This window comes from Macaca nemestrina, chromosome 9 (genome assembly GCF_043159975.1).
Source record: "Macaca nemestrina isolate mMacNem1 chromosome 9, mMacNem.hap1, whole genome shotgun sequence".
Lineage (NCBI taxonomy): Eukaryota > Metazoa > Chordata > Mammalia > Primates > Cercopithecidae > Macaca > Macaca nemestrina.
In genome coordinates, this window is record NC_092133.1 from 88,961,368 (window position 1) to 89,032,635 (window position 71,268).

Here is a 71,268-nt window from a genome sequence, read left to right on the forward strand (position 1 = left end):
CACGACAGCTTCTGCGGAGGCCTCAGGAAACTTTCAATCGTGGTGGAAGCTGAAGGAGAAGCAGGCATATCTCACATGGCTGGAGCAGGAGGAAGTGGGGGGCGGGGAGGTGCTACACACTTTTGAACAACCAGATCTTGTGCAAACTCTATCACGAGAACAGCACTAGAGGAATGGTGCTAAACCATTCATGAAGACTCTGCTCCCATGATCCAATCGCCTCCCACCAGGCCCCACCTCTAACATTGGGGATTACAATTCCACATGAAATTTGGGCAGGGACAGACCCAATACATAACAATTACTGACACAGATGGAATATAAAACTGAGACAGAATGAGATCATCCAGGGAATAAGTATAGACACAGAAGAAAAGAAAACTGAAGCCTGAAACCTATGGCCTTGCTCTAATTTAAACAGGTGAGAGCAGGGGAACCAGCAAAGGCAGCTGAGAAAGAGCATCCAGGGCTGCAGGTGGAGTCCTGTGAGACAAGTGAATCAAAGAGAATAGGAGAGGGGCCAGAGTATGTATTGACCGTTCTTTTATGAAGTTTTGCTGCAAAAGGGAACGTAGAAAAGGTGCAGGTCCTGGTATAGGAAATAGGGTCGAGTAATTTCTGTGTTTTGAAGATGACAGAAATAGCTGCATGTTGTGTGATGATGAGAAGAGTCCAGTAGAAAGGAAAATACTGCTGATGTTAGAGAAAGGATAGGCTGGCTGGAGTGACACCCTGGAGCAGTAAGAGATGATGGGATTCAGCAGTCCAGTGCACGATTCTTTGGCTGGACATAGCGGTTGTTCATCCACAGTCACAGGCAGGCAATAGGAGGCAGATGGGTGGAGGTGGAGGTGGGAGTCTGTGGAAGACTTTGACCACTTCTATTCTCTTAGTAAAGCAGGAGACAAGGAAGGGAGAGGCAGTGGGAAGGATTGAACAGAGAGAAGGAAGTGTGAAATATTCACTTGGAACAACAGGAGATTGAATAGACCAGGCAAAGAATGATTAAAGTGAGGACTGCTGGCATGGTCCTGTTTTCCTCCAGCCATGTTTAGTTGCATTGTTGTGGCATGGAATAGATGGAGAGCTGGGTTTATCCAGTGCCCCCATCTTACCAAGCAGATAGAAGGTGACAGGGAGGTGCATGAGTTAAGGAGGTGTGCAAGGGATTAATGAGAATGGTTGGCCATGGAGTTTAAGCTGGCTCACTAGAGAGGGCCATAAAGGAAGGAAGAAACAGTGAACAGGTAGTAAGATCTGGATTGGAGGTGCTGGTAAGGTTGCAGGAGTTTTGTTTCAGGGCGGTATAGGGAGTGACCTGGATAGACAGGAGGTGGTGGTCAGAGTGGGATACTGTGGGGGTTGCAGTCCTTGGACCTGACAAGGTCTGAGGTCTGATCATGGAGGGAGGGGGAAGCTAAGGTAGGGCAGAGGACTGGAGTGGGCTTCATGAGACCAAAATGACGTTGGAAGGATTATCTACCTGGATACTGAAATCTTCAAGAAGTAAGCGGTGTAGTGTGAAGAAGTTACAATATTCTAAGCTCTTCACGGATAAGGGAAGCATGTGCCACGTAGGTAGCCTCTCTAGTCCAGCACCCAGTATATAGCATATGCGGAGTGAATACCTGGTGGCTGCTGAAGGCCAGAACAAGGTGCCTGTGAGAGGACCTGATGCCTGGGGTTCTCGTGACAGGAGTGGGCCTAGTTTTTGGTGTAGAATTGAGCCTTGAATGCACCAGCGGGATCATATTGAAAAGAAACCTTCTAAGACTACAGGAAGATGCGTCCTCTGACAATGTACGCTCTGTAGGCATCCCAAATAGCTGGGCTGGGGATTAGATGGACTCCAAGGCATTTCCTCAGGTGGCAATGGGCGGATCCCTGGGAAGGCAAAGCTGTGCAGGAAAAAAATGGCAAGATGCTCTATTCCCTCAGGGAAAGCCCTTTCCTGGGAGCAGGGAAAGCCCTTTCCTGGGAGCAGGGAAGGCGAGGCAGTTTGGGCTTGGTCAGTTTGTCCCTGCCCTCAGGGTTTGTTGGTCCTGGCAAAAGAGGGCCTTATTTTATTTATTTTTCTTAGAGACAGTGTCTTGCTCTGTCGCCCAGGCTGGAGTGCAGTGGCTCATCTCAGCTCACTGTAAACTCCACCTCCTGGGATCAAGCGATCCTCCCACCTCAGCCTCCAGAGTAACTGGGACCACAAGCACCACAGGCGCCCGGCACAACGCGGCTTTTTTTTTTTTTTTTTCTTTTTTTAGAAAGAGAGAGTTAGTCTCCCTATGTTGCCCAGGCTTGTCTTGAACTCCTGGGCTCAAGCGATCCTCCCGCCTCGGCCTCCCAAAGTGTAGGGATTACAGGCGTAAGACCCCGCGCCCTGCCAAAAGAGGGCTTTTAGGGCACCCCAGAACGCGAGATCCCCCTCATCTGTCATCTTTAAAGAGGAGGAAGTGGACTCCAAATCGAGCGATAGTCCATTCGTCCCTGGTACGGTGACTGCCGGGAGGCCAAGACCAAATGTGTCTCCTTCCGGCTTTTGCACCACACTAACTAACCGGCGCCAGGCCGCAGAGCCGCCCTGGCCTTCGGCCAGGACTTGGGCGAGTGCGGTGCTCGCTGCTCCAGAGTCCTACCGCGGAAGTTGAGGCCGCGGATTCCGAGGGCGGGGTGGAGCGCGTTCGGTAAGTACCCGGACCCGGTGAAACGCACTGCGTGGACTGCGCCTGCGTCCGCACTCAGCTTTTCAGCAGTCTTTCTTCAGGCCCGGAAAGCCGTCCCCACGCGGGTCTCTTTTTTCTGCCTTCTTGTTTCCCTCCGGCGAGTCGGCGCGACGGTGAATTTCCGTTTCCGGCGGTGTCCATGCTGAACTGAGGAGTCGCAGTTGCCAGCAGGTTCAGTACAGCGGGCTGGGGTAGGCGGCGGGGGGGTCCCTGATTCTGGGGCACTGGGAGGATCGCGAGTCGTGCGCGTGGGAAGGTCCTTCCCCGGTCCTCCGGGTCATCTTTGCTCCCGAGGAGCGGCATATTTCTTATCTGCCGGAGGTGTCCTGTGGTAGTTGGGAGAGTGACCGGATGAATCCCTGCAGAGAGCCCGGACAGGGAGGGAAGGTGGCTGGGAGACGTAGTTTCCTGGCGACGTGGTCTCGGCAGGCGACTTAGACCTGAGCCGGATCTGTTGACCCGAAATTGTGCTTTTCCCACCAAAAAAGGACAGGGAGAGAAACATTAGTACAAGTTCCGAACTAAAATATAGCAGAGAAGAAACATAATCATTGAAATCACACAGCTCTTCAGTTTCAAAGCGTTCCTAGCGCCTAGCTCTTCTAACTCCCGGCCAGTGTTCTTGACATTATGGTGATATATAAAGACTTTCTGTTTCCGCTGGTGTGTGTGTCTGTGGGAAGCCTCTGACTCACCTCCGTGCTCCAGTAGCACCCTGTGCAGCCTTCCAATGTCGCCCTTATTGCATGGCACGGAAGATACTAGTTTGGATTTCCTCTGCAAGTCAGACCATAGCTGTATCCATTTACTGGCACAGTGCCTAGCACATCATAGACAGACAAATATTTATTAAACTGAATGAATACAGTACCTTAATTGAATGAAATAGTATCCTGCTCCCCCCCCCTTTTTTTTTAAATCAAGCTGTCAGATTTTATGAAGCCCCATTTCCTAAAAAAAACTCACTAATTTAGTGATTACCAATTTATTAGCCACAGATTCCCAGGTAACTCAGAAATCACTGGAAGGGTCTCTGTAAGTTCATGGGGTCTCCAGGTGTCATCTAGAACCAGTCCTATCTCACAAGTTAATACTTGACAATTATATATTGTCTGTTGTACTCTTTATAAAATGTGCTAAGATATTGCTATTTCTCAAATGTATATAAGTAAGTTGTAATTTAGGAGTTTTACAGAGTCAACAGGTACTAAAAGTAATACTGCGATCATATTGGAAGTTCATAAAAACGTTTTACATTTTTTATTAAAATGTAAGTTTTAGTTTAAGTTGGGAAACCACTTCTTTACTCCAGTTGATACTTAGGTCTGAGCTGTCCGGTGTGGTAGCCACATGTGACTTTAGAGTTAGAATGAAATTAATTAAAAATTCATTTTTTCAGTTTCCCTAAGTATATTGTTAAGTAACCACATGTGGCTGATGGCTAAATGGCTGAAAAGTACAGATATAGAATATTTCTATCCTTGCAGAAATAGATACTGCTGATGTTGACACTTAAGATGAATAAAAAGTAACAGCAATAAAATGTAACTTTAGGAGAGGTAACTCATCTAATTTATAGCATAACAGAGAGAAATGAAATTGGCAATGGTTAAGCAATTTCTACCCTTGTTCAGTAAATAAATACATCATCTCTTCATAAAGAAATAAATGAAATTTACTGTTTTTCCCTGGGTATTGCCTGGATTGTAAAATGCTTCTCCCACCTCGTTACCCCAACCTTCTTCCTTGTAGGTTAGAGTTACTTGTTATTGGTAAATAGCTACAATGGAGACTAAAGACCAGAAGAAACACAGAAAGAAAAACAGTGGGCCCAAAGCTGCAAAGAAAAAGAAGCGGCATCTGCAGGATCTCCAGCTAGGAGACGAAGAAGATGCCCGGAAGAGAAATCCCAAAGCTTTTGCAGTTCAGTCTGCTGTGCGGATGGCTCGATCCTTTCACAGGTATGTTAGGGTACAGTCTGGTCGTTCTTCCATTGATTCTTTTTAAATAGTAGGAGCCTCTCACAGGTGACATTTGGATTCATGAGTCTAGTCCAGCTCCAAAGGACATGGAGATGCGTGGTGTGTGGCTTTCACTAAAACGTGAGAAGCTTTCCCATAGAAGCTGCCTTGCCTCCAGCATCTGCACACTGGTTGGTGTTTATTGCCCAAGATGCAAGAATTTATAGAATTTGTTTGTTCCTAAATTTTAAACTGTTTCTATGGTGATAAGTGTGCTTTTTTCCCCCTAGGTATGTTTTACATAGTTGTAATATAAAATACAAAAATTACAATATTTAATACTAACATAGCTTTATTTAGTGTGCCCTTGTGATATGCCTAGCGGTATACTTTAAACATTATTCAACTAAATGCTTCCAGCAGCCTTACCAGAGTAGGAATCATTCTTGCCCTCATTTTATGGGTAAGAAAACTGAGGTCAAGAGAACAAGTTACCTCCAATCATGTAACCAGTAAGTAGGAGAGCCAAATTTAACTCCAGAGCCTCTGCTCTGTTACGATGCACTGCCTCGGTATTTACCTTTTGGTTTTTTTAAAAACTATTAAAATCACTCTTAAAACAGTCAGATTTAAGGAGTGTTTAATTTTCAGCTCTCTATGCTATTGAAGTCGTATTGTTACATCTTTATTGAACAGCAGTTATTTGGATGGGGCCAGAAGTTAACAAGTTAATAACGGACAAGTTAATTATATATTGTCTGTTGTCCTCTCAATAAAATGTGCTAAAGTACTCATATATATAAATGTACTAAAAAAGTTTACTTATGAAGTTGATACCTTTTACTCTATTTTGAAAGTGAGTTTACTATTTATTTATTTATTTATTTTTAATGAATAGGACTCAGGATTTGAAGACAAAAAAGCATCATATTCCAGTGGTTGATCGAACTCCACTGGAGCCCCCACCAATAGTGGTAGTGGTGATGGGGCCTCCAAAAGTTGGAAAGAGCACTTTGATACAATGCCTCATTCGGAACTTCACCCGGCAGAAGCTGACCGAGATCAGAGGCCCTGTGACAATTGTGTCAGGTAGGAGATGCCGCAGCAGACACAGAGTTGGCGTGGCTGTTGTCATCTGAGGGACATGCATGCATTTGTTGTTTTCTTGAGCGGAACATGTTAAATATTGTCATATCATGTTACCTGTCTTATACTTTTACTAAGTTGGCTATAGCTTCAGAAAAGGGTAAGTTCCCGGAGATAACATGTGATAATGTTCACATTGAAAATGTGCACGTTTGCCTTATGAAGCCACATTCTGGTGGAAGTGCGAGTTTTCTCTTTTTCCTATGAGAATTGTCTGCTTTGGGAGATGGTGACCTTTCCAAGTTTGAGGGAAAATGAAACAAACTTCCAGTGGTAGAATGGGAATGTGCAGTCTGAAATCTCTTGTTATTGCAATAGTATAGTTGGATTGAGGCTTTTCTTTATCTTTGGAGCATCTATATTTTCTTTTCCCTTTTTTGAGACAGAGTCTTACTCTGTGGCACAGGCTGGAGTGCAGCGGTGTGGTTACAACTCACTGCAGCCTCAACCTCCCAAGTTTAAGCAATCCTCCTACCTTAGCCTCCTGAGTAGTGTATGCCACCACGCCTGGCTAAGTTTTCTTTTTTTTTCCCTTTTTTTTTTTTTTTTTTTTTTTTTTTTTTTTTTTTGTAGAGATGGGGTTTCCCCATGTGGCTCAGGCTGGTCTCAAAACTCCTGGGCTCAAGGGATCTGCCTGCCTTGGCCTCCCACTGCACCCAGCCCATATTTTCTTGACCATTTTCTTTTTACCTTAATTTAGAAATAATTATTGTTATGAATATTCTGTTGCATTATGTTTGAGGATGTTTGTAGCTATAGTGGGAATACGGGAAGTTTTGATAGAGGTAAAGACTTTGGCCTGCAGCTGAACAGCAAGATCATGGTTATCATGGAGCCTGTGCAGTCCGAATTTTCCCTGTTTGAGCATTTTTATTCATCTGGGTAGACTTTTGATATTATTTAAATTTAGAACACAGCAAGAAAAACAGAATGGAATTTATTTTATTTTACCAGTTTTTGCCTATAAAAACGAACTTCTGGTACACTCCTGTAAACTTATATGATGTTTTACTGGATGCAGTTAAAAAATGAAACTTAGAGTTGATGGTTAGAGTTTTTTTCAGGATCTTTTTAAAGTAAAATTTTCATCTTTTCACGTATAGGTAAAAAGCGCAGACTCACCATTATTGAATGCGGGTGTGATATTAACATGATGATTGATCTGGCTAAAGTAGCAGATCTGGTAAGTCAGCAGGGGCAGCCTGGGGTGCTGATGGAGACTTAGAGCATCGTGATAGGTTATTTATCCCGTGATGAAAGGAAGAGAGTCCTATGATTATTAAAGGAATCATAGTCATCATCAGTAATACAGTAGATATGATTGAATTGATGATAATAATTATGGTAATAAATGTTGTTATATTAATAATAAAAATGGAATGTGCACAATGAAATGTATTCCAAAATCTAAAAGCAAATCACGGGATAGAGAAAACCTTTAATGAACACAACTAATAAGAGCTCATTAATATGTATACATATATACGTACAAATATATCATAGTAAGTACCATTTTTTCTTGGACTCTTCCTGGCACTGTGCTAACTGCTTTCTACAAATTTAGCTTACATAAATCCTTGATGCACCCTTGAGGTGAGTAGTTATTATCTGTAGTTTACATAAGATGAAATAGAGCCTCCCAGCAGTTAAATAACTTGTGTGAAGATGGGACCCTTGTTCCTGATGGTTCCAGAACCTTCATCCTTAATGATAATGCTAAAGTAAGTACATGAATTGCCCTGAAGAAGTGGTCAGAGTTTAGCAATAAAAAATCTAGACAGTACTCAGTATATGGAAAATGTACATACTCTTGCATTTATGGAAATGATAATGTTCACTCTTCTGGTATTCTATTAACTTATGTTTTAAATTAGAAAAAATAAAAACAAATTAGCAGAAAAGTAAGCCATATTGATGAGGAAGTGCGGGGTGAGAGATACCTTGGTTTTTTTTAGACAGCTGTTTGGTAACAAAGAGCTACAGATTTTATACTTTGGCCCAGGAATACTCCTAAAATATAAAATAAAAAGTAATACAGATTTTAAAGTTGTGCCATTGTAATGTCAGAAAACTAAATAACATTCAAATTTTGAACATGTAATGCTACTATTAGTAAAAATAAGTGTTATTAATGTAGTGTAAGCTTACTAAATCTTATGTACTTGAAATGATCAAAATAGTTCATAGAAGTCATTTGTTTCTCTTTTATGTAAAATGTAGCAAGTTTCTAATATTAAAGACATATGTATTAAGAGATGTTTTTAATTTTATTTTTAATTATTATGGATACATAATAGTTATACGTATGTATGGGGTACATGTGGTATTTGATAGAAGCATACAATGTGTGATGATCAAATCAGGGTAATAAGGATATCCATCACCTCAAACATTTATCATTTATTTGTGTTAGGAACATTTCAATTTCATTCTTGTAGTTATTCTGAGTTATATAATAAATTATAGTCCACCCTATTGTGCTGTTGGACACCAGAATTTATTCTGTCTAACTGTATTTTTGTACCTGTTAACCTTTCCCTCTTTGTCCCTCCATCCCTGCTCCCCTTCCCAGCCTCTTAACCATCATTGAGAGAGATGCCTATTACGTAAATCTTTTAAAGATTTTTCAAAAGGAACACACACATTTGGTAAAGTACTCTAACTGTAATGCAGGATACGCACAATGTGCATTTTTCTTTTTCCTTGGTGTAACCGCTGGTCATTCAGATCCCTGCAGAGCAGTATCCTTCTAGATGCATATAAACACGCATACCACCCTTTAAAAACACAAATGGTAGCTTATTTTACACACTGTTCTATGCTTTGCTTTTTTCATATAATGTATCTTGGAGGTATATAATAAGTAAGTACTGTAACTCTGCCTCCTTTTTAATATAATATTCCATTTTATGGAGGCACCATGATTTATTTAGCCTAGCTTATGTTGATTGCTCTGCTGTGGGTTGTCAAAGCCTCCTGTGTACAGCAAGGCACACACAATACATGAATTTGGGTGTGTACGTGCGTGTGTGGATTAGGGGAGTAACACTGGCTTAGATGACAAAGACTGGCAGCTGAGGGACTGTTTGTTCCCCGTTCTTCCTGACCCTACAACCAGCTGCTTGCCCCCTGGCACTCTGTGACATTAAATGTAGTGTGAGGATATTCTGCCTGTCCTTTGAGCTGGTCCAGTGTTGCTGGAACGCTGTGCTTGCTGCCTCAGTCTGCAGTGGCAGCTGTGCTTTCTCACAAGCCCACCTTCATATATTCTGTGGTTTCGGATTTTGAGTGTTGCCTAGTTTAATCAAAGATGGGCATTTCTGTTTCCATTTTTCTTTGTTGTTAATTTTAGTTATCTATGCAAAGATAAGAACAGAAATGTTTTTAATACTTAAACTAGAAGTTTCCAGGAATCAATTCTGAAATTATTTTGCATCTTTGAAGCATCTTAAAAGTTAAAAATTGGTCTCATCTGCTTATATTTTCTTATAGACTACCATTCATCATAATCTTACTGTTTTTTTGACCTAATTCTAAAATGGCAGCTATTTAAAAAAAATTTCTTAACAATTGAGTTATCCAAATTAATATATAAGATAGAGGTTTCCACTGCGTACTTCTCAGCAAAAAACAGATTTTTTTTTTCTATGAGGAGATTGAAAGAAGAGATTGGTTTTCTGTACATATTTAATATATTTCATTGATTATCACTTTCTTCCCATTCTTTGGATGTCAGAGACCTGTTATTTGGCTTAAAAATACCTTACAGAAAACTTGATTTCTTTAAATTAGAATTTCTTAGGTAAGGGCCAGGTGAGACCCAACCTTTTCTGAGTTACTTCTCATACATTAAAATTCTTATAATGAAAGTTTGCATCCTAGTGGACATCGTCTTATGGTTGGCTTTTAGAGCAAGTCAGAGGGTGGTGGTTTCTCTGTCTGGGTGATGCCTATGTAGTTATTTGATTTAGTCTAGAGTGCGACTTTTCTGTTGAGGGCCAGATAGTAAATATTTGTGGCTTTGTGGATCATATCTTTTACAGCTACTTAGCTCTGCAGTTGTAGTGCACAGGCAGCCATAGACAAAATGTAAATGAATTAATGTGGCTATGTTCCAATAAAACTTTAGTTACAAACACAGGTGATGGGCGGGATTTTGCCCGTGGCCAGTTGCCAACCCCTAGTGTAGGTGGTCTGTTTTGGTCGTTTCTTTGAAAAATGATGTGTTCTGTTTGTAGGTACTGATGCTTATAGATGCCAGCTTTGGGTTTGAAATGGAAACATTTGAGTTTCTAAACATCTGTCAAGTACATGGCTTTCCTAAAATTATGGGAGTTCTCACCCACCTCGACTCCTTCAAGCATAATAAGCAACTGAAGAAGACAAAGAAGCGATTAAAACACAGGTTCTGGACAGAAGTTTACCCGGTAAGAGGAGAAATGATTGTTGGATACTAGCAGTATAATCCTTTTAAAATAGACTGAAGAGGCCGGGCGCAGTGGCTAACACTTGTAATCCCAGCACTTTGCAAGGCAGAGGCGGTCGGATCACTTGAGCCTAGAGTTTTGAGCTCAGGGCAACATGACCAAGCCCCATCTGTACTAAAAATGCAAAAATTAACCGGGTGTGGTGGTGCGTGCCCGTAATCCCGGCTACTCAGGAGGCTGAGAAGTGAGAATTGCTTGAACCTAGGAGGCAGAGGGTGCAGTGAGCTGAGATCACGCCACTGCACTTCAGCCTGGGTGACAGAGTGAGACTCTTGTCTCAAAAAAATAAGTAAGTAAAAATACTGAAGAGACATTACTAAACATCTCTCTAGGATTCGCCTCCTGAATTCCGTTTGTGTATGTTCACAGTCCCTGGCCTCCTGAATTCCTTTGTGTGTGTGTGTTCACACTCTATGGCCTGCTGAATTCCTTTGTGTGTGTGTTCAACCTCTGGCCTGCTGAATTCTTTTGTGTGTGTGTGTTCACAGTCTCTGGCCTGCTGAATTCCTTTGTGTGTGTGTTCAGTCTCTGGCCTGCTGAATTCCTTTGTGTGTGTGTTCAGTCTTCTGGAAGGTTTCCCTCAAGAGAGTGCTTGTTCTGGGCTTCTTGGTGTATCTCATTTGTCTCTGTACCTGCTGCGCCAGGCAGTGTCTAGCTGTTTTGGGGTCGGGACTTTATATAATAGAGTACATCAGAAATTTCTCCTAGTTACAGGACCAGGCACTGCCCCTTCCTTTCTATACTGTTCTGGTCCATCGGCCACAGAACCATTTCTGTGCTCAGACGCCTCACCTCCCTCTCCTCACCATACTTAGATGGATGCCCCGGCTCAACTGCAGAGCAGTCTGCCTCTGTGGGGTTCTAATAAGTCCTGAAAGAAGCCAGCAAGGCCCTGGAAGCCTCAGGACAGTGGCTTTGCTGGAAGTCTCCCTTCTTAGGATTGCTTCTTGTTTAGAACTTTTATTTTGTTGCAGTATTGATGAGAATTTAATTGAAATTTAATTTTTAATTTTGCTCTAATGTTTAGGGTGCCAAGCTGTTCTACCTTTCTGGAATGGTGCATGGAGAATATCAAAACCAAGAAATCCACAATCTGGGCCGTTTTATTACAGTTATGAAGTTTAGGCCTCTCACATGGCAAACTTCTCACCCTTATGTCCTGGCAGACAGGTAAAAAGTGATTGTAAATTTTTTCTTCTTGGGCCATTTATTTCAAAGCTAAAAAGGCTAGAAAAAGAACAGTGATAGGATTTATTTTGTGCCTGTTTGAATAGTGGGGATAGAAGTGTAGTTGATGGAAAATGTCTACTTATATCATTGCTCAAAGATTCTGTGCCTTTGGGAGTAAATTAATTATGAGATGTTTAGGAAAATGGGAGGACTTGGAAGCATTTAAGGCTACAGAATGTGGCCCCATCCTATGTTCAGCCTCAGTTTTGAGTGATGCTGCCTTCGTGCCCGGGTGCTTGAGTCCTTCGTGTGTGCCTTCAGTTTCCTTCCTTTGTGCTCTTCTTTGTGCTGTGGTTTTTCTCAGCCTGGGATACCCTTTTTCCACCTGCTAGAATCCAAGCCACAGTAAAAATCCCAAAGCACAGGCTCACTCTCTTCCAGCAAGGGATTTTCTGAATATGTTCTTCACTTTTCCCTGACCCCAGGTGGACATCATCTCCCTGTCTGGTGTCTTCTGGAATGAAAATGTCACTTTCAGCCTAGAGACACAGTTGTGTGCCTGCCCCTTTTCCTCTGGTGGATGGGGAATGGTGCTTCTTTATTTCTGCATTTTCTAGTTTTCTAAATGATGTGCTTAGTGGACAATAGTGTGATGAGTCATTGACACCTGAAAGGAGGTATAGGAACTTTGGCATTCATTTCTGCTGCATGATTGAGTTTATTTTTCTAGGATGGAAGATTTGACAAACCCAGAGGATATCCGAACAAACATCAAATGTGACCGGAAGGTGTCGCTTTATGGTTATTTAAGAGGAGCACACTTGAAAAATAAAAGCCAAATTCACATGCCAGGTATTCTCTTGTTGTAGAACATACTAGAATTACACATAGGATTCTTGGGATGACTTCATTTCTCAGGAAAACTGAAAAATGACCAAACAAGGGAAAATGGCCTCGCTGGAGGTTTTTAAAGTAACCCAGATGTGTGTAGGCCTGCAAAGGTGTTATCAAATCCCCTCTTCTCTGCCTCTTGTCTTGTAGCTAGAGGGCCACTGTTCCAGTGTGGCACAATGCCCTTCTTTAGTGTCATGGGTTAAGCCCTTGGACTATGGCTCGTTTTTAACCCCCCAGTCAACAGTAGATACTTCTGACTTCTTGTCAGCTGAAGCTTGCTTTTGGATCCTGTCTTCCAGGGGTAGGAGATTTTGCTGTGAGTGACATCAGTTTCCTCCCAGACCCTTGTGCTCTTCCTGAACAACAAAAGAAGCGCTGTTTAAATGAGAAGGAGAAGCTGGTTTATGCGCCTCTTTCTGGAGTTGGGGGTGTGCTGTATGACAAAGACGCTGTCTATGTTGACCTTGGTGGCAGCCACGGTTTTCAGGTATCGGTGAGATGGGCGTCATTTCTCTGAACTCTCATTATTCTTTCCGAGTCTATTTTTTAATCACAAAAAATAATGTAGTCAGCTTTTATTTATTGAAGATTTTTCTCTTGTACTTATAATAAAGGCCCAAATGCATATTGTAAATATATAGAATAAAAAAAATACTTTTTTTTCATTGTACCAAGCAGAAGAGTCCTGTCCTCCATTCCTCCTTGATCCATGGCCCCAGCGCGGGCCCTGCTGCCATATGGTGCCTGCATGGCCCATCCCCGTTTCTACAAAATCAGTGTGCTTGCCAGCTCTCATTGGTCTTTTTCTCATTCACAATGGTCTCCTCATTCTGTATTTTAAAGTGGATTTCAAATATTTATTTCTTAGTTCTGAAGTGGAATTTTATTGGGTTAAAATTAGGGTTATTTTAAAATGTTAGAAAAGCTAGCATTGTTGTAGCATTGGAGCTGAGGTTTTTCTAGCTAGGTGTTTAGGTTATCAGGTTACATACTCCCTGAACTTTGGAAAAGTTTAATGGAGATGGGGATCCATTTCAAGCTTTGTTGTAAGGATTTTCTTTTCTGCTTTTTGAGGCATTAAGAAAGGTTCTTAGGAAATGTGTCTAAGATAATTTTGAGAAACTGAATGAAACCAGTGTCTCTCCAGGATCTTTGTGCTTTTCTCACATGCTCTTTCTTGGTTGTCTTGACAGGACGAGGTGGGGCCCACCCATGAGCTGGTCCAGAGTCTCATCTCTACCCACTCCACCATTGATGCCAAGATGGCTTCAAGTCGAGTGACACTGTTTTCTGATTCCAAGCCACTTGGGTCAGAAGATATAGATAATCAAGGGTAAGTCTGCTTTTTTTCTATTTTTAATAAAAAGATGTATTACAGAAGATCATATCACCCATAATTCAGCCATCATAACACATTTTGGTGGGATTCATTCTATGTTGTTTTGTTTTTCTTTGTGTGTGCATGTCTCTGAGGGCTCTTCACTTACCTGACATTACAAGGGAGTCTTTTCTTGAAATAAAATACAGGATGCATTTTTCAACAGACCCCAAATATTCCTCAAATACCACGCCATCTTCCATAGGTTGCCTTTTGTTTTTTAAGAGACGTGAGGCCACTTGGCTTTCTTTTGGTGGCCAAAACACTAGAGCAGAGTCAAGGAGTTTGTGGCTGTCCAGAAGCCACATGCCTTGTCTCTGAAAGTTTTATTTAGATTATGCTGTATTATCTCCCGTGGGTAGGTTTCCATGGATGTATGGCTTATGTGAATTATTTTTCAGTCTGGGTTGGGAATTTGTATACCTTTATACATAGTCGATGTTTGCAAAACATTGGTTTTGTTGGATTGATTTATGACTCCCAGTAAAATTTAGCTGAAAAATTTGAGATTATCTAGTTTGTAATTTGTTACAATGTGCATAAACTACCTAGCAGAATGCCTGACAGATACGAAGTGTTTGCTGAAAGATCACTCCTTTATAATGAAGTTACTAGCGATTTTCATTTTTGTATATCCTTCTAGTCATCTTTATCTACAAGAATACTCTATTCTACTATAGTTACAGTTAAAATATGTAATTTTATTTCTATATTCTGAGCATTTCCTTTTTCTATACAGTCTTTATGTAGTCACCATTTTGTTATTATTGGTGTATTCTTTTTTGTGTGTGTGACAAGATCTTGCTTTGTCTCCCAGGCTAGAGTGCAGTGGTATGATCTGGGCTCACTTCAGCCTTGACCTCCCAGGCTCAAGTGGTCCTCCCGCTTCAGCCCCCCAAGTAGCTGGGACTACAGGAGTGCGCCACCACTCCCAGCTAATTTTTTTTTTTTTCTAGAGATTAGGTCTCACTGTGTTTCCCAGGCTGGTCTTGAACTCCTGGGCTCAAGCAATCCTCCTGCCTTAGCCTCCCAAAGTCCTGGGATTACAGATGTGAGGCACTATGCCTGGCCTATTATTGCTATATTCTAACTTATCCATCTCTTTTGGTGTGATTTTCAGTTTTTTCAAATTTATGTTTTCATAATTTTATATATCTTGCTACATTAAATGGCTTCATACAGTTTTATACTGTGATTTTAGCCTCCTGATGATTCTTCTCTATCAGATATGAAACTGGTGACTTAAAATGGATGTTCTTCCTCTGTCATTCCTCCTACATTTGTTAGCTGGCATTTTTAACAAAGTGCTTTCACTTCTCCCCTTTATTTCCGTATCACTGCTGACTAATGCACTTGCATTTTGTTCCATGGGTTATTTTCCATCACTATCATTATTCTTCCTGATGCCTATGCTGTCCCAGATTTGGCCGCAGGAGCCTTCAGCCTGTCTCCTGTGTCCTTTCAACTGTCTCTGTTAGTCTTTGAGCATGTCTTACTTTCTGACAGAACAAGAGGATCCAGGCTCATTTTGCCCTCTTTCTGCCTTGGGCCTGGACTCAGCCATTTCTCTTAAGGATCATGTATTTTTAGCTTAGAAATTAATCAACTTTCAAAAAAATCTACAAAACACTAACTTCCCTTTTGAGCAATTTTTTTCTAAAATTAGATTTTTGTTTTTTAAGGGTTATTCCTTTATTCTCTCTCTAAGTTTTTTTGAAGTGTGGTGTTAGGGAACCATGTCCGAGTTTGCTTATTAATTCTTCCAATGTTTATCAGATCATTTTTTCCCTATGCTATGTCATCTTAAACAATTCCTTGACATTTTCTGTTTCTTTGTATTTTTCATTGACTGTATTGCTATTTGTAGATTAGCTGATTAATGTACAAATTGAATTATTTTGTATTTCCTTGGTAATACAGGCTGTTGATGCCAAAGGAGGAAAAACAAATGGACTTAAAAACTGGGCGAATGCGTCGGAAAGCCATTTTTGGAGATGAAGATGAATCTGGAGATAGTGATGATGAAGAAAATGATGAAATATCCGAAGATGACGAGTTGGAAAACGGCTCTAGTGATGAGGAAGCAGAAGAGGAGGAAAATGCTGAGATGACTGATCAGTATATGGCTGGTAAGGGCGTCAAACGACGGAAACTTGAAGAGTTGGAAGAAGACAGTGAAATGGATTTGCCAGCGTTTGCTGACAGTGACGATGACCTTGAGAGGAGCTCAGCGGAAGAAGGGGAAGCAGAGGAAGCTGATGAAAGCAGTGAAGAAGAGGACTGCACTGCAGGAGAGGGGGGCATTTCAGGATCAAAGGCTGTTGGAGAAGGTAGTAAAGCAGGGCTGTCGCCAGCTAATCGCCAGAGTGACCATGTGAATCTGGAGAAGTCTTTGCTGATGAAGAAAGCAGCTCTCCCCACTTCCGATTCTGGGCATTGCACAGCTGAAGAGGCGTTTGCATCTGAAGATGAATCTGAAGAAAGCTCCTCACTTGGTGCAGAGGAAGAGGACTCAGAAAATGAAGAGGCTATTAGAAAAAAGCTTTCAAAGCCTTCTCAAGTGAGCAGTGGTCAGAAACTGGGGCCAAGGAACTTAATTGATGAGACCAGTGATATAGAAGATTTACTCAAAGAGGAAGAAGATTACAAGGAAGAAAATAATGATTCCAAAGAAACCTCAGGTAAACTTAAATTTAGTTGGTTGCTGCTATCAACTTGGCTCTCGAAATGGTACCCAATGGAATGTCTCCATTTGGGGGTCTGTTGATTCTGTGATTTTGTTAACTGTTGAAATGCTGCATTGTGGATGGATCTTGAGGGAGGGGAGGCATGTAAACAAGCCTAACTGGAGGTTGGCTTTGGTCGTTTCAGGTGCCCTCAAGTGGAAGGAAGACCTTTCCAGAAAGGCAGCTGAGGCCTTTCTGAGGCAGCAGCAAGCAGCTCCAAACCTCCGAAAGCTTATTTATGGGACAGGTAAAGAATTCTGGTTCAGAGCTGGAAATGTTTTAGTTTCTCTGATTATTTAGATGAGGGAATTGGTTGGAGGATTGGGCTGGTATTGTTGACATCCATAATTGCTGCCCATCACATTTCATGTTTGACGGATGTCTCTAATCATCAGCTTATGAGGACTACACATTGGTCTTATAAAGTAGACTTAATGGGTTTGCTGTAAAACTTGATGCAAATGCTGTCCATTGCATTATGTTATGTTCCCTATTTAAAAGTCCTTCATGAGAATTTTTTTGTAGATTAGTGCCAAAAAAACATTTCTGCCCATAAAAATATTTACTTTTTTGCTTTCTGAGAATTAGAACACTGTATAACACATTTTGTTCTCCCTTTTGCCCTTGTCCTCTGATTTTATGCTTTACTAAACTTACCTATATATTCTTTCTGGTAGAATTAATGCAAAAATAAATATATAGTGATGAACTTTACATTGTACTCCCTGGTTACTGCATGGGGAGATCAAGGCCACATGGTGAGACTTTTGGGCTCAGCCCAGTGAATTGGGAAGATTGTTGTATACTGTTTTCATTCAGGTTTTGTCTAGGTACTCTTAGTGATGAGAGGCTCAACATTCTTTAGCGCTCTTCTTTAGTAATCTAAAGCTCAGCCTTTAAATGTCCCTTCCCTCCCTCCACCGCCAATATTCTCACTCCTTCTCAGCCTCTTAGCTGCTGCTGTGCAGGAGCGCAGGAGCCCCACACATGTACAGCAATAGCTTCCTGGCTCTCTTAACCTGTGACTGCCCTGCCCTCTCAATGCCTAACTCATATGTGGCTATTGCCATACCCATCACAGACAGAGGCCTTCAGTTCCTGAGTTCAAAGACTCATGGCCTAACTGGTTAAAAACGATGGGTCTTCTAGGGCTGTAGTTTTTGTTCTCACTTTTCTACCATGGTGTCCTCTTTAGTGGCAGAAGATAATGAAGAAGAAGATGGTGATACCCGAGAAGAGCTTGGAGGGTTGTTTCGTGTAAACCAGCCTGACAGAGAGTGTAAGCATAAGGCTGACTCTTTGGACTGTTCTAGATTTCTTGTGGAGGCCCCCCATGACTGGGATTTAGAGGAGGTAAGGCTGGGTAGTACATTTGATTTATTAGAGAATTAGAGAATTGTTCTAGAATAAGATTATCTGATGTCAATATTGCTTACCTGTTGTTGGCTTCTCATTTTTACAGGATTACAGGTCATTCTTCCAGATATTGCAGTGGGCACTTCATGCATCCTAAACAGTAACATGTTCTGAGTTTAGTTAGACCATGTACGTGGCCCACGGAGGACAGGTTCAGCTTCCAGTGTGGACAGTAGTGTGCATCTTTATTTTGAAGCATCACACATAGGTTTTTATACATCAGATGTATTTTTTGTCTTATCACTAGGATATACGTAGCACCCTTGAGTTAACATTTATAGTTCCTGCTGTTTGTAAGCATAGAGAAATCTGTGATACCTGTAAATGTTCTTCCTGCAGCTCACCACTTTGTAATCACACTGGAATTCATTCAGTACTCAAACTCACCACAGCTCACCCTCCTCTGAGACCTCTTCTCTTTCTCTCTCTCTCTTTTTGAGATATGGTCTTGTTCGGCAGCCCAGGCTGGAGTGTAGTGGCACAAGCCTATACTCAATGCACAAGTGACTCAATGCAGCCGCAGCCTCCTGGGCTCAAGAGATCTTCCCATCTCAGCCTCCAGAGTAGCTGGGACTATAGGCATGAGCCACCAGGCCTGATTAATTTTTGCATTTTTTGTAGAGATAATGTTTCACCATGTTGAGCTACTTTCGAACTCTGGGTTCGCGTGATCTTCCTGCCTTGGAACCTCCCAGAGTGCTGGGATTACAGGAGTGAACCATCACGCCAGCCCCTTTCTCTGTATTCCCTTCTGGAATATTCTGATCTTCCAAAGGCTGCCTTCTTTTTTGTCAATTCAGTTTGGCTTAGATGTCACTTCTCACAGAGGCCCAATTGCTATCATACTGCCTATTGTAATTCGCCAGATAACACTTAGTGCACTTTATGAGATTTTATTTAACCATTCTTTATGGTGAAATTTAATACAGATGTAGAAAACCACATAAAAACGATTGTTTAGCTTAATGGGTTGCCAGAAGGTGAATACCCCTGTACTCAACACTCAGGCTGGGAAATCAAGCTTTGCTGCTCAATTGTGACACCAACCACAGTCCCCTTCCTTGCTGTAGAAGGAGGTGTGGTCCAGCCTCTTAAGGTGATGCTTTCCTTTTCTTCCTGGTTTCTTCCTCCATGCTTGTATAAGCATCACAGTTTACTTTTACCTGATTTTCCTTACTGATTTTCAGTCTTTTAACATTTTTAGTGAACAGTCTTTCCTTCCCATTTCTTTTTTTGGTTACATTTTATTTAATAAACCAAGTCTTTGGTCTGTAGAGTTTCTTGTATTCTGGACTTTGTGGATTGCTTTGCATCCCTCTGCAGTTTCACAGGCCCTCCTGTATTTCCTGTGAGTGGGTACTGAGCAATACTAATAGAACTTCTGTGATGAGCGGAATGTATATCTGAGCTGTGGGTTGTGGCTACTTGTGGCTACTAAGCTCTTTAAATGTGGCTAATGAGACTGGAGAACTAAATTTTAAATTTTATTTAATCTTTGTTAAGATTAATTTAAATAGCCACGTATTTGTAGTTACCCTGTAGACAAAACATCTAGCGGTTGGACAGGATTTAAATTTGATTTTTATTTTTCAGCAAAACTGCTTCCTAAGTGGTGGTGTTTTCTCATTAGGAGGCGCATAAAGACTGGTTGTGTCCTTTTAATGATGTTAGATGTTATCAGTTGTTGGTGCTCAATGCCTAGAACCATCAATTTCTTAAGAACGTAGAGTGGTGATGTTCTATTCAATCATTTCTCTTTATGTATTAGCTGTAATACTTTAAAGAGAAACTTTTCCTCTTCTACTATTTGGTTATTCACTTCCATGTATGTAGGGTAAATGCTTGATTTTTTTTTTTTTGAGACGGAGTTTCGCTCTGTCACCCAGGCTGGAGTGCAGTGACACGATCTTGGCTCACTGCAAGCTCTGCCTCCCAGGTTCATGCCATTCTTCTGCCTCAGCCTCCCAAGTAGCTGGCACTACAGGCTCCCGCCACCATGCCTGGCTAATTTTTTTTTTTATATTTAGTAGAGATGGCATTTCACTATGTTGGTCAGGCTGGTCTCAAACTCCTGACTTTGTGATCCACCTGCCTTGGTCTCCCAAAGTGCTGGGATTACAGGAGTGAGCCACTGCGCCCGGCCCATGCTTGATTTTTTAATCAGTTTTTGGAGTGATTCTCCAAAGGATACTTGTTTGTGAGTATCACTGTGATGTCATGGATATAAATGTAGTTGATGTGCCTTGTGCTCCTGCACCTGTTATCCGTTATTGAAGCTCCTCTTTATCCCACCTGTGGCCTGTGAGCGTCTGTGCACACCAGCTCCTGAGTCCTTGTGTTACAATCGTAGTCGTTCTGGATCAATTCTTGCTCTGTGATATGAGAGAGCACTTGGAATCACCCATAAGAAGTCCTGATTTCTTTTAGTACAAAATGGTATTTCAACATGACAGCCTAGGCATAGGAATGCTTACTGCCATGAGTTGGTCATTACTTCTAGGCCTTCTCAGTGACCCGAACCAGGAGAGTCCATACAGATATTTCCAGTTCACATTCAGGACTACATCTTACTCATTCTTCCATTGGAGAATTATTCCTTGGTTGAATCAGAAGATGATGAAATTAGAGAATCACATAATTACTCATTTGCTTTATACTCTCTCATTTCTCTTTTCAAAAGTGACTGTGCCATTTTACTTACTCACTGGCACTGTATATGGGTTCCAGTTTCACCACTTCTTCACCAGCACTTGTTATTATCTGTCTTTTTGATTGTAGCCATCCTAGAGGGGGTGAAATTGTGTCTCATTATAGTATTGACTTACATTTCCCTGATAATGATGTTGAACATCTTTTCATGTGCTTATTGGCTATTTGTATATATTCTTCATATTGTTTGCCCATTTCAAAAATTGAATTACTTAGTTGTATGCGTTGTTTATATATTCTGGTTGTAAGTCCCTTATCAGATACATAATTTACAAATATCTTCTCCCATTTTATAGGAATTAAGTTTTCAGACAGACAGGTTTAGATTAACAAATAGCAAGACCAACTTTGTAAACTACTGTCTCATTAGTTTCTAAGGCATCGCCTTAGAAACCTTAATACAATTGAAAATTAGTTGAATTAGTAATTATCTGTTTGTTTACTTACGAGGTTAGTAGACTAGTAGTATTTAATACTTTCCCTATCTGCTGCTTAATGTGTTTTATCTCTGTGGTTATACTGTCTCCATCAAAGGTAAAGTTATTTCCTGGGCTCCTTTGGAATGAGAATATTCATGAAGGTGGGAAATATTTAAAGGCAAGTTGTTGCCTACTGCCATTTCTTAGAATTGTTTTGCTGAGTGATTGGAACATCTCACCTAAGTGCTGACTTTTCTGTGTAAGGTTATGAACAGTATCAGAGATTGCTTCGTGACTGGAAAGTGGGAAGATGATAAAGATGCAGCCAAGGTCTTAGCAGAAGATGGTAAGTCAAGAGCTGGGTTCTTCAGGAAGACTGGCTTCTCTAAACTTTATTTTCTTCTGTATCTTAGACAATAGTCAAATTGAAAATCATAGTCACTTGTGAAATGCTTTGGGGAATTCAGACAGGCGTAATGAGCCAGGTAATATTCCGGATTTTCCTTTTATGATTATCTTATTTTCTCAGTTGGCTAACTGATTTACTACGTATGGACCTTAAAAGTGAGAAACTTTCCATAAATTTTAATCATGTGTTTGTTAAAAATAGATTTTGTGTGATGTGAAAAATACATACAAATGGCATTTATGTTTTTCTTTTCATAATAAAGGTAGTATGCATTGTAGAAAATTTAGAATGAAAAGTACATAACATACCAGAATTCTACTAACCCATAAAAAACCTTTGTTAACCTCTTCAATAGTTTCCTTCTAGTCATTTAAAAATCATATGTATAAACCTTTTTAGTTGTACTTTATATAATTTTTGGCAGGAGGATTGCTTAAGTGATGTACTTTATATAAATTTTGTCATTAAATTTTTTCAAAGATTTCATATTTATTATTTAAATATCATACCATTATTGAAGTCGTAATTTTTTCAATATCTAAGTAGTTTTGTACTTTGCTCATTTTATAGAGAACTCCACACTGAACAACTTTGAAATAATTCTTGGCTCATGCTTTTTATTTTCATAAGATAGATTCGTAAGTGTTAGAATTGAGTCATTTTTATGGATTACAACTGCCACATGGTTTCTTGGAAGGTCATTCTTTTTGTTTTGTCTTGAGACAGGATCTCGCTCTGTTACCCAGGCTGGAGTGCTTTGGTGTGGTCATGGCCCACTGCAGCCTCAGCGTCGCAGACCCAAGCCTCCTGAGTAGCTAGGACTACAGGCTTGCATCACTACACCCAGCTAATTTTAAATTTTTTTGTATAGACAGTCTTTTTATGTTGCCCAGGCTGGTCTCAAACTCCTGGGCTTAAGAGATCCTCCTGCCTCAGCCTCCTAAGTAGCTTGAACCACAAATGTATACCACCATGCCTGGCTAATTTTTAAATAGTTTGTACAGATGGGAGTCTTGCCATGTTGCCTAGGCTGGCCTTGAATTCCTGGGCTTAAGCAATCCTCGCACCTTACCTCGCACCTTAGCCTTCCAAAGTGCTGGGATTATAGGTATGAGCCACTGTGACTAGTCTGTAGTATGTGAATGTATTCTTTTTATATATATATATATATATATATATTTTGTCTGGGCTTTCAGGTTCATATCATTGATCTCTGTTGGTTCATTTATTATTACTATAATTTAGTACTCTATGTAACTTTATCGTGTTATTAAGACCCCAGTTATTAAAACTGTGTCTCAACAGTTTCTTTCTCTTTTTATTCTGCTGGGGGCTTTTTTAAGCATTCTGCTGACTATTCTCACTTGCTTATTGTTTTTTCCACAGGAACTTAAGAATCGTCTTTTGTTTTCAAAAGAAAGTGTGGTGGGTTTCTTTTTTAATCACTTTAGTGAGGTATAATTGATGGTAAACTACAGTGTTTAAAGTGTACAATTTGATAAACTTTAATATGTGAGTATACCGTCGCCACAATCAAAATAATGAACACATTTATCACCCTCACAGTTTACGCCACTGTGTAACCCTCCATCCTGTCCTCTTCCATCGCCAGGTACATTCAGCTGCCTTGTGTCACTATTCAGTAGGTTGTGCCCTTTAGAATTTAATCGAAATGGGATCCTACAATATGTGCTCTTTTCTGTCTGACTTCTTTTACTCAGCATGATTATTTCAAGATTCATCCATGCTGTTAACATCTTTATTTCTTTTTGTTGGCTAATGGGTAGTCCATTGTATGATGTATAGCAATTTATTTATCTGTTAACCTGTTAAACAATTATTTCCAGGTTTTGGCTATTATGAGTAAGGCTGCTGTGAACATTTTTGTAGAAGTCTTTATATGAACCACTTTTATTTCTTTTGGGTAAATAAGTAGTTCAGAATGGACTAAATGGGTCATATGATAGGTACACATTTAATTTTTTAAGAAATTGCCCAACTGTTTTCTAAAGTGTTTACACCATTCTCCATTGCCACCATAACTTTATGTGACTTCCGGTTGCTTCACTCTTACATCTTTGCCAGTCCCTGGTAGTATCAGTCTTTTTAAATTGTAGGCTTTCTTTTAGGCGTAGAGTGGTATCTCGAAGTTTTAGTGACTAATGGTTTCAGGCATTTTTCCATGTGTTTATTTGCCATCTGTGTCTTCTTTGATGAAATATCTGTCCAAATCTTTTGCACATTATTTTAATTGGGTTGAATTCTAAGAAATTTTATGTATTTTTGATACAAATTCTGTATGACATGTGATATGCAATTATTTTTGCCTAGTGTGTGCCTTGTCTTTTCTATTTTTAATAGTGTTTTTCACAGAACAAAGTATTTAATTTTGGTGTAGGTCAATTTATCAAAACAATTTTTTTTCGGGGGGAATGGAGTCTTGCTCTGTCTCCCAGAGTGTGATGCGATCTCGGCTAACTGCAACCTCTGCCCGCTGGGTTCAAGCCGTCCTCCTGCCTCACTCTCCCAAGTAGCTGGGATTACAGGCGCCCGCCACCATGCCTGCCAGATTTTTGTATTTTTAGTAGAGATGGGGTTTCGCCATTTTGGTCAGGTTGGTCTTGAACTCCTGACCTCAGGTGATCCACCCGCCTCAGCCTCCCAAAGTGCTGGGATTACAGGCATGAGCCACTATGCCCTGCCCAAAATTTTCTCTTATGGACTGTGCTTTTGATAGTGTATGTAAGAAATCGTTGCCTCACCCAACGTCACAAATTGTCTCATATATTCTATAAGTCTTATAGTTTCAGGTTTTACATTTAGATCTATAATTCTTTTTGAGTTAATTTTTTATAGGGTGTTAGGTATGGATTTAGGTTCCTTTTGACATATTGATATCCACTTTTCCCAGCACCTTCTGCTGATAAACTATTTTTTTCCCTATTGAATTGCCCTGTATTGGTTGGCCATATTATGGGTGCATATTTCTGGGCTCTCTGTTCTGTTCCATTGATATATTTGTTTATTTTTATACCAATACCAACACTGTCTCTGTTACTTACAGCTTTATAATTAGTCTTGGAATTGGGTAGTTTTTAACTTTAGGTAGTTTTTCAAACTTTAGTCTCCTTTTCAAAATTGTTTTGGTTAATCTAGGTTCTTTGCATTTTCATATAAATTTTAAGATGAACATGTCAATTGCTATAAAAAAGCCCACAGCAATTTTGATTGGGATTTCATGGAACTTGTAAACAATTTGGGAAAATTGACATCTTAACCACATTGAGTTTTCTGATCTATGAACATAGTAACTCTCCATTTATCTTGTTCTTTACTTTCTCTCAGCAAGGTTTTCAGGATTCAGGTCTTATATCACTCTCAGCAATTTATTTTCATATCTACTTATATTTATGTATGGCTAATATATAAGAAATGCAGTTGATTTTTTTATATTGGTCTTGTATCCTGCAATCTTGCTAAATTACTTGTTAGTTCTTTTTTTTTGTTTTTGAGACAGAGTCTCATTCTGTCACCCAGGCTGGAGTGCAGTGGCATGATCTCAGCTCACCGCAGCCTCTGCCTTCCAGGTTCAAGCAATTCTCATGCCCCAGCCTCGCGAGTAGCCGAGATTACAGGCAGCCACTACCACGCCCGGCTAGTTTTTTTATTTTTAGTAGAGACGGGGTTTTACCACGTTGGCCAGGCTAGTCTCAAACTCCTGACCTCAAGTGTGTGTTTGGAGGGGAGGGGTAAACTTTGACTAAACAATATTCATGGTTTTCTAAGTAAATACTTCTTACTACCCCAAGGATTCTTTTCTTTTATGCTGCTTTTTCTCCTGTTCTGCCTGGGCTTCCAAGTTCTGCTTTGACCTTTCACCCTGGTCCAATCTCATATGGTCCCCCCAGTTTCTGTGCGGGATGGTTCTGGGAGCCAAGCAGGATTCTCGTTATCTACAGAAAGACCGAGATAGATCCCAGTGGTTTTACTTTCTTTCTTTCCTATCTGGGTGACTTAATTTTTCTTGCCTTACTGCCCTGGCCTAAACTTCCAGGACAGTGTGGGTTAGAAGTCAAAGTAAACATCCTTGCTTTGTCCTGATTTTGCTTATTTTCCATGTGAACTTAAGAATCGCCTTTTCTGGCTGGGCGCAGTGGCTCACGCCTATAATCCTAGTACTTTGGGAGGCTGAGGCGGGCAGATCATGAGGTCAGGAGTTTGAGATCAGCCTGGCCTGGTGAAACCCCATCTCTACTAAAAATACAAAAATTAGCTGAGCATGGTGGCACATGCCTATAATCCTAGCTACTCAGGAGGCTGAGGCAGGAGAATTGCTTGAACCCAGGAGGTGGAGGTTGCAGTGAGCTGAGATCGCGCCACTGCAGTCCAGCCTGGGCAACAGTGCGAGACTCCGTCTCAGAAAAAAAAAAAAAAGAATCACCTTTTCTATTTCCAAAAGAAAAGTTTGTGGTACGTTTTTTCCTAATTAAACTTTTAAGTTTGAGGTAATTGTAGATTGACATGCACTTGTAAGAACGAATACAGAGAGATCTCCTGTATCTTATACTATAGCACTATCTATATATATGTACTGTGTATACTATGTGTACTGTAATACAAGGTCACAGCCTGGATGCCAACGTTGATACAATCTGCTGATCCTCTGTAGATTTTTCCAGTTTTACCTGTGTGTGTGTGTTTTACGTTTGTGCGTATATACTTCTGTGCTCTTTTATCACATGTGTAGGTTTGTGTGTCTACCAACAGTTAAGATACAGAGCAGTTCCATCACAAGGATCGCTTGTATTGCTGTTTTATAAACACACCCACGCCCCTGCTGTTTCCCAGCCCCCAGTTCCTTCCCTTGTGAACCATAATGTGTTTTCTGTTTCTACAATTTTGTCATCTTCAAGAATGTTAAATAAACAAAATAATACAGTCTATAACCTTTTGTAAGGGGCTTTTTTTCACTCAGCATAATTTCCTGGAGATCCATTCAAGTTGGTACATATACCATAGTTCATTCCTTTTTATTGCTGAGTAGTGCTGCATTGTGTGGATGTACCGGTTTGTTTAACCATTCATCTAAGATCAAGCTGGGTTGTTTTCAGTTTGTTTTGTTTTGTTTTCAGACAGGGTCTTGCTCTGATGCCCAGTCTGGGTGCAATGGTGTGGTATTGGCTCACTGTAGCCTCGATCTCCTAGGCTCAAGTAATCTTCCCACATCAGCACCCGCAAGGAGCTGGGACTACAGGCATGCACCACCGCCTGGCTAATATTTTTTTATTTATTTGCTTGTTTTATAGAGACAAGATCTTGCTGTGTTGCTCAGGCTGGTCTTGAACTCCTGGCCTATTTTCAATTTTTGCCTATTAGAATTGAGCTACTATGAACATTTGTATACAGGTTTTTGTGTAAATATGCACTTCCCATTTTTCTGGGAAATAAATGCCCAATAATGCAATTGCTGGGTCATACGGTAATTGCACAGTTTCATAGGAGACTGCCAGAGTAGTTGGGCCATTTGATGTTTCTACCCGCAATTATGTAAGTGATCCAATTTCTTTACATCCTTGCCAATGTGTGGTGTTCTCATTGTTGTTTATTCTAGCTATTCTAATAGGTATGTGATATTTCATTGTGGTTTTAAGTTATACTTCCCCAGTGGCTAATAATGGTGAGCATTTTTTCATGTGTTTATTTGCATTTTTATCTCTTCTATACAGATAAAAAATGTCTGGGGATGTCTTTTTTTTTGCATTTTTAAAAATTGGGTTGCATTGGGTACTGTGAGTTCATTATATATTTAACTCCATTGTCAGATGTGTGATTTGCAGATACTTTCTCCTAGTCTGTAGTTTTCATTTACTTAACAGGGCCTTTCACAGAGCAAAAGTTTTTATTTTTGATGAAATCCAATTTGCCAGTTTTTTTTGTTTTTTGTTTTAGGGAATATGAAACTTGTATCAAGTCTAGGAATTATTTCCTATTCTTTGATCCTGAAGTTTTTCTCCTATGTTGTTTTCTAAAAGTTTTACAGTATTTTTTGTTTTCTCTTTACACCCATGATCTATTTTGATTTTTTCATTTTATGAGATATGAGACTTAGGTCAAGGTTTGTATTTTCGCCTGCGGTTGAATAATTTTTCTAGCACCATTTATTTTATTGAATTGCTTTTGACTTTTGTAAAAAGTTAGTTGAGCATCTTTGTGTGAATCTGTTTCTGGGTTCTCTTGTATTCCACTGACTTCATGTATCAATCCTTTGGCCAGTACGACCCTTGCTGTCTAGGTTCCTGTAGCTTTATAGTGAGTGTTAATGTTGAGTAGAGTGACTCCTCTTACTTTATTCTTCTTTTTCAAGATTGGTTAAGCTATACCAAGGCTTGTGACTTTCCATATAAATTTTAGAATAAACTTGTTTATGTCTACAACAACTTAGCTGGGATTTTGATAGGGATTGCATTAAACCCATAGATCAGTTTGAGGGGAGAATCTTTTTCTATTTTGAGTATTAAAATATATGAATACAGTATATTTATTCATTTTAGTTTTTTATTTCTTTCATCAGTATTATGATTTTCAGCATACTGGTTGAGAATATGTTTTGATAAGTTTAGACCTAAGTATTTCATTTTGATTGATTTTCATTTGTTTATCTTTTATCCTGCTAAACTCATTTATTAGTTGTAGAAGGATTTTGTTTTGTTTCGTCTTTGTAGATTGCCTGGTATTGTCTACACAGACAGTTGTGTAGAAAACATAGAGACAGTGTTATTTCTTTATTTTCAACCTGTATGGCTTTATGGCTTTTCCTTCTTTTTTTTTTTTTTAATTAAATTTTTTGGGGGTAGTGATGGGGTCTCACTATGTTGCTCAGACTGCTCTCAAACTCCTGAACTCCAGTGATCTGCCTGCCTCAGCCTCCCAGAGTGCTGGGATTATAGGCGTGAGCAACCACACCCGGCCTTCTTTCTGTTTTAAATTTTTCTGCCTTAATTCAGTGACTGGACTTTTAGTACAATGTGGAGTAAGAGTGCTGGGAGTGGACTTCCTATGTTGTTCCCAGTCTTTTCACTGTTATTTATTTATTGTCATGATTGGATGTTGAATTTTGTCTAATGCCTTTTGGTGTCAGTTGATATGATCATCTGGATATGAGTTTCATTCTTTACTCTTTTGATATAGATTACACTGATCCTTTTATTTTTTGAGACACAGTCTTCCTCTGTCACCCAGGCTGGAGTACAGTGGTGCGATCATGGCTCACTGCAGCCTTGACCTCCTGTGCTCCAGTGATCCTCCTTCCTCCACCACCCAAGTAGCTGGGACTACACTTGTGTGCTATCATGCCTGGCTAATTTTTTTTTTTTTTTGTAGAGCCAGGTCTTACCGTGTTGCCTAGGTTGGTCTTGGCTTCAAGGGAACTCTTGGCTTCAAGGGATCCTGCCACTTCAGCCTCCCAAGCATTAGGTTTACAGGCAGGAGCCACCGCATCTGGCCTGATTAATTTTTTGAATGTCAAAGCAGTCTTGTATTCCTGGAATAACTCTCACTTGATCATGAATGAAAATGAAGATGCAACATATGGAAATATGTGTGTTCTTTGTTTTTTCTTTTCATGTCAGATGGTTAATGTGCTAATGTTGTAACAAGGGTCAAGGGTGGCATATCCCACATATATGCGTGAATACCCAGTCGTCACACTTATGAACTATGAAAAGATCGCCATGTGAAAATTTTTAAACAAATCTTTTTATGTGTTGTTGGATTCCATTTGGTAGTATTTTGTTGAGGACTTTTTCATTCATGAGAGATATTGGTCTGTGGGTTTTTTGTTTTGTTTTGTTTTTTCTTTTTGTGGGGGTACTGTCTTCATCTGATTTTGGCATTGGGATAATACTAGCCTCATAAAAAGAGTTGCAAAGTGTTCCCTATTCTGTTTTCTGGAAGAGTTTGCATAGAATTGGGATGAATTCTTTAAATATTTGGTGTAATTCTGCAGTGAAACCATCTGTGCCTGGAGATTTCTTGTTCCAGAAGCTCTTAATTACAAATTTTATGTCTTTAATGGTTATAAGACGATTCAGATTATCTATTTCATCTTGCCTGAATTTTGGTAGTTTATGATTTTCAAGGTATTTCAAGTCCTGTTAGGGAAGTGGAAGTTGCACTGAGTGCCTTGAAGAGACCAGCTTGAGTAGTCTGAGGGTGATGTTTCGAGTATTTGCTTAACACTCTTTAACGGCTGCGGGAGCCTTTTTGATAACCCCTGTTTTATTCGTGATGTTGTTGGTTTGTGTCTTCTCTGTTTTTATCTTTGTCGTAAAATTTATTAGTTTTGTTGATTCTATTCAAATAACCAGCTTTTTGTTTCATTGATTTTCTCTGTTTTTCTGTTTTCAATTTTATTGATTTCTGCCCTTTATTTTTTATTTATTTAGTTAGTTTTTTTTTTTTTTTGAGACTGAGTTTCACTCTTGTTGCCCAGGCTGGAGTGCAATGGCACGATCTTGGCTCCCTGCAACCTCCGCCTCTGGGTTCAAGTGATACTCCTGCCTCAGCTTCCCAAGTAGCTGGGATTGCAAACATGCACCACCACCCACAGCTAATTTTTTGTTATTTTTTGTAGAGACGGGTTTCTCCATGTTGGTCAGGCTGGTCTCAAACTCCCTACCTCAGGTGATCCACCCGCCTTGGCCTCCCAAAGTGCTGGAATTACAGGCATGAGCCACCACGCCCGGCCAATTTCTGCCCTTATTATTTCTATTCTTCTGTTTGGGGTTTGTTAATCTTGAAGTTTCTTAGGTTATTGGTTTATCTTTTCTCATTTCTAATGTGAGCATTTAGTGCTTAAGTTTCCTTCTCTGTACTGCTGTGCTGTACCCCACAAATGTTCATGTGTTGTATTTTCATTCATATTTCCTTTGGGACTTCTTTTTGGCCCATGCATTATTTATATATATGTTGTTTTAATTATCAAGTACTTAGAGAGTTTCCTGTCTTTCTGTTATAGATTTCTAGCTTGATTACATTATGTTCTGAGAACATATTCTTATGATTTGAATTCTTTTAGATTTGCTGTGTTTTCTTTTATTGCCCCAAATGTATTTCATCTTGGTAGATTTCTGTTGGCTTTAAAAATGTGTGTATTTTGCTGTTGGGGAGTGGGGTGTTGTACAGATGTCAGATTTTGCTGGTTGACTATTCAGATCTTTTGTAAATCCTTACTCCTTTGCTGCCTAGTTTCACTCTGTCACTTATGCTAGAGTGCAGTGGCACGAACATGACTCACTGCAGCCTTGACCTCCTAGGCTCAAGCAGTTCCCCTGGCTTAACCTCCTGAGTAGCTGGTACTATAGGTGTGTGCCGCCATACCTGGCTAATTTTAAAATTTTTTGGAGAGACGGGGCCTTGCTATGTTTCCCACGCTCAAACTCCTGCCACAAGCAATCCTTTGTCTTGGCCTCCCAGAGTGCTGGGATTACAGGCATGAGCCACTGCGCCCAACCTCTGCCTAGTTTTAACAGTTGCTGAGAGGAGGATGTTGAAGTAGATGTCTTCTTGGTGGGTTAATCCTTTTGTCATTAAGCAATTGTTATGGTCACTTCCTTTTCACGCCATTGGTGAAGGAGGGGTCCCTGCCCTAAAGTGTAGGAGATGGCTGAACACAACACCTGGTGTGGATGGATGAGATTGACAGCAGTGTTTTAGTCACATATACCCACAGCTCAGAGGAGGACACTGAATGCCACACAGGGTCAGATGGGCACCGTACTCTGTAGCGGAGTGAGGGCTGGGGTCTGAGGAGGCAGGCAGGCTTGGTAGTAAAAAGAGCGCACAATGACTAATGGTTCCTGAGGGGGAATGCAATTGGCTTGTTTGAATAAATTCATGGGCTGGCAGACAGGTGAAGTGAAACTTCTTAGGCTGAGGTGCAGCTGCTCTGGCTGATAAAAGAACTAGCCAGGTGGGGAGCCTTTCCTGCTGGGTGGCAGGGTAGGAGCTGTCTGTCAGAAACAGGAAAACCCATGGCTAGGCCTTTGGGGCCCTGTAAGGCTCAAAGATGTCAAGGCAGCATAGGAAATTTTAGATCTTAAAATTCAGCGAAGACCCTCTCTCCAGCTCTGGTAAATTATTTTGCTTGAAGTCTACTTCATGAGATATTAATATATTCATTCCTGCTTCCTTAAAAAATTAATGATTATATAAGATATCTTTCTCCATTCTTTTACCTTCAGCCTACTTAGGTCCTTAAGTGAGTTTGAAGTTTCTTACGAACAGTATCTAGTTGGGCCATGTGTTTATTTTAGGCTCTCCATCAATCTGTCTTTTGGTTTATTTAGACCATTTACATTTAAGGTGCTTATTATTACATAATTGCTTATATCTGATGTTTTTATTATTTGCTTTTTTGTTTCCTTTTTCTTTAGCTCCATCTTGATCTATTTCTGTATAATGTTGTTGCGTGTACCTCTTTGTATAGTCTTAAAGTGTTTGCTCTGGATGTTACAATATGCGTTGTAATATAGTAGTCCACTGGTACCAGTATTTACCACTTCAAAGTGTGGAAACCTGCCTTGCATTTATGTCTCTTTACCTTTTCCACTTTTATAAATCACTGGCTTGAGTATTAGGTGGTGATATAGTTTTTGTTTGAGTCGTCAAATGTGATTTTAAGAACTATGGATTGTCTAGTGTGTGGTTTCCACATTTCTGGTCTTTCCTTTGTCCCTCCTCCCATAGTCCCATATTCATCCCTTCTGCATAAGAACTTTCTGTAGTCATTTTTTTTATTTTGATTTTTTTGTTTTAATTTTTTGTGTAGTGGAAATGACAGAATATATTTCTGTAGCCACTTTTTAGCATTTCTAAATTTACCAGTGACAAATTCCTATATTCTCTTCCTCTGAGAATGTCTTTATTTCTCTCTTCATTTCTGAAGGGTAGTTTCATGGGATATAGAATTTGTAGCCAACATGTTTTTTTGTTTGTTTTTTTGTTTTTAAGCACTTGAAAATGTTGTGCCACTTCCTTCTGGCCTCCATGATTTTAGAGGAGAAATACACTGGCATTTGAGTTGGCGTGTCCCTGCTGGCATTCTGCCTTTTTTGATCTTTGTTTTTAGTTTTGAAAGTTTAATCAGTGTTGCTTTCTTTTGGTATACTTCCAGGTTTGCTCAGCTTCTTGAATCTGTAAGTTTATATCTTTCACCAAATGTGGGAAGCATCAGGAATTAGTTATTTGCATGCTTTCGCAGCTCTGGTCTCCTATGGGACTCAGATAACATAAATGTGGGGTCTTTTGTTATTGTCCCACAGGTCCATGCAGCTCTGTTCATTTGTTTTCAGGTTATTTTCTCTCTATTTTTCAGACTGGGTGAATTCTGTTGATCAGGTTTCAGCTTCTCTGATTCTGTCCTCTGTCACCTCCACTTTTACTCAATAGAACCCATCCAGATAGATTTTTTTTTTTAAATTCTGTTACTGTATTTTATATTTCTGTAATTTCCATTTGATTCTTCTTCAGTTTCTTTGCTGACATTTTCAGTTCTTTGTTTGTTGCCATAGGATTTGTAGTTGCTTGTTGAAGCATTTTTATACTGACCACTATAAGCGATGATGGTTCCAACATCTGCCTATGTAATTTTTTTATTTTTGCAGGCAGTCTTGTTTCGGTTTAGTCTATAGGTCCTGGTCTACTTTGTGGGCTGTAATTCCATTGACAATTTAATTTCAGAGCCTTCATGGTGTTATTTTGGTCTGTTTGGCGTATCTGGTATCACTGGGGTTCTCCCACCAGTCCCTGCTGATGCCCACCTGAGGGAACAAGGGAGCTGCCCCAGGCTGGGCCACCTGCTGCAGCTAGGTGGGTGGGGAATGGTGGTTGTCTTGGTGTGTGGAGCTGGTTTTCTTGTTGTGGGGAAGATCTCCTTTGATCTGGGAGGACTGAGTCTGCCTGGGTTGCCTTCTATTGCTACCTTGGAGTTGGGAGACTCTGGGCCTGGGTCACCTTCCTATTGGATGAGGTCCAAGGAGACACCTGGCCACTATACATTCCCTAGTCCTAGAGTGTGTCAGCAGCCTTTTTCTTTCCACCTTTCAGAATTCTCCATTGATCATCTCCTGTCTATTATTTCTAGAGTTTAGGTTACACTTTTTAGGAGGGAATAATGTGTTATCTTCTCTAGATCAGAAATCCTTAGTGGTGGTTTTGGGTTGTAACTGTGCTAAAAGGAGAATTGGCGTATTTGTGAAGTCGAGTCTTTCTTTTGAAATGAGAACATATCATTATTCCGTAGATAATATTTACAACACCTACTTCCTTGGGTTGAAGAATGTGGTTAAGCTTAGGAAAGTACTTAATGCAGTGCCTGGTGTGCAGAGCACATACGAGTGTTGGTGGTGATGCTATTCCTTTCATCCTTTGGTAGCATATTAAAGCTTTTCTTCTTTTTTTTTTTTTTAAATAAAGTTCTGGTGCATTTCTTGTTAGGTTTATTCCTATTTTATCCTTTTTTGCTTTTATTACAAATAGGCGCTTCCTATCTATTATAACTTCTACCTGGTTCTTTGGCCCTTAAGTGAAAATGTTTTAATAGCCTTCTAAACATTGCTCTCCCAAATGAGTTTTAACTTGCCTGTTTCTTTTGTTTTCCTTTTTTTGAGACAGGGTCTCACTCTGTCACCCAGGCCAGAGTTCAGTGATGCAATTTGGCTCACTGCAACCTCTGCCTCCCAGGCCCCCAAACTGCTGGGTTTACAGTCATGAGCCACTGCACGCAGCCTTACTTGTCTATTTCTTTTAGGAGTGGGAACTGTAATTGAGCCCAGAGCTCCAAAAACAAATGAAGGAATGAATGAGTGAATAAGCTCTTCCCATGGGTTTGGTGTGGTTTGGGGCTCTACTCTTTTTTTTTTTTTTTTTTTTGGGTAGGCAGGGATTCTTTTTTTTTTTTTTTTTTTTTTTTCTTTTCTTTTCTTTTATTATACTTTAAGTTCTAGGGTACATGTGGATAATGTGCAGGTTTGTTACATATGTATACTTGTGCCATGTTGGCGTGCTGCACCCATCAACTCGTCAGCACCCATCAACTCGTCATTTACATCAGGTATAACTCCCAGTGCAATCCCTCCCCCCTCCCCCCTCCCCAGGATAGGCCCCGGTGTGTGATGTTCCCCTTCCTGAGTCCAAGTGATCTCATTGTTCAGTTCCCACCTATGAGTGAGAACATGGGGTGTTTGGTTTTCTGTTCTTGCGATAGTTTGCTGAGAATGATGGTTTCCAGCTGCATCCATGTCCCTACAAAGGACACAAACTCATCCTTTTTTATGGCTGCATAGTATTCCATGGTGTATATGTGCCACATTTTCTTAATCCAGTCTGTCACTGATGGACATTTGGGTTGATTCCAAGTCTTTGCTATTGTGAATAGTGCCGCAATAAACATACGTGTGCATGTGTCTTTATAGCAGCCTGATTTATAATCCTTTGGGTATATACCCAGTAATGGGATGGCTGGGTCATATGGTACTTCTAGTTCTAGATCCTTGAGGAATCGCCATACTGTTTTCCATAATGGTTGAACTAGTTTACAATCCCACCAACAGTGTAAAAGTGTTCCTATTTCTCCACATCCTCTCCAGCACCTGTTGTTTCCTGACTTTTTAATGATTGCCATTCTAACTGGTGTGAGATGGTATCTCATTGTGGTTTTGATTTGCATTTCTCTGATGGCCACTGATGATGAGCATTTTTTCATGTGTCTGTTGGCTGTATGAATGTCTTCTTTTGAGAACTGTCTGTTCATATCCTTTGCCCACTTTTCGATGGGGTTGTTTGTTTTTTTCTTGTAAATTTGTTTGAGTTCTTTGTAGGTTCTGGATATTAGCCCTTTGTCAGATGAGTAGATTGCAAAAAGTTTCTCCCATTCTGTAGGTTGCCTGTTCACTCTGATGGTAGTTTCTTTTGCTGTGCAGAAGCTCTTTAGTTTAATTAGATCCCATTTGTCAATTTTGGCTTTTGTTGCTGTTGCTTTTGGTGTTTTAGACATGAATTCCTTGCCCATGCCTATGTCCTGAATGGTATTACCTAGGTTTTCTTCTAGGGTTTTTATGGTATTAGGTCTAACATTTAAGTCTCTAATCCATCTTGAATTAATTTTCATATAAGGAGTAAGGAAAGGATCCAGTTTCAGCTTTCTACTTATGGCTAGCCAATTTTCCCAGCACCATTTATTAAATAGGGAATCCTTTCCCCATTTCTTGTTTTTCTGAGGTTTGGCAAAGATCAGATGGCTGTAGATGTGTGGTATTATTTCTGAGGACTCTGTTCTGTTCCATTGGTCTATATCTCTGTTTTGGTACCAGTACCATGCTGTTTTGGTTACTGTAGCCTTGTAGTATAGTTTGAAGTCAGGTAGCATGATGCCTCCAGCTTTGTTCTTTTGACTTAGGATTGTCTTGGCAATGTGGGGTCATTTTTGGTTCCATATGAACTTTAAAGCAGTTTTTTCCAATTCTGTGAAGAAAGTCATTGGTAGCTTGATGGGGATGGCATTGAATCTATAAATTACCTTGGGCAGTATGGCCATTTTCATGATATTGATTCTTCCTATCCATGAGCATGGTATGTTCTTCCATTTGTTTGTGTCCTCTTTTATTTTGTGGAGCAGTGGCTTGTAGTTCTCCTTGAAGAGGTCCTTTACGTCCCTAGTAAGTTGGATTCCTAGGTATTTCATTCTCTTTGAAGCAATTGTGAATGGAAGTTCATTCATGATTTGGCTCTCTGTTTGTCTGTTACTGGTGTATAAGAATGCTTGTGATTTTTGCACATTAATTTTGTATCCTGAGACTTTGCTGAAGTTGCTTATCAGCTTAAGGAGATTTTGGGCTGAGACAATGGGGTTTTCTAAATAGACAATTATGTCATCTGCGAACAGGGACAATTTGACTTCTTTTCCTAACTGAATACCCTTGATTTCTTTCTCTTGCCTGATTGCCCTAGCCAGAACTTCCAACACTATGTTGAATAGGAGTGGTGAGAGAGGGCATCCCTGTCTTGTGCCAGTTTTCAAAGGGAATTTTTCCAGTTTTTGCCTATTCAGTATGACATTGGCTGTGGGTTTGTCATAAATAGCTCTTATGATTTTGAGATACGTTCCATCAATACGGAATTTATTGAGCGTTTTTAGCATGAAGGGCTGTTGAATTTTGTCAAAGGCCTTTTCTGCATCTATTGAGATAATCATGTGGTTTTTGTCTTTGGTTCTGTTTATATGCTGGATTACGTTTATTGACTTGCGTATGTTGAACCAGCCTTGCATCCCAGGGATGAAGCCCACTTGATCATGGTGGATAAGCTTTTTGATGTGCTGCTGGATCCGGTTTGCCAGTATTTTATTGAGGATTTTTGCATCGATGCTCATCAGGGATATTGGTCTAAAATTCTCTTTTTTTGTTGTGTCTCTGCCAGGCTTTGGTATCAGGATGATGTTGGCCTCATAAAATGAGTTAGGGAGGATTCCCTCTTTTTCTATTGATTGGAATAGTTTCAGAAGGAATGGTACCAGCTCCTCCTTGTACCTCTGGTAGAATTCAACTGTGAATCCATGTGGTCCTGGACTTTTTTTCATTGGTGGGCTATTAATTATTGCCTCAATTTCAGAGCCTGCTATTGGTCTATTCAGGAATTCAGCTTCTTCCTGGTTTTGTCTTGGGAGAGTGTAAGTGTCCAGGAAATTATCCATTTCTTCTAGATTTTCTAGTTTATTTGCATAGAGGTGTTTATAATATTCTCTGATGGTAGTTTGTATTTCTGTGGGGTCGGTGGTGATAACCCCTTTATCATTTTTTATTGCGTCTATTTGATTCTTCTCTCTTTTCTTCTTTATTAGTCTTGCTAGCGGTCTATCAATTTTGTTGATCTTTTCCAAAAACCAACTTCTGGATTCATTGATTTTTTTGGAGGGATTTTTGTGTCTCTATCTCCTTCAGTTCTGCTCTGATCTTAGTTATTTCTTGCCTCCTGCTAGCTTTTGAATGTGTTTGCTCTTGCTTCTCTAGTTCTTTTAATTGTGATGTTAGAGTGTCAATTTTAGATCTTTCCTGCTTTCTCTTGTGGGCATTTAGTGCTATAAATTTCCCTCTACACACTGCTTTAAATGTGTCCCAGAGATTCTGGTATGTTGTATCTTTGTTCTCATTGGTTTCAAAGAACATCTTTATTTCTGCCTTCATTTCGTTATGTACCCAGTAGTCATTCAGGAGCAGGTTATTCAGTTTCCATGTAGTTGAGCGGTTTTGATTGAGTTTCTTAGTCCTGAGTTCTAGTTTGATTGCACTGTGGTCTGAGAGATGGTTTGTTATAATTTCTGTTCTTGTACATTTGCTGAGGAGTGCTTTACTTCCAACTATGTGGTCAATTTTGGAATAAGTGTGATGTGGTGCTGAGTAGAATGTATATTCTGTTGATTTGGGGTGGAGAGTTCTGTAGATGTCTATTAGGTCTGCTTGCTGCAGAGATGAGTTCAATTCCTGGATATCCTTGTTAACTTTCTGTTTCGTTGATCTGTCTAATGTTGACAGTGGGGTGTTGAAGTCTCCCATTATTATTGTATGGGAGTCTAAGTCTCTTTGTAAGTCTTTAAGGACTTGCTTTATGAATCTGGGTGCTCCTGTATTGGGTGCATATATATTTAGGATAGTTAGCTCTTCCTGTTGAATTGATCCCTTTACCATTATGTAATGGCCTTCTTTGTCTCTTTTGCTCTTTGATGGTTTAAAGTCTGTTTTATCAGAGACTAGTATTGCAACCCCTGCTTTTTTTTGTTCTCCATTTGCTTAGTAGACCTTCCTCCATCCCTTTATTTTGAGTCTATGTATGTCTCTGCATGTGAGATGGGTCTCCTGAATACAGCAGACTGATGGGTCTTGACTCTTTATCCAGTTTGCCAGTCTGTGTCTTTTAATTGGAGCATTTAGTCCATTTACATTTAAGGTTAATATTGTTATGTGTGAACTTGATCCTGCCATTATGATATTAACTGGTTATTTTGCTCGTTAGTTCATGCAGTTTCTTCCTAGCCTCAATGGTCTTTACATTTTGGCATGTTTTTGCAATGGCTGGTACCGGTTGTTCCTTTCCATGTTTAGTGCTTCCTTCAGTGTCTCTTGTAAGGCAGGCCTGGTGGTGACAAAATCTCTAAGCATTTGCTTATCTTTAAAGGATTTTATTTCTCCTTCACTTATGAAACTTAGTTTGGCTGGATATGAAATTCTGGGTTTAAAATTCTTTTCTTTAAGAATGTTGAATATTGGCCCCCACTCTCTTCTGGCTTGTAGAGTTTCTGCCGTGAGATCTGCTGTTAGTCTGATGGGCTTCCCTTTGTGGGTAACCCGACCTTTCTCTCTGGCTGCCCTTAAGATTTTTTCCTTCATTTCAACTTTGGTGAATCTGGCAATTATGTGTCTTGGAGTTGCTCTTCTCGAGGAGTATCTTTGTGGCGTTCTCTGTATTTCCTGAATTTGAATGTTGGCCTCCCCTAGTAGGTTGGGGAAGTTCTCCTGGATGATATCCTGAAGAGTGTTTTCCAACTTGGTTCCATTTTCCCCCTCACTTTCAGGCACCCCAGTAAGACATAGATTTGGTCTTTTTACATAATCCCATACTTCTTGCAGGCTTTGTTCATTTCTTTTTCTTCTTTTTTCTTTAGGTTTCTCGCTTCATTTCATTCATTTGATCCTCAGTCGCTGATACTCTTTCTTCCAGTTGATCGAGTCGGTTACTAAAGCTTGTGCATTTGTCACGTATTTCTTGTGTCATGGTTTTCATCTCTGTCCATTCGTTTATGGCCTTCTCTGCATTAATTATTCTAGTTATCAATTCTTCCACTTTTTTTTCAAGATTTTTAGTTTCTTTGCGCTGGGTACGTAATTCCTCCTTTAGCTCTGAGAAGTTTGATGGACTGGAGCCTTCTTCTCTCATCTTGTCAAAGTCATTCTCCGTCCAGCTTTGATCCATTGCTGGCAATGAGCTGTGTTCCTTTGCAGGGGGCGATGCGCTCTTATTTTTTGAATTTCCAGCTTTTCTGCCCTGCTTTTTCCCCATCTTTGTGGTTTTACCTGCCTCTGGTCTTTGATGATGGTGACGTACTGATGGGGTTTTGGTGTGGGTGTCCTTCCTGTTTGATAGTTTCCTTCTAACAGTCAGGACCCTCAGCTGTAGGTCTGTTGGAGATTGCTTGAGGTCCACTCCAGACCCTGTTTGCCTGGTTATTAGCAGCAGAGGCTGCAGAAGATAGAATATTGCTGAACAGCGAGTGTACCTGTCTGATTCTTGCTATGGAAGCTTCCTCTCATGGGTGTACTCCACCGTGTGAGGTGTGGGGTGTTGGTCTGCCCCTAGTGCGGGATGTCTCCCAGTTAGGCTACTCAGGGGTCAGGGACCCACTTGAGCAGGTAGTCTGTCCGTTCTCAGATCTCAACCTCCGTGTTGGGAGATCCACTGCTCACTTCAAAGCTGTCAGACAGAGTCGTTTGTGTCTGCAGAGGTTTCAGCTGCTTTTTGTTGTTGTTGTTGTTGTTTAGCTGTGCCCTGTCCCCAGAGGTGGAGTCTACAGAGACAGGCAGGACTCCTTGAGCTGCTGTGAGCTCCACCCAGTTGGAGCTTCCCAGCCACTTTGTTTATCTACTTAAGCCTCAGCAATGGCGGGTGCCCCTCCCCCAGCCTCGCTGCTGCCTTGCGGGGGGACTGCTGTGCTAGCAATGAGGGAGGCTCCGTGGGCGTGGGACCCTCCCGGCCAGGTGTGGGATATAGTCTCCTGGTGTGCCTGTTTGCTAAGATCCTTGGTAGAGTGCAGTATTGGGGTGGGAGTTACCCGATTTTCCAGGTGTTGTGTGTCTCAGTTCCCCTGGCTAGGAAAAGGGATCTGGGGCTCTACTCTTAATCTAAATGCTATGTTTTATATAATCTAAGATTTCCCCTAGGTGTGTTACACGATTGTGTTGTGTTGAACTCACATTGAGACTCCTTTTCACATGTGCTGGTATCAGCGTGGGGCTTTTCTATTCACTCTTTGAACTATTCATTTGGGGGACACAGATAGACCTCTGTGTCTTTTGAGTGTCCATTGGTTGGGTGCAGTGGCTCATGCCTGTAATCCCAGCACTTTGGAAGGCTGAGGAGGGCAGATCATGAGGTCAGGAGTTTGAGACCAGCCTGGCCAATATGGTGAAATCCTATCTCTACTAAAAATACAAAAATTAGCCAGGCCTGGTGGCGGGTGCCTATAATCCCAGCTACTAGGGAGACTGAGGCAGTAGAATTGCTTGAACCCGGGAGGCAGAGGTTAAAGTGAGCCAAGATCATGTCACTACACTCCAGCTTGGGTGACAGAGCAAGACTCCATCTCCAGGAAAAAAAAAAAAAAAACAGTATCCATTATCTATACTGGAAAAATTGAAATTGGGATTTTGACTAAGTGTGGAAATGTGGATTGGGTCCATTTAGTTTACCTAAACAGATGATGAAATACTAATTGTTTTACGAAACATTCCCTAGTGCAGTTTTGCCTGTGTGTGTAGTGACGGGAAGTGAGAATGAGGCTTGGAGCGTGGAGTGTGCTGTGGGCCTGTGGTGGGTGGGGCCAGCAGCACCTGCATGCCTGGCTCACGGAGTAGCCTTTGGGTGTTCTTTTCCCAGAGGAGCTCTACGGTGACTTTGAAGACTTGGAAACAGGGGATGTGCACAAGGGAAAATCAGATTCCGATACTCAGGTATGACTTTGCTGTGGCTGGCTGTTCTTGGTCATTGTGTTCTGAGAGAGGCCCACATCGAGAAATGCAGATCTTACTTGTGATGTGTGAAGATTGCAGACTGGATGGATAGATTCCTTCCTAAAGGGTGGGGATGTGGGGACCAAAGAGAAGCTTTCTTGTTTACTTGTTAAGTTTTGGATAATAATTACTACCGCTTCTTGCCACAGTCATTTGCCAAGTCCACTGTGATTTTTCACTCACAGAAGTCTTAGTTTCTTGGTCTGACATTCGACCATTGCCATCATTCTCCTCTTCTTAAATTTAAGTGTCATTTAAAAGAACAAAGTCCCTGTTCTCCCTAATATTTCTTTGGAACAGGGTCTGGGAGCATCTCCGTGAGGGACACATCTGTTATTTTTATTCTAGTTTGTGTTCCCAGCCAGCTTAAGGAATGGCAGCTAATTGTAATGCAGATGTAACCATTTCCTGTAGCAGTACCATGTTATTCAGAGACAAAGGTTGTGTTGTGTTTTGTTTTGTTTTATTGATAGTGATAAGAGATTTTGCTAAGATTTTTGTTTAAATCGAACTTTAAAAAATCTAATGTTTAAAGAAAAGACCTTCATAAACATACACAAAATTTTTTCTTCTGGAAATTTAAGAATGAAGAGGTAGAGAAAGAAGTTAAGGAAGAAATTGACCCCAACGAAGAAGAAAGTGCCAAGAAAAAGCATTTGGATAAGAAGAGAAAATTGAAGGAGATGTTTGATGCAGAATATGATGAAGGAGAAAGCACATATTTTGATGATCTTAAAGGAGAAATGCAGAAACAAGCACAGGTGAGAAGCCTCAGTTCCTCTCAGCCCCTTGTCAAGACTATCATAGCACAGGAATCCCTGATTTTGTTTGGGTCCCTGCTTCCTATCCTGCTTCTGTGCCTTTCATTTGGACTCCTGCGTAGAGATGCGTATGAGTGTGTTTATTCATGCAATGAGCTCATTGTGTCTGCAGTCAGAAGGTCACCAGAAAAAGATCCATACCTATTTTGTAACAAGAATTAGGAAACAGAAATGACTGAGGCATGGTCTCTACTTTTGAGACTTTTACAATGTAGTGATCTGAGACAGTGTATTCATTTCAGTGCAAGCATTGGCTGCCTATTCTGATTGCTGCTTCCTGATTTGAATGGCAGGTGATCAGTGGCCCATGTGGCTTATGGACACACCAGAGCTCATAGGAGGAGTGCTCTGAAAACTCATCCTGGTCAGAGTTCAGAAGGACATGTGGAATGTAAGGTCTGATGCAGAGATAAAGGGATATGGTGTGGCCCTCCTGCCTGGGGGTGCTGAGCAGGTTGCTGGAGGCGGTGATCTCACTCTGAAGGAGACAGACACAGAAACATGTGTACAGTTGATGGTGAGCATCTGAGTTGCGCCTTGTTAGTGAGGCCAGGAGTGCCTGTGTAAGCTGGGACAGATCTAGGTCTTCATTTAGTCAAAGAACTATCTCCTGATTAGGCATTAGCTTCGTGGTTGCAAGTCTGTGTTGACCTTTGATTGGCATGACTAGGCTAACTCTGAAGTTTTTGCTTCACACCATTTACAATTTAAAATTACCTAGAGCCTTGTGGGCCATTGGAAAAGACTGAATGTTTCACTCTGAAATGGGAGTCCTTGGAGGGTTTTGAGCAGAGGAGAGACATTCAGGTAATCGGATCACTCTGCCAAAAGATCAGGCAGGTGGCACAAACCAGAGAGCTGGCAGTGGAAATGAGACAAAGGGTCAAACCTGGATAGACTTTATTTAGAAGCTGGGTCAGTAGGATTTCCTGGTGGACTGAATGTGGGGTGTGTAAGAGGAAATGAAGATGGTGACTGGAAGTTCCTGGAAGGATGGGTTGTTGTAAGTTAGACAGGAAACCCTCTGCAGATGCAGCTTTGGGAAGATGATGTTTGTTTCGGTTGGGTGTCATGCAGACAAGTGGAGTGTCAGGTCTGGAGAGAGGTCTGGCCAGGGACTTAGATGTACAGCCCTCAGCATGTAGATGCCACTTAACGTTGTCAGGTGGCCAGGGAGTGAGTGCAGGGTGAGTGGGAGGAGCAAGACTGGCATGGGCGAGATGGGGCGACTGTGGCCGTGAGGCCTGAGCAGTGCCCAGGCAGGAGAAGCAGTGTGAGCATGCAGGCACACGGGAAGCCAGTTGTACACGGAGGCGAAGCGTTGTTCAGACCCTGCTGCCATGTTAACTATGGTGAAGGCAGAGTTGACCACTGGAAGAGTCCTTCAGTGTGGGGGCCTTCATCAGTCTTGGCAAGCACCAATTTTCATGGATGTAGGAGAATGGGAGCAGAGGAACTGGAAGCTGTGACTGCAGAAAACTTTTGTGGGGTTTTGCTGCAGAGAGAAGCAGAGAAATGGAGCAGTTGTTGGTGGAAAAAGTGGAATCAAAAGGTTTTGAGATAAGAGAGGGAACAGAGGGAAGAGCTGTTGGAGTAAAGTCCAGGAAGAGTGGATGATGTCTAGTGAGCAAGTGATGTGTGGCCCTGAGTAGAAGCATGGACAAATCATCTGTGCCTGAGCTGCCCGTAGAACTTTCTGTGATCATGGAGATGCACGTGTATTCTTCCCAGTATTGTAACCCTGGCCGCAGGTTGATATGGACCACTTCCAGTGTGGCTAGTATGATTGAGGAACTGCATTTTAAATATTACCTAATTGTAATTAATTTTAATTTAAATAGCCACACATAGCTCCCCTATGGGCCAGGTCAGAACTCTGATAAGGCTGGATATGGGAGGAAACCCTGGTAGAGGGTTGACCATGGAGGTTCTTTTGGTTTTGGAGTGAATCAGGAAACAGCCATCAGCTGAGTGGAGGTGAGGGTGGTGTTGGGTGTTTGAAGACGGGAAAAGTGTGAAAGAATTGTTTGGAGAGGAAGGAAAGAAAGTGTGGACTGGAGACATTTCCAGTGTTCAGGCACGCAGGGCTCCACAGAGTTATCTACATTTGCTGTCCCTTGGAGCAGCAGAGAAGAAAACGGTTGGGACATATTCTGAGCAGACTGTAGAGGTAAAATGTGTAGGTTTTTTTTGTTTGTTTGTTTCTTGCTTTTTGCGTTTTGAGACGGAATCTCGCTCTATTGCCCAGGCTGGAGTGCAGTGGCACGATCGCAACTCACTGCAACCTCCGTCTCCCGGGTTCAAGCAGTTCTCTCACCTCTGCCTCCTGAGTAGCTGGGACTACAGGCACACACCACCACACCCAGCTAATTTTGGTATTTTTAGTAGAGACGGGGTTTCACCATGTTGAAGACTGGTTTCAAACTCCTGATCTCATGTGATCCACCTGCCTCGGCCTCCCAAAGTGCTGGGACTACAGGCATGAGCCTCTGTGCCTGGCCAAATGTGTAGTATTTTTAATAGGATAAAGCCTACATAATTCTGTCCATAGTTCCTTTATTTAGAAATTGCGCCTTTGTTCATGTTAATCTTACGTTTATTACAGATAACGGCATATGGGTTTGTTTTTTTTTTTTCCTGTCATGTGTAGCTGAATCGCGCAGAATTTGAAGATCAAGATGATGAAGCCAGAGTTCAGTATGAGGGTTTTCGACCTGGGATGTACGTCCGCGTTGAGATTGAAAATGTTCCCTGTGAATTTGTGCAGAACTTTGACCCCCATTACCCCATTATCCTGGGTGGCTTGGGCAACAGTGAGGGAAATGTTGGATACGTGCAGGTGGGTCCCTTTGCTGGGTATTTGGTGCCTGAGGCTCTGTGGATTTTCCCTCCATCAATCATCTTACCCTCTCGTCCCCTCAGATGCGTCTGAAGAAACATCGCTGGCATAAGAAAATCCTCAAGTCCCGAGATCCAATCATATTTTCTGTAGGGTGGAGGAGGTTTCAGACCATCCCACTCTATTATATCGAAGACCACAATGGAAGACAAAGGCTTCTAAAGTATACCCCACAGCACATGCATTGCGGAGCAGCCTTTTGGGGTAAAATATGATTACAATAACTTGCCTATTGCTGAGATTAAACCTTACAGGCTGCATTATTATAGCTTTTTGCTTTTCCTTTCATAAAATTTCACTCCTAAGATTTTTCTGTTTTCTGGGAGCGGGGAGGTGGTTTGGAGTATATATGTAAATCTATATCCAAAGCCAAATGTCCATATCCAGTATGTTAAACTAGAATCTAAAATTTGTGGTTTGCTATATTTATTTTTTTGCTTTTCCTTTAAGGCCCTATCACTCCACAGGGAACTGGTTTCTTGGCAATACAGTCTGTCAGTGGCATAATGGTAACTATCTTGGATGATTTCTTTTACAGATTGGTTTGAGAAATATATCCTGAATGTGGGTTATATACATGAGACTTTTAAGTTGAAAATTACTCATTTTTATTAATATAAAGTAAATTTCCCTTTGCTTTTACTCTTCCTACATCCTTTTCAGTAGGGTGTGGGATTAAAGGAGGGGAGGTGGAAGAACTATAATGGTACATTTCCTATTTTTGTGCATCTTTTGGATTTATTTATCTAAGCAAGTACTTAAGAAGTGCTCACCATGTGCCAAGCACTATATGAGGTTGTGAGGAGCCATCAGAGACCAGCCAGACACGAGACTCCCTGCAGCCGTGCTGGGGTAGCAGTCTGTTCACACCATTTTCATTTGACCAGTCAGGCAGGGCAGGGTTTATCGGTCCCATTTAACAGAGAAGAAAGCAGAATAATGAGCAGATGGAATCTGCCCTGGAGGTCCAAATTTTAACTTCCTAAACATTGCAACTGTATTTTCTTTTCCATTTCATTCCAAATAAATCATTATAGTGAAATAACATTCCTCTGAAATCACTCTTAGGAAAGTACTCAAGTAGCCCTTGTTTTTTGTTTGTTTGTTTAGTTTTGTTTTGTTTTGTTTTTTGAGACAGAGTCTCAGTCTGTCATCCAGACTGGAGTGCAGTGGCACGATCTTTGCTCACTGCAACCTCTGCCTCCTGGGTTTAAGCGGTTCTCCTGCCTCTGTCTCCCAAGTAGTTGGGATTACAGGTGTGCATGGTGGCATGCCGAGCTAATTTTTGTGTTTTTAGTAGAGACGGGATTTTGCCATGTTGGCCAGACTGGTCTTGAACTTCTGACCTCAGGTGATCTGCCCACCTCAGCATCCCAAAGTGCTGGGATTACAGGTATGAGCCACGGTGCCAGCCTCATGTCACCCTTGTTATTTTGGCTTACCAACTTTAGTTTTGGATTGCTTTTGTCAGACCACTGGGTTGCAAGTTCAGATGGTCTCTCTTGTTTTTCTTAGCTAATTGTAAGTAAAATTCACTTTGGTAATGTATTGTGTCACATAGAATTGAAGTTTTTCTCTTGCTGATATTATTCCTATTTTCAAATTTTGGGGTTCCTGTTAGCCTGATTTTCGGATAGCTGCCACAGGAGTTGTCCTTGATCTGGATAAATCCATAAAAATTGTGAAGAAATTAAAGCTAACTGGTTTTCCATATAAAATTTTCAAGAATACTTCATTTATTAAGGTCTGTATATCTATATATTCTCATATTTATAAATGTCCATATTGTTTGAGAAAAGGAATGAAATACCTCTAAAATATGGGCCTCATGTTTTTAGAAAAGTATTTGAAATCTTTTATAAACTTCATATTTTGTTTGTTCCTTTATATTCTGTTACTTAACTGTGCCGAAGAAAGCAGTAGTAAAACAGCTATTTTTGAGGCTGTTACTCATGACTTCCTTGTGAGACTGCCACAGAAGTCATATTGAAAATATGTCATTTTATCCACTGGGTTTTGTTTCCTACTTTTTAAATTTGTGTTAACAAAGGAAAAAAAAATCACAAGTTGTCTAACCATTCAGCAGAAAAATCGACAAAGCATTTGCAGACAACTTGGCAAGGGTACAGAGAAACAGATGTACTGTTTTTCAGTATTTGGGGAGGGTGGTTTGAGCAGCATTTATTGACAATTTCATTTGTGTGGATGTTTCTATTGAAAACACAGTTAGGAAGATCATAAAATGTTCTTGCAATATAAGGTAATAATACCACCGGCGTTTATCTTACTGTTTTCATGTTCTAAGTGTATGCACCTGAGTAAAAGGTTCTGAGCTGTAGTCCAGTCTGAGAGACGCCAGCAAAGGCTGCCTAGGCCAGTTCAGTCCTGTAAATCCCTCTTCGATCTTCTCTTCCACACAGACAGCGGTGATGAGCATGCCCATGAACCCACATGATTATTTTGGGGGAAACGAAAGGGTTGTATTTTTGAGGTAGTAATTCCACTTTCAGGGGCAAATACATTTTGATTATTGTATCACCCTTCAGTGAATTGTTTTTGTCCTTTAACCAAGTATGTATCTTTGAAGTAAGAAGTAAAGCATAAAGTATATGATTTTTGTGTGTGTGTGTTTTTATCTTACTATACCTATAGGGAATGTTTAATTCTGCCTTGGAAGTGGCCAAATTTGAAGGTGCTGTGATTCGAACTGTCAGTGGGATAAGGGGGCAGATCAAGAAAGCCCTCCGAGCTCCAGAAGGCGCTTTCCGGGCCAGCTTTGAGGATAAACTGCTGATGAGTGGTGAGTGTCTTGAGTAGTGTTCAGGGCAGGGTGTTACCATTCATGCTTGACCTCTAACTAGTGTGATGAGAGGCTGGAGTCATGTCTCTAGAGGCTGGAGTCAGGTCTCTAGAGAGTTGAGCGGCTCCAGCCTTAGATCTTCTAGTGTTACGTGATGTGCCCATTCACCTTGTGTCTGCAGTCCCCTGGCCACACCCAGTAACAGTTCTGTGATCTATGAGAATAGTTTCCTTAGCGAGCTTTCCCTTCAAATACTTTGCAGCCAGGCAGAGAAGTTTGGAGTGAAGGTTTTTTTCTTTGTTTCTTCGCAATATGGCTATGAATCTTCTTTTGAAAATGTTAAAATAAATTACCTCTCTTTTCAGATATTGTCTTCATGCGAACTTGGTATCCTGTTTCCATCCCAGCCTTCTATAACCCAGTAACATCTTTGTTGAAACCAGTGGGTGAGAAAGACACCTGGTCAGGAATGCGGACCACAGGCCAACTCAGGCTCGCCCATGGCGTCAGACTAAAGGCAAACAAGGACTCTCTGTATAAGGTACTGGTTGCGTGTGTGTTAGTGGAGATGAAGCCTATGCTGTCCAGACAGGGAGTAACACAGATACTTTTCTATAATTTCTTACGTGCTTTGAATGTTCAAGTGTAAAGTCTAACGTTAAATTTGATTGAACAACTGTATATTCATGGAATATTTTGGAATGGAACACCAAAAAATGGTAATAGTGGTTCTTTCTGGATTGAAGACAAACTTATCTTTTTTAAAATAAATTTTATTTTATATATTTGAGGTTGAACACATGATCTTAAAGGACACATATAGATATTAAACTGGTTACTGTAGTGAAGCAAATTAATGTATCTACCATCTCACATAGTTTTTTTGTGTGTGACAAGAGCAGCTAAAATCTACTGATTTAACAAAAATCCCAAAGACAATACATTTTTATTAACTATAGCCCTCATGATGTACACTAGATCTCTAACTTGTTCATCCTACATGTCTACTACTTTGTATTATTTTAATGTACGTCTCCCCATTTCCTATTGGTCATTTCCTATTTGGCCCATTTTTCAACTGGGTTGTTTTTCTGCTATTATAAGAGTTCTTTACTGATTTTTGGATATTAACACTTTATCAGATATGCGGTTTGCAAATATTTCTTCCAGTCTGTAGGTTCCCTTTTCATTTCGTTGGTTGTTTCCTTTGCTGTGCAGAAGCTTTTTAGTTTCATGCAGTCCTCCTTGTTTATGTTTACATTTGTAGCCTGGCTTGTGGTGTGATATACAAAAATTATTGCTAAGGCCAATGTCAAGAGGCTTTTCCCCTGTGTTTTCTTCTAGGAGTTTTATGGTTTCAGGTCTTATTTGGGTCTTAGGTTTCATATCTGTTTTGAGTTGATTTTTGTATATAGTGTATGATCAGGGTCCAATTTTATTCTTTTGCAAGTGGAAATCCAGATTTCTCAGCACTATTATTGAAGAGACTATCTTTTTTTCCATCGTGTTGTCTTGTTTCCCCTTGTCAAAAATTAGTTGACAGTATATGTTTGGATTTATTTCAAAGGTCTCTGTTCTGTTCCATTGGTCTAATTTTTTTGTTTTTATGCCAGCACCATACTGTTTTGATTACTATAGCTTTCTAATACAATTTTAAATCAAGAGGTGTGATGCCTCCAACTTCTTCTTTCACAGTAATCTGTTGGCCATTTGGGGTTTTTTGTGGCTCCATATGAGTTTCAGGATTGTTTTTTCCTTTCTTTCTTTTTTTTTTTTGAGACAGAGTTTCACTCTGTCACCCAAGCTGGAGTGCAGTGGCATAATCTTGGCTCACTGCAACCTCTGCCTCCTGGATTCAAGCAATTCTCCCACCTCAGTCTCCCAAGTAGCAGGGACTACAGGCACGTGCCACTATGCCTGACCAGTTTTTGTAGTTTTAGTAGAGATAGAGTTTCACTATGTTGGCCACACTGGTCTCCAACTCCTGACCTTGTGATCAGCCCGCTGTGGTCTCCCAAAGTGCTAGGATTATAGGCGTGAGTCACTGCGCCTGGATTGTTTTTTTCTGTTCTGTAAAGAATGCCATCAGAACTTTGATGAGGAGTGTGTTAAATCTGTATATTTGCTTTGGGTAGTGTGAACATTTTAACAATATTAATTCTTCTGATCCATAAACATCAGAACTTTGATGAGGATTGTGTTAAATCTGTATATTTGCTTTGGGTAGTGTGAATATTTTAACAATATTAATTCTGATCCGTAAACACAATATTAATTCTTCCATTTGTTCATGTCTAAATTTCTCTCATCAGTGTTTTATGGTTTTCAAATGTACACATCTCTCACCTTCTTGGTTAAATTTATTCCTAAGTTTTCATTTTTATTTGATGCTATTGTAAATGAGATTATTTTCTTGATTTCTTTGTCAGCTAGGTTATTTGTATATAGAAATGTGACTGATTTTTATATGTTGAGTTTATATCTTGCAGCTTAACTGAATTGATTTAGTAGTTCTCACAGTTTTTTGTGGAATCTTTGGAGTTTTTTACATATAGGATCTTGTCATCTACAAATAGAGGTAGTTTTACTTCTTTAATTTAGTTGCCTTTTTTTCTCGTCTAATTGCTCTTGCAAGTACTCTGTTGAATAAAAGTGATGAGGCTGGGCATCCTTATCTTGTACTCAATCTTAGTGGAAAAGCTTTTAGTTGTTGCCCACTAACTATGATGTAGACTGGGTTTTTCATAAATGGTCTTTATTACATTGAGGAACTTTCCTTCTACACATAAACTATTAAGAGGTTTTATCAAGAAAGGTTGCTAAACTTTGTTAAATGCTTTTTCTGCATCAATCGAGGTGACCATGTGGTTTTTTCATTTTGTTAATGTGATATATCACATAGATTGATTTACATATGTTAAACCAGCCTTGCGTGCCAGGGATAAATCCCACTTAAATATGATGTATAATGTTTTTGATGTGTTGTTGAATTCTATTTGCTAAAATTTTTTTAGGATGTTTGCATCAGTGTTAATTTTTTGGAGAGCTTGACCTGTAGTTTTTGTTTGTTTTGTGTGTGTGTGTTTGTGTGTGTGTGTGTGTGTGTGTGTGTGTTTTGGTTTGGCTCAGGTATTAAGGTAATACTGGCCTGGTAAAATGTGTTTGGAATTATTTCCTCTCGCTCTATTTTTGCCAAGAGTTTAAGAAGTAAAATTCCATGGAATGGGAGTGACTCTGGACATGGGAGTGACATGATAGTGACTCTGGACCCTGTAGTTGTGGGACACAACTCCCAGTCTCTGTGAGGCCAGGCGCAGCATCAGCAAGGACCTCAGAATGGTGGAGCACTACTGTGGCTTGGGCCGTCGGGGGCAGGGACCAGTGCAGCAACTACTTCTCTCCCTGGGGAGGCAGGTGCCTAGGCAACTCAGATTCTCCAAGGCTAGTCCAGTTCCAAGGAAGCAGAGTTCTACAGTTGTTTGTCCTGAAGGGCAAGGTACCCCAGTTCAGCCAATGCCATTTTCCTGGGATGTGGGGGTGGGTGCCATGTTGGCTCATCCGTGGCAGATGTGGCTGCTCAGGTCAGCTAAGACACTGATTCCCTGTGAAGCAGGGTAGTGCTTCAGCTCTTGTGCAGTGAGGGGTATGACTGCTCAGAGTGGCCAAGGCACTGATTCCCTGGAAAGCAGGGCACTAAGTCAGCTCAGGCCCCAAGGGGCAGGGTGCAATGACAGCTGGGAGGGGAGGGGCACAGCAGCGTGGCCCAAAGGGTAGGGTGTATGCTGTGATGTGGACGTGTTTGTTCCCACCAGCACTCATGTTGAAATTTGATTCCAAATGTGGTGGTGTGGGAGGTGGGGCCTAGTGGAAGGTATTTGGGTCACTGGGGCAGATCCTTTATGAATAGATTAATGCCTTTTCATGGGACTGGATTAGTTACCAGGAGTGGATTATCAGAGTGAGTTCAGCTTCCTAGACTCTCGTGTTTCCTCTCTTGCCATGTGAGCCCTTTGCATACACCTGTTTCCCCTTCCACTTTCCCCATGAGATGAAGCAGCACAAGACCCTCACCAGATGTGCTGCCCTATCTCAGACTTTTCAGACACAAGCAGGGTGAGCCAAATAAACCTTTTTAATAAAATAAGTTACCGAGTCTCAGGTATTCTGTTACAGCCATACTAAATGGCCTAAGACAGTGTAACAGCAGCTCAGGGGTGGTGGGCCACTAGGCAGGGGTGATACAGAGCAACAAACCCTGAGGATGGTAGAAGGGTGCGGTGGCTGCTCACCCTGGGCGGGACATGCTCCCGAAGTGGTTCCGGGTCCAGGAGGTCACGTTGCAGCAGCAGCTGGTCCATGGGGGTGGGGCGCAACGTGAGTTCCTTCTCTGAGGGGAGTGCTGGGGCTGCTGGGCCCCTTTTGCTTCCTTATCTCCGCAGGGAGACATCCCCTCTGCTTCAGGCTGATCCCTCTGGGGATGGGTGGTAGGGGACAGATGTTTCCTTCTCTCCTTTATGTGACCGTCCTGGTTTTTTGTGCTCTCCCGGATTTTTGCTACTCCTTGATGCGCTCTGGGCTCTCCTTTAGTGACTTTCATCAAAATATAGTTGTTTGCTGCTTTGGCTGTCTTTGTCAGAGGACGGACGCAAGGGGCTATTGATTGGCCCCTTGCTAGTGTCCCTCCCTCTTAAACTTTTCACTGGGTACTCTTTTGAACTATTTTTTCCCCACCATATACATGTATTTTTAAAACATTAATGTGCTAATTTCTATTGAAGCAATGTGGATTTTTCTGAAAGTTTTAATGTTTTAATAAGCTTTTTATTGAAATGTTAATGTACATACAGAAGAATGCCCAAATCGCAGGTGTGCAGCTAGATGAACTGTAGCACACCAGGCTGCCACACCCTGGACCAAGCAGTAGCCTCGCCCTGTGGCCTCTCCCAGGCATTGCCACCCCAACCCACAAAATAGCTACTTTCCCAGTTCCTGACGTAGATTTGTTCTGCCTGGTTTTGACTTTTATAAAATACAGCACATTCTATTTAGCCTGGCTTCTTTGGTTCAGTATTACAGGACACATCCATGTTCTTGTCTATGGCAGACATTGATTTATTGTCATTGCTGAGTTCCATTGTATGACTGTATCACCATTTATCCATTGATGGGTAAAATGATTTCCTGTTTTTGGCCGTTATCCCACAGCCCTTAACACTAACGTCTGGATGTGGGACTTGCGGGTATGCAGGGGCACACATACTTCTGCTGGAGGATCCCTGGGTGGGGTGGAGACTCCAGGGCACCTGTGCTCTGCTTCAATGTGGAGGCTTCTGTGTCGTGTTCTGGGAGCACAGTGGCTTGGCCTCCACCAGCAGCAGCAGCTTAAAGAGTTCCTTCTATTCCATATGCTTGCCGACAATTGGCCTCTTCAGGTTTTTGTTTGTTTGTTTTTTTAAGGTTTTCAGTGCCTACCTGGACTTGTGTTTTCATTTAGATTTTGGTTTCCTAGAAATTTCGTTATTCTCTTCACAGCTTAACAATGCATTTAAAAGATTTGTTTTCATGTGGAGTATTCAGTTTTGTAAGAAGAGGGTTGTTCAAGGCATCAGTCTGCCACTCTGCTAGAAACAGAAGTCTCCCAAGCATTTGTTTTTATATAAAGTAGTTAATGAAATTTTGAACTGTCTTACATGAATTTTTATTAAAATACACTTCAGGATGTGGTGCCCATTATCCATTCTACTCTTTTGTAAGAAGCAGATTTCTCTGAATTCTTGAATTTGAAAACAATTGGGGTTCCTAAACAGAGAATATGGAATATTATTGGGGATGATGTCTTTAATAATACATTTCAAGATAGCAGAAACTTGTTCCATATAGATGACTTTAATAAAAGCCTAGGGCAAAACTTTCAATTTATTAACAGTATTTATGAGGCAGTTAAGAATCTGGGTCATCTCCGTCTCCACTAAAAATACAAAAAATTAGCCAGGCGTGGTGGTGGGCACCTGTAGTCCCAGCTTCTTGGGAGGCTGAGGCAGGAGAATGGTGTGAACCCAGGAGGTGGAGGTTGCAGTAAGCCGAGATCGTGCCCTTGCACTCTATCCTGGGCAACAGAGCGAGACTCTGTCTCAAAAAAAAAAAAAAAGAAAAGAAAAAGAATTTGGGTCATCTCAATTAAACACAGAATTTAAGATTACCTTGAAAATTCAGTACAGAGTATTTTGCCTTCAAAATTGTTTTTTTGAGTCTCCCTTCTTTCAGCCAGCCTTCCATCAGAAATAGAATAAAGTTAAACTTCTTAATTGGAATCAGGAATCAGGACTCTTTGGCTGCCGATTGAAGGAAGAACTGTCCTTAAATCCACAGTGGGCCGGGCATGGTGGCTCATGCCTATAATCCTAGCACTTTGGGAGGCCAAGGCAGGTGGATCACCTGAGGTCAGGAGTTCAAGACCAGCATGACCAACATGGTGAAACCCCATCTCTACTGAAAATACAAAAATTAGCTGGGTGTGGTTGTGTGCGCCTGTAGTCCCAGATACTTGGGAGGCTGAGACAGGAGAATTGCTTGAACCCAGGAGGTGGAGGTTGCGTGAGCCAGCATCTTGCCACTGCACTCTAGCCTGGGCAACAGGGCGAGACTCCATCTCAAAAAAAAAAAGGTAAATCCAGAGTGGTTGATAGTCAAGATGAAAAGCTAGATTATTTTTGTTAGGCTGGGAAATAAGCACCTCAGTGGCCCAAAAATAAGGCCTGAAATTTCCATTAAAAGAAACTGGGATCTATTCATCTGTTCTGTTGAGATCCCATAGTTCCATACCATAGAAATGGGCACAGAGGGCTTTGAGAGGAGAGTTGTAAGTGTAAGCTCTCTGTTCCTCTGTATACTGAGAATTGTGGGTGTCCACTGAGGCAGTTCATATTTGGCGGATGATTAAGTCCTGATTTCTCAGGGCCAGTGGACTCTGGTGTTACTGATCTTGTGGAAAAGTTAACCCAATGAGAAGATTGTATGCAGAAGTTTTAAATGCACATTGATCATAATTTGAATATGTCACAGTCTTTATTTTTCTTTTCAGCCAATCCTGAGGCAAAAGAAACATTTTAATTCACTGCACATTCCAAAAGCCTTGCAGAAGGCCCTGCCATTTAAGAACAAGCCCAAGACCCAAGCAAAGGCAGGCAAGGTGCCAAAGGACAGGCGGAGACCAGCCGTCATACGCGAGCCTCATGAAAGAAAGGTACTGTCGCCCATGCCATACTGCACACTGCATTTAGATAGGAAAGAATGCTCTCCACAGCATACTTCCTGTTTCTACTGCAGTCTCAGTTATTCAGGGCACTGGAACTAAAGTCAGAGGAAGAGCCAGAGTTCGTTTCCCTTCCTTTGCCTGGTCCTGCTCTGCCCTGTGCTTTTGATGGGGATAACAGGCACATGGCTGGGGAACTCCTCTGTCTTGGTTAGCTGCACACAGTGTCCACAGAATGATGAACACAGGTGGTAAAGGTAAAATGCGATCACACCTGTGTCTCCATGCCAACAATGACTTCCCATCGCAGGATGCATTTTCATGCAGTTAGCATTCATTTGGATCGGGGGTTGCCTCTAGTCTTAGTGCTTAGGATGCAAGTGTGTCAGGTGGCTGAGAGCATTCTGATACTCACTGGCTTTTGTCCTGGTCAGATCCTCGCGCTGCTGGATGCTCTGAGTACGGTGCACAGTCAGAAGATGAAGAAGGCCAAGGAGCAGCGGCACCTGCACAATAAGGAGCACTTCAGAGCCAAGCAGAAGGAGGAGGAGGAGAAGCTGAAGCGGCAGAAGGACCTCAGGAAGAAGCTCTTCCGAATTCAGGGGCAGAAGGAAAGAAGAAACCAGAAGTCCAGTTTGAAGGGGGCTGAGGGCCAGTTGCAGTAAGCCTTTGGACTGGAGGGACTGTCCCTGGATCTGCGGAGGTGGACAGTTTCAAACATCACAGTTTGAATGCCTGTGAATGACAAGTCAGTGGGCAAGAGCCCAAGAGATGTCTCTACCCAAACTGTGCCTGCAAGAGGAGGAACGGAGAAGCCTGGACTGCTGGGACTGGGTTCGTTCTCACCACCTGGGGTTGTCGAGATTTAAAGTGATGTAAGCTGTGGTTATGTGGATTCTCTTACTTTCCTCTGCCTGCCTCAGTTTAATTATTTTGTCCTACAAAAATATCATTAAAATATTTTTTGTTAGTTTTGGCTTAGTAGTTTTCATTAGGGATGAATGCCTGACAATCCTTTGTGGATAATTATTTATGCTACCACCTTCGTGAGGAGCCTTCCAAAATAGAAATATTCACTTGAATCCTCAGCTCCCATGGAAAATTTTAGAGAAGGGTGTGTAGTGTTCTTGTTGTGTTTTTAGTTTGAGTGACACGCAAACCTAGATGGTACAGCCTACTGTGCATCTGGGCTCTATGGGCTCCTTTGATCACTGGCCCTTGTGGACATTTTCTATCTTATTTCATATGTTCTGCACATTAGTATAGTGACAAGGTAACAGTAAGTACCTTTTTAAAGCTTTAGACTTAGGAGATTGTTGTCTCAGGTGCAGAGACCAAGGAAATCGTATGTATCAGTGAGATAGGCTTCCCGTATTATGCTCATGCGTTATACCTGCCTAGCTACATTGCCTTTTTTAAAATTAAACATTATATTGATGTAATCATACTATTACTTAGGCGATGTATGTATTTTATGATTGTATGTTAATATAGTTATGGGGAATCTAATCTTATACGATGTAATCATAGATTCACATATAGTTGTATATTTTGCCCAATTTCTCTCAGTGATAACGTTTCACACATATCACAATCAGGATGTTGACATCAAAACAGCCCACTGATTTTATTCACATTTCCCCAGCTTTACTTTCCCCAATGTATACTCCTCCATATGTGCATGTGTGTGTAGAAATATGGAACGCAGCTGGGCACAGTGACTCACGCCAGTAATCTCAGCACTTTGGGATGCTAAGGCAGGAGGATCACTTGAGCCCAGGAATTTGAGACCAACTTGGGCAACATGGCAAAAACCTCATCTCTACAAAAAATACAAAACTTCGCCAGGTGTGGTGGTGCACACCTGTGGTTCCAGGAGCTTGGGAGGCTGAGGTAGGAGGATCACTTGAGCTCAGGAGGTCAAGGCTGCAGTGAGCCATGATAGCACCACTGCACTCCAGCCTGAGTGACAGAGCAAGATCCTGTTTCAAAAAAAAAAAAAAAAAATTTATATATATGTAGAACACTTCATGAATTTGTGTGTCATCTGTGCATGCTGACCTCTGTGTTGTGCCAGTTGTAGTATGTGTGCTGCTGACATGAGTACCGCATTGCCTTTACAGCATCACAGGGGCCAAAGAGGGTCAGCAGGATTGTGAGCAGTTGGCCTAGTCTGAGAGGCTGTCTAAAAGCCGAAAGCTGTCAATAGACAGGTGCTCAGCTTTGTGTCTCCATAAGAAGGGAAGGGGATGTGAGAATCCCATCAGGGCTGGGTCTATCTGGGAAGTGACAGTTGGAACACACCCAGACCAGACCTTTCTGAGCAACTCCGGGTGTAAATTTTCCTCTATTCCTCAAGAGCTATTAGGAATTTCATCATTCAGTATGCTGATAGGCCTGGGGACTGACACATAGTAAGCCCATAACAATTATAATTTAAAACCAATTTGTTATATAGCATAATTGATACATTTTAAAATGCAAAACTGTAATTCAACTAAAATATACAAGGCACTCTAAGTCATACCATGTTTTACATTTAAGTAGCTTACAAGGTGATCAGCAAGTGTCTTATACAACAAGCAAATTTGTTCAAAGAGAAGCCTTGCAAATAAGTATTTATAATTGTATAGTTTTATATTTTAGCCAAAAGAGTGAAATCCTTTAGCAATGGGGGAAATAAAAGAATGTTTAATTACAGTTGCAGATAATTGCCTTTTCCAAAGACAATGTATGTAGGCAGAAGTCATACCTGTTAATATTAAAAATCTTGGTTTATCATATTTGGAGAACAAGGGAAATAAAAAGTTTGTATATCAAGATTATTTAAAACTAAAGTTAAGGAATCTCTAATGTCTGAAAGAAACAATAAATAGCATTTTCCATGTAGAGTTTTTATTGGTGAAGGTGTCACCTGGCCAGGTTAGTAAATGCATCAGTTTACCAGTCACGCATCAGTTAAGGATGGGGATATATTCTGAGAAATGTATCATCAGGCAATTCTGTTATTGTGTAAACATCATAGAGCAAACCTAGATGGTACAGCCTACTGTGCACCTGGGCTCTATGTTATGGTCTGTTGCTCCTAGCCTGCAAACCTGGACAGCATGTGACTGTACTGACTACTGTAGGCAATTGTAACACAGTGGTAAACATTTATGTATCGAAACATAGAAAAGGCGTAGCAAAAATACAGTCTTGTGGAACCACCGCCATATATGTGGTCCGTCCTTGACTGAACATCATGCAGCATGTGGCTGTATGTATACACACAGTTTTTGCTGTGAGTTTGCATCCATCTCATAGGAAGACATATATCAAAATAAGGACCAGACTAGAGAGTGTATAAATTATTTTTCAAAACTAATAGCTTATTCATTTGATATTGTCAGCAAGTATGTTGCAAAAATAAATTCCACCAGAATGTGAGTTCCCTGAGAGCAGGAACTGGGTTGTTCACCTTGCTGGCACTTGGAGTAAGAGCCACTGAGCTTAGCACTGCATAAAATTGCTTGGAAGAAAGAAGGGAGGGCATTCCAGGTAACTGAAGCATTGCTATGCAAAGTAAGCATTTGCCCTCTAAAATATTTTAACAATTTTTATAGAAACCTTTCTCAATTGCATTAAACTTTGTAAATTGTAAAAATTATTCTTTGTTATATCTTTCTATCTTTTTACTGTGCACAAGCAGCCATAGGTGCTGGGTATGTTTTGAAAACGTTGAATCTATAGTGTGCATATCATACCATGCCATTAAATATTCTTATTTAATCATAGATGTGTTCAGGTGTGTTTGGTTTCCTATTCATGGATGTACTAGATTGTTTCTTTTTTTTTTTTTAACAAAACCTGTGAACTTGCTTTAAGTATTATCATTTGGTGACATGCTCACCATTTCAGAAATAAATGAGCAAAGAGGAAAGCCATCTGATTCAGCTCTCTGGAGGCTTCAGAGCTTACCCCGCAGACGGGAAAAGAGCATCGGTTTAATTGCCCTTGGTAGTGACTTCTATTATCTAATATTTTGCCAGACTTAATGTATTTCTTAAAGTCATTATTCAGAATCTTCAGCAAGGAGATTGTATTTTATTTGTTTCTCCTTCGTTTTACCTAGTTTATTTCATGGTTTCAAAGTATTGTACATTTTTGTAATCCTTTAACAAGACAAAAGGTTGAGATGTTGGACATTTAAATGCCAAAGGTGTTTTATTATGAGATTTAGCATTTCATATTTGGGGATGGTACCTTATTATTGAAAATCAGATAAACTTTGGTTGAGTGGGTATTTGGAGGAATCTTTTAAATCTTTTCTTAAGCAAAGTTTGGACATTCTAAAATAAGGTTGCCAACTGGCATGTAGAGAGGGAAGGATGTGTCATACATTTAGACCAGGTGGCCTGTCCTGTAACTTTTTTGGGGGGAGGGGTGGGCTTGATTTTTGTGTGTTTTGGTTTTTTCCAATTTTTGTTTTGTGATAAAATATGCATAATAAAACTTATCATTTTAACAGTTTTTAATTGTATGAGTCAGTGGCATTAATTACCTTCACAGTGCTGTTGCAGCCATCTTCAGAGCCTTTCCATCATCCCAAACTGAAACTTTGTACCCATTAAACAATATCTCCTCATTCCCTTCTTCCCCCAGCCCCTGCAACCACCATCCTGTCTCTGAGTGACTACTCTAGATACTTTTGCAAATAGAATCATACAATATTTGTCTTTTTGTGTCTTGTTTATTTCATTTAGCATACTGTCTTCAAGGTGTGTCCAGTTACAGCATGTGTCAGAATTTCCTTCCTTTTTAAGGCTGAATAATATTCCCAGTGAATGTCTTTACTATATGTTGCTTATCCATTCATCTGCTGATGGACGTTTGGGCTGTTGGGAATAATGTTGCTGTGAACATTGGTGTGTAAATATCTGTGAATCTCTGCTTTCAGTTCTGTGTGTAAAAGTGGAATTGTTGGGTCAAATGTCATTCTGTGTTTAATTGTGTGAGGAACTGCCACACTGTATCCACAGCTGCTGCACATCTTACATTCCTTCTAGCGGTATGTACAAGGGTTTCAATTTCTCCACAGCCTGAACCACCCTCATTATTCTGTTTTTTTCTTGGTTGCTTGGTTGATAGGTTTCTTAAAAAACTGGTATCCTAGTGTGAAGTTACATCTCATTGTGATCTGCATGTTGGTAATGACTAGTGACGTTGAGCTCTTTCTGTGTGCTTATTGGCTATCTATAGACCTTCTTTGGAGAAATGCCTATTCAAGTCCTTTGAATCAGGTTTTTTGTTGTTGTTGAATTGTAGAAGTTATTTTTATATTCTGGATATTAAACCCTTATCAGATAAACCACAAACATTTTCTCATTCTTTGGGGTGTCTTTTCACTCTGATAGTGTCCTTTGATATGCAAAGGTTTTTTAATTTCGATGAAGTCCAATTTATTTTTTCTTTTGTTGCCTGTGCTTTTAGTGTCATAGCCAAGAAATTACTAACTTATTGTTTAGTTTTTTAAAAGCATTTATGCGATTATTTGGCTGATACCTGTCTCTAATGATTGACGGCACTTCTTGAGGGTGACTTTTAAACATGCAAATTTGATGTCACTTTCAGAGGCTCCTTCCATGGCTTCCCTTTACTTCTAGGCCGCAGCCCTTGTCTGGCCTCGCAGCTGCTCTGGCCCCTGCCCTCCTCTAGGGCCTCTCTTCTGCTGCCTCCAGCTCTGGCCACAGTGGCCTTTCATTCCTCGGTGCACTTGCCTGGGGGCCTCAGCACATGCAGTTCCCTCTGCCTGGAATGCGGCAGCTCCTAAGTCCCCCTCCCGGCCTCCACCTCCTCGCTGCTCCTTCTGACGCTGGCCCTGAGACCACTGGTCGGTGCGGCCTTCCCTGGACCCTCTCCGAACTCCCCAGTACTCCTCCACACGTTTCTTCAATAAACCAGTGGCACTCAATTGTGCAGTCCAGGGACCCCTGAGATTTTCACGACCCTGTCAGCGGCTGGGTGAGGTCGAGTCAAGAATGTTTCATGACAATAAGGAGACGTTATTGACCTCTTTTTACTGGAAGTGGGAGCGTCTTGCGCGGGGCAGCGGGCTGAGGATGCGGCTGTGTTAGGACTTGACGGCTCGCACAACTGAAACACCGCCACTTACCCACAATTTTTTTTTTTTTTTTTTTTTTTTTTTTTTTGCTTTGGAAAACATTTCTCACAAAAATATGCGACTGATGTTACCATGTAATGGGCTTGCTTCTGTTATTTTAAAACAAACTAATAAATACCTTAAATGTTTCTCGGCTTTATTTTTTGTTGTTATGGTTCCTTTTCTTCTCTTTCCCCCAGCTTTATGAAGGTATAATTGACAAACTTGCGTATCTTTACTGCTCACAGCGTGCTGTTTTGTTGTATGTGTGCCCCGTGGAACGCTTCGTGGCGCTGCTGCACACTTCCATCACCCAGTGCGTTGAGGGTCCCTGGGATCCGCGCTCCCGGCGCTGCGCCCTCGACCCCACGCTGTGCCTGCGCCCTGGGACCCGCGCCCGCCGCTGGAACCGCACCTACGGCCGACGCCCCGTCCCCCACTCGGTTTTAGTTTCCACCCACGCGAAGAAACTCAGCCTCCGTCCTGTTTAAGCACGGAAAGGGCTGGAGAACCGCATCCTTCCGAGGCGCCCCCAGCGCGGCTCCCCACGGCGCGCAGGACCCGGGACTGTCGCTCCGCGCCTGGGGACGCACAGGAGGCAGGACCCAGGAGCGAAGGCCCTGCCGCGTCCCAGGCTGGACATGGCCCTGCACCCCCGGCTGCGGGGCGGGCCGAGGCGTGCACGAGATCGCGCCAAACCATCGGTCGTTCTGGGAAAGTTGAACGCGCTGCAGCTACTTCACCTGCTGCTGAAAGGAGCCCGGGCAGGGCTGGTCACTCCGCGCCGCGCCCCGCGCGCCAACACCAGAAAGTGAATGTTCAGAACATTTTTATCATTTAAAGCCAGTATACCGGCCGGGCGCGGCGGCTCACGCCTGTAATCTCAGTTACTTGGGAGGCCGAGACAGGAAGATCCGATCGAGCCCAGAGGTTCCAGAGCACCCTGGGCAACATGGCAAGACCCCATCTCTACAAAACAAAAACAAAAACAAAAAACAAAAAACCTGGAGTGGTGGTGCGCGCCTGTGGTCCCAGCAACTCAGGAGGCTGAGGCGGGAGGATGACCTGAGTTCAGTAGGTCTCCAGCCTGGGTGACAGAGCGAGACCCTGTCTATCAATAAATAAAGCCAGTGTGCCTAAAATACCGTCACAACATGGACTCAGTATAAAAATGATTATTGAACTGGTTGACATTCCTATTTGGTGCTCTTTTGTTTGTTTGTTTTTGTTTTTGTTTTTGAGACAGAGTTTCGCTCTTATTGCCCGGGCTAGAGTGCAATGGCAAGATCTCAGCTCACTGAAACTCTCTGCCTCCCAGGTTCGAGAGATTCTCCTGCCTCAGCCTCCGAAGTAGCTGGGATTACAGGCGCCCACCACCATGCCCTGCTAATTTTTTGTATTTTTAGTTGAGATAGGGTTTCGTCATGTTGGCCAGGCTGGTCTCGAACCCCTGACCTCAGGTGATCTGCCCACCTCGGCCTCCCAAAGTGCTGGGACCACAGGCGTGAGCCACCGTGCCCGGCCCAGTGTGTTGTACTCTTATAGCACCTCTCAATTCAGATCTAAATGTTGTGGGAAATAATCTATATTTATATTTCACAGTATTCACAGTTGAAAAAAATAGATGTATATCCCCTTGTTTCAATTGTAATTGAACCTAGTCACTCGTTTGAAATTCAAAGTAATTAAAATTAAAATTTTCCAGTTCTCGGAAGCAGTTGCACATTTCAAGGGCTCAATGGCCCCAGGTGGCAGTGGTCCCGTAGAGGACGGCACAGCTCTAAACATGGCTTAGGAAGTTGGGGAAGACTTCCTTAGGGAAGCAAGTGATGGTTGAGCCATGACCAGAAGTTGGTTAATTTGGCAAAGTCTGGGAGTTGGGGAAGCAGAAGAATGTGTCAAGCACAGGAATGTGATGTGGAAAGGCCTGTGACACAGGGCAGCGTGACGCCTGCATACCAGCCAGGACAGCGGCAGAGAGTCCTAGGAGCTGGGGAGGAAAATAGAGAAGCAGGGGATGAGGACACCTGAAGATGCTATCTTCATCCCAAGACACCAGGAAGCCCTGGGAGAACATTTAGCTGGGACAGCATGGTCAGATTTCCATTTTTTAAAAGCCGTTTTGCTACTGGGTGGACATAGTTTGCAGGGAGTTCAGGGGAAGGAGGCACAGAGAGGGAGAAGTGATGGGTGCTAGAGCTCTGAGAGGTAACATTGGAGGGGTAGTGGGTCTGAGGGTTGCGAGGAACAAGGGGTTTTCGGGGAGTACCCCAGGGCCCCCAGGTGTCTGGCTGGGATGCCAGGTGGAGTGATGGGCACCTGTGGGACTGCCAGGTAGAAACATCTGAGGCGGTAGCTGGAGAACTGTCTGGAACTCCGGTTGATGTGCTACCTGGGCTTAAGATGTACTCCCAAGAGTTACCAACACCTACACTTGGGAGTGGGTGCATTATCCAGGGAGGAGCCAAGATTGAACACAGGTGGGTTTTTGTTCAGCATTTTAAAAATTTTTAATTATTTTTGTAGAGACAAGATCTCACTATGTTGCCCAGGCTGGCCTCAAGAGATCCTCCTGCTTTGGCCTCCCAAAGGGCTGGGATTAGAGGCGTGAGCCACTGGTTCCAGCCTGTTTAGCACTTTTTCCACTAGCTTAGTATCTCCACACACCTCAAAGAGATCACCAAGTCCAACCCATATATGCAAACCAGTGCTCAAGAAGTCCACATGATCCTGCTGTGGTTCATTTGACCAAAACTGAGTGGTGGAGCTAAGCAAGGCTGTTGCAAAGAAGCCGGATATGTAAGTGGCCTCAATACAGAGGGTAGTCGCCATCTCCCAGTGTCTGACTACTGCATGCACACTTGGCAACCTGTGCTCAGGTCAGGGATGGTCTGGATGGGGGCTCCAGTTTCTGCCACTGACCAGTGATGTGACTCTGGGCAACATATAAAATCTCTTGGGTTTTAAGTTTCATATCTGTAAGATGGGAATAATAAACCAATCTTGCAGCATGTGAGGATTTAATGAGACTACAGTTCCCATGAAGGGGAGGGGATGCCGACCTTCCCACACAGTCAAAAATCCACATATAGGCCTGGTGTGGTGGCTCACGCCTGTAATCCCAGCACTTTGGGAGGCCCAGGCGGGCAGATCATGAGGTCAGGAGTTTGAGACCAGCCTGATCCACATGGTGAATCCCCATCTCTACTAAAAATACAAAAATTAGTCGGGCGTGGTGGTGCACACCTGTAATCCCAGCTACTCAGGAGGCTGAGGAAGGAGAATTGCTTGGACCCAGGAGGTGGAGATTGCACTGAGCCGAGATCTCGCCACTGCACTCCAGCCTGGGGGACAGAGCGAGACTCCGTCTCAAAAAAAAAAAAAAAAAAAAAAAAATTCCACATATAACTTTCAACTCACCACAACTTTTGTTAATAGCCTACTATTGGCCAGAAGCCTTACCAATAACATAAACACTCAACACATATATTATTTGTATTGTATACTGTATTCTTACAATGAAGTAAGCTACAGAAAAGAAAAATTACTAATAAAATCATAAGGAAGATAATGTATTCACTATCACTAAATGGAAGTGGATCATCATAAAGGTTTTCATCCATATCGTCTTCACCTTGAGTAGGCTGAAGAAGAGAAGAGGTTGGTCCTGCCATCTCAGGGATGGCAGAGGCAGAAAAGATGGGGGAGATGGGAATGAAGGCAGGAGATGCATGCATGCTAAGAAATTCATCATTATTTCTGTCTGACATTTTTGCTTTTTCATTTCTCTAAATATGTTTCTTTATGATACCAATCCTTCTTCCACCATTTGTTTTAGTTTCGGTGCCTGTACCATAGAAAGGTCCATGTGGTAAAAGAAGTCACAAGCCGTCTTGAATAATCGGAGGCCCTCTGCCAGATTGTCGAATGTCAACTTGTTTTCTGGCACTGCATCTACATCCTCTTCCCCATGATCTGGTGCAGATTTGAAAGCACTCATCTCCATCAAGTGGTCTTCTGTGAATTCCTCTGGTGTGATGTCTATTCACTCTTGAATTTCTCCAAGATCCATATCCTGAAAGCCTCTATTCCCCATCTGTTTTGCCATAGGCACACTCTCTTTCATGATTTCCTTGATTGGCTCTGTTGTAAATCTGGACACAGTTTTTTCCAGTAGGAAGCCTAGGCACTGAGAGCCTTTGAACCTTCTGCTTCACCTTTTGACATATAGGGCCCAATTTTAATGCATTTAAATGTTGCCTCCACCCCAAAATGAACATGGGACGTATGTAATGTGTGAAATAGGTGTGTCTCACCCCCTTCATGAATACTCATAGAGTCTTCTATAACCTGTTGAATATGTACATTTAGCCAACCCTTTCAGCATAACTTCCTGTCTCACCTTTCTGTCCCTGAAAGTGCCTGCTTTTGGTCTTTGCTGGAGGCTACACTTCCCAGCCTGTCAAGATGGCCAGCCTGCAGGCTGCAACCTTTCTAAGAAATAAGGCTCTTGGGCTTGCCCAGTGGCTCACGCCTGTAATCCCAGCACTCTGGGAGGCTGAGGTGGGTGGATCACTTGAGACCAGGAGTTTGAGCCCAGCCTGGCCAACATGGCGAAACCCTGTCTCTACCTAGAAGAAAATACAAATACTAGCCAGGTGCAGTGGCATGTGCCTGACTTCCCAGCTGATCAGGTGGCTGAGGCAGGAGAATTGCTTGAACCTGAGACGTGGAGGTTGCAGTGAACTGAGATCACACCACTGCACTCCAGTCTGGATGACAGAGCTAGACTCTGTCAGACAAAAAAAAGAAAAAGAAATAAAATAAGGCTCTTGACCTGGCACAGTGGCTCATGCCTGTAATCTCAGCACTTTAGAAGTTCGAGGTGGGAGGATTGCTTGAGCTCAAGAGTTTGAGACTGGCTGGGCAAGATAGTGGGACCCCTGTCTCCACAAAAACAAGTTTGAAAATTAGCCAGGCATGGTGGCACACACCTGTAGTTCCAGCTACTTGGGAGGCTGAGGTGGGGAACACGTGAGCCTGGGAGAGGTTGCAGTGAGTCATGATTGTGCCACTGTACTTTAGCCTCTCCAGATTTGTAGATCTCATAATTTTAAGTCACCATCCTCCACCAGTCTTTTGTTTTAAGTTGTCATATAATGACATCAGTTTTTCTTGAATCATATTAGAGTCTATAGATATGCTTTACTTATAGATATTCTGCATCCACATAAAAGTTGCATTTTCTCTCTTTCTCTGTCCTTCCTTCCTTCTTTCTTCTTTTCTTTTCTTTTATTTTTTTTCCGACAGAGCCTCGCTTCTAGGCTGGAGTGCAGTGGTGTGATCTTGGCTTACTGCAGCCTCCACCTCCCGGGCTCAAGTGATCCTCCTGCCTCAGTCTCCCAAAGTGCTGGGATTACAGGCATGAGCTACTACATCCAGCCAAAAGCTACATTTTCAAGACTAGATAAAAAGATTTTATTTGTCAAAGAGAGCAAAGTTTCATGTCTGCCAGCATGGTTGCAGTGATGACATTGCAAATTTCCTTTTATTTTTTTACAATGGTTGTTAGGCTGGATTAATTTATCTTGAAATGGTGGCAGCTGCAGCTGCAGACCTCAGTCTATAGTACATATCAATCAATCCACCTTTTTCTTGTACTGACTAGACTTTTCTCTGCTTCTTGGCAGCACTTCCAGCATCACTAGTGGCACTTCGTACACGTCCCATTGTCTTCTTCAGGTTTATCGTATTGTACTAAACATGAAAAATACATGAGAACCATGAGAGATTACTTTTCACTGTGATACACAATTTACAGGAGAGACAAGTGCTCATGCAGAGATGGCTAGTGTCACATGGCATTTTAAGTGGACACTCGATACCTGAGCTCACTGCAATAGTAGCAGGACGGGCGACAGAATTACTACAGCAGTACAGTGGGCTCCCATTAATTTATGCAGTTATGACTTAATACTGCATCTTTACATTTGTTTACATTTCTCTTGACTGAATGGTACCATGTACTGTGTTTGTGTGCATAGCTTTTGATAAATTTTAACTGTTTATAATAGATTTATGTACGTCTTATGGTGGTAAATGATAAAATTATGCTAGTATTTTATGCATTCATGACATACCTTTTTCTTAACTTTTTCAATATTTCTAGGCTACAAGGTTCATCTGCAAGTTTCTTCAAATGGTTGCAATGCTTACTGCAACCTCCATCTCCTGGGCTCAAGTGATCCTCCTGCCTCAGCCTCCCAAAGTGCTGGGATTACAAGCATGAGCTACTACATCTGTCCAAAAGCTGCATTTCCAAGACCAGGTAAAAAGGTATTTGGCCAAAAGAGCAAGGTTTCACATCTGCTGGCATGGCTGATGTGAAATTTTCCAATACATTTTTCTAATATATTTATTGAAAAAAAACTGGGCCTGGTGTGGTGGTTCATGCCTATGATCCCAGCAATTTGGGAGGCCAAGGTTGGGAGGGTTACTTGAGTCCTGGAGTTCGAAAACAGCCTAAGCAACATAGCGAGACCCCGTGTCTTTTTTTTTTTTTTTTTTTTGAGACGGAGTTTCGCTTTTGTTGCCCAGACTGGAGTGCAGTGGCGTGATCTTGGCTCACTGCAACCTCCACCTCCCAAGTTGAAGCGATTCTCCTGCCTCAGCCTCCTGAGTAGCTAGGACCACAGGTGCATGCCACCATGCCCAGCTATATATATATATATATTTTTTTTTTTTTGTATTTTTGGTAAAGACGAAGTTTCACCATGTTGGCCAAGGTGTTCTCAATCTCCTGACTTTGTGATCCGCCCACCTCAGCCTCCCAAAATGCTGGGATTACAGGTGTGAGCCACCACGCCTGGCCAACTCCATGTCTATTTAAGAAGATTTAATTAAAAAAAAATTTTTTTTAAGGAAAAATCTGTATGTAGGTGGACCCATGTGGTTCAGACTTGTGTTGTTCAAGGGTCACAACTGTACCTGTGGTGACTGATATGAAACAGAGGACCAAAAAATGTTAGTTTTATTTCCCCATCTGGTCCCATTTAAAAGAGGTGTTTAGGTCTGAGAATTTTCACATGTACAAGGTTCCACAGTCAGGATGCCAAGGATCTGCACCCCTCTTGCTGGAGTCCAGCCCTCCCCACCCAACCCTGCTGACTGCTGATGCGCCTTCCATCCCTGTCACACTGTTGTCTCAGGAAGGTCACGTGAGTGGAGACACGCAGCATGGGATCTCTGTAACTGGCTGCTTTCGCCAAGCATCATGTTTTTGAGATCCACCCCAGTGCTCTGTGTGTCAGTGGCATGTTCCTTTCTATTGTGGAATGGTGTTTGCCTGCACAGGGAGACACGGGTGGTTACCCCTTCATCCATGGGAGGACATGGGGTTGTGTCCAGATTTGGGCGATTATGGATAGAGTTGCTATAAACATTTGTGCAGACATTTTCATGTGAACACAATTTTTCCTTATTGCAGGGAAAATCGTAGTGGGACTGCTGGGCCATGTGGTTTAACAGAACTGTCAAACTGCTTTCCAGTGGCACCTCACTGTGTTTTTGATTTGCATTTCCCTAATGACTAGTGTTGATGGTCTCTCATAGGCTTGCTGTCTTCCACATAGAGCGTCCTCTTCAGTGAGGATCCAAGTCTTTTACCCACTTTTGTATGGATGGTTTTCTAACTGTTGATTTTGAGAGTTCTTTATATACATCGGACTACTTTCTTTGTTCTATATATGGTGTGCAGATATTCTCTCCCAGCCTATAGCTGTCTTTTCCGTGCCTTTTAATAGTGTCTTTTGCCAAATTATATTTGTTATTTTGATGAAGTCTAATTGATGGATTTTTGCTTTTACATGCATTTGGCGTCATGTCTAAGAACAATTTCCCTAACCTCAAGTAATGAAGATTTCTTCATTACTATGTTTTCTTCCAAAACTTTAAACACATACTCTCTCTCTCTCTCTCACACACACACACACACACACACACACACACACACACACACACCCCAAATAAGGAGGAAACATTCATGACAATTACAGTCCTGGTTTCTGTAGCTGGTCACATGGTCCTATAACTACCTTCTTCCACTCCACAGTCTGTATTCCCTTTGCCTTCAGGAAGCCTCCACTGGTTGTGGTTTTTAACCTGGTGGGGAACCTTCATTCCTGAAGGTTCTGGACCATTATTAATCCTGCCTAGATTGGGTTGTTGTGCTTTTCCATTTATCTTAATCACAGCGCACGCCACAAGGGCCCTCCTATACCCCAGACATTCTCTTTCCCAGTCCATTGTGAAGCAGCAGGGCAATTTCCCCTTGGTGGTCTGGACCAGCCACCCCCACCAGCGTAGTAACTCTTTACCTGTTGATCCAGAGGCATGAGGAGCTTGGCACCGCCAGGTGACAGCCTAAACTTCCAGTGCAACGGATCATCGCTGTGTCTCCTGGCGGCAGCATTCCTCCCTTTGGAACTAAGACCTCTAGGCCAGCAGAGCATAAGGTGGTGGGGACGAGGGGCAAAACTGTTGCTAGTGGGTCACTAAGGGTGATGGTGAGTAGTGCTATGCTCGGAGTCCTGGCTAGGGGAGGAATAGCACCATGTATTGGACACTGATTCCGAGCATATCCAGCCTTCTGACAGCCTTGCCCCAGCCTTGAAAGGCACTGCCACCGAGCTGCACTGTCACTGAGTCCTCCAAAGGCCATTATTCCACCATCTGTCAAGCCAGTTGCCTCAGGACAGCGGGAGCCTGGAAGGCCAGTGAATTCCATAACATTGGGCCATCGCGGCATTTCTTTTGCTGTGATGTGAGTTCCTAACCAGAAGAAATGCTGCACTGATACCATGACAGTGGAGAAGGCATTCTGTAAACCCACAAGTGGTAATTTCAGCAGAGGCACTGTACTCAGGGAGGGCAAATCCATATGCAAAGCGTCTATTCCACTTAGAACAAATACTGCCCCTTCCATGATGGAAAAGGTCATAGGTAATCAACCTGTCACTGAGTGACTCACTGATCACTCCAGGGGATGGTGTCATACTGGGGACTCAGTGTTGGTCTCTGCTGCTGGTAGACTGGATGCAGTGGTGGCTGTAGAAAGGTTGGCCTTGGTGAGTGTGAGTGCACGATCCTGAGTCCATGCATAACCTCATCCCTGCCACCATGGCCACTTTGTTTCTGGGACCCTGGGGTGATGACAGGGGTGGCTGTGGAAAGAGACTGACATCTACAGAATGGGTCATCTTATTTACCTGTTGTTAATGTCCTGCTCTGCTGAGGTCACCCTTCAGTGAGCATTCACATAGGACACACATATCATCACAGTTTCTGCCCCTTCAGTGAGGTATGTCCACATCCCTCTTCCCCAAGCTTCTCTGTCATCCATCTACCAATCATGTTCCCTGCAAGTCCCTAACTAGCCAGCCAAATTATTGGCCACAGCCCATGAATTGGTATATAATCTCATGCCTGGCCATTTCTCCTTCCAAGCAAACTGAACAATCAGGTGCACTGCCCCAAGCTCTGCCCACAGGGAGGGTTACCCCTCACCTTTGTTCTTTAGGGATGTCCTAGAAGAGGGCTGTCATGCTACAGCTGTCTGCTTTCAGGTGGTATCTGGGTATCACACAGAACCATCTGTAAGGGCCAAGAGAAGGCCTGAGCCTTCTCTTCCTCTGTCATCTGATCCTAGGGAACTCCCCATGAGGCCATCGGTGCAGGCCAGGAGAGAGAAGGCAGTGTACCAGGGATGGGGACCATGGGCATTTGGGCCACTTATGTAGCTAACTTGTGCCTTCAGGGCCTGCTGGAGCCTGCTAACACACAAACCCCTTTCCTCTGATGATGGAGCACTGCCATGCATGCCCACCTCACGCTTGGTGGGTCAGATAAAACTCAGTTCACACTGGGCAGCTCAGGTCACATGGGAACTTAGTGATCCCCAGTTAAGCATTCAGCCCAGTGGCAGATGAACAGATGTTTCTCAAAAGGAAAATAGTTATCTGCAGAGGATGGCAGGGCTGTGCACCAAAATCTTAAGGGCATGTGCTGTGACTCACCTATAGGGGCCTGC

The 71,268-nt window shown here is 41.8% G+C and overlaps 1 protein-coding gene and 1 non-coding gene across 4 annotated transcripts; one reads left to right on the forward strand and one right to left on the reverse strand.

The window, feature by feature from the left end:
• The first annotated feature begins 2,767 nt into the window (after positions 1-2,767).
• LOC112427542 (BMS1 ribosome biogenesis factor) lies at positions 2,768-56,009 on the forward strand. Of its 3 annotated transcripts, none has more exons than XM_071070050.1 (23): positions 2,768-2,888; positions 4,470-4,678; positions 5,577-5,767; positions 6,928-7,007; positions 10,063-10,251; positions 11,339-11,481; positions 12,212-12,333; positions 12,675-12,862; positions 13,569-13,708; positions 15,674-16,434; positions 16,625-16,726; positions 17,675-17,832; positions 21,288-21,369; positions 41,134-41,207; positions 41,852-42,028; positions 44,739-44,927; positions 45,011-45,191; positions 45,438-45,496; positions 46,609-46,731; positions 47,640-47,787; positions 48,153-48,328; positions 54,869-55,030; positions 55,474-56,009. In XM_071070050.1, the coding sequence occupies exons 2-23, from the start codon at positions 4,503-4,505 to the stop codon at positions 55,702-55,704; spliced, it is 3,852 nt and encodes a 1,283-aa protein (XP_070926151.1). In that variant the 5' UTR covers positions 2,768-2,888; positions 4,470-4,502; the 3' UTR covers positions 55,705-56,009. The 3 variants fall into 3 exon arrangements, with proteins under 3 accessions (XP_070926151.1, XP_070926150.1, XP_070926152.1); XM_071070049.1 differs by having other exon boundaries at positions 2,787-2,908; XM_071070051.1 differs by lacking the exons at positions 2,768-2,888; positions 4,470-4,678; positions 5,577-5,767; ... (1 more) ...; positions 10,063-10,251; positions 12,212-12,333.
• On the reverse strand, positions 29,055-29,158 carry LOC139356461 (small nucleolar RNA U13). Its single transcript, XR_011608434.1, has one exon. It is a non-coding gene; the product is annotated as a small nucleolar RNA U13 (small nucleolar RNA).
• Positions 56,010-71,268: the final 15,259 nt, after the last annotated feature.

Bases quoted from the DNA above. Each gene is read 5' to 3' on its own strand.
- LOC112427542 (XM_071070050.1), top strand. From the start codon at position 4,503: ATGGAGACTAAAGACCAGAAGAAACACAGAAAGAAAAACAGTGGGCCC. The intron at 12,863-13,568 runs GTATCGGTGAGA...TTGTCTTGACAG, and splicing joins GTGGCAGCCACGGTTTTCAG to GACGAGGTGGGGCCCACCCA. The intron at 17,833-21,287 runs GTAAGGCTGGGT...TTTCTGTGTAAG, and splicing joins ATGACTGGGATTTAGAGGAG to GTTATGAACAGTATCAGAGA.